Here is a 72,089-nt window from a genome sequence, read left to right on the forward strand (position 1 = left end):
TCTCACTTCTTACGAGAGTTCGGTGAATCATTTTTGTTAAGCTGGGATCATTATTTTGAGGCGGAGGTCTTTACAGGTTGGTGGGACTCCAATTGTGTTGGAACCGAGAGGTCAGTTGTTCAAGAAGATCGGATCTTCTCCATCTGTAGGATCTGTTGAGACCCATCAGTTTGGCAGGAAGAAGTCGCAGTGTGATAATTGTGGGAGAGATCATCCCAGTGAGAAGTGCATAACTGCTTCTGGCGCTTGTTTCATTTGTAGAAGTGTGGACCACTTCAAGAGGGATTGTCCCAAGCGGGGAGGAAAGAGTGACCAGTTCGATGATAGGATCTCAGAGTAGTAGACCATTTGAGGCATCACTCATCAGTGCAACAGAGGAACCAGGTTATACATCGCAGTCCGTGGAGGCGATCAGCAGTCTCAGTTGCAGGGTTATATGTATTCACTTCAGGGAGATCCGATCCAGGACATGATGGATGATGATACCCAGGATGATTTCGATGGTTAAGTCTGTTTGTATATCTAGTTGTATTTGATTTTTCTTTGGTTTTGTTATCCGGGATGTAATAAAGATCATACCAAATTTGTTTTCGTGTTATAATGAATTTAGTGTTAGAATTACCTTGGTTTAATTCCAGTGGTTGTTTCTAGTTGATTAGTGTTTAACTATTGTGACTCTTGACCTATTTGGTTGATATGGTTGATGATCTGTAAGTACTTTCCAAGAGATCAATTTCTAGGTGATTCTTTAGAATGGTGGGTAAGTAAGTATGTGATCTTGATGATTGATGTCAGAGATGATTAGTTGCATCAGGGGCACATTTGTGATTTTATACCAAGTACTGTTGGCTGTGATGGTTTATTACGAGACTTTTTAGGATGCGTGACCCTATGTCAATGTTGCTCTGGAAGCCTTTCGTGCTTCAAAGGGTTTTCAGATAATATTACCTCAGTATTGATGTTCTATGCAGTCACAGAAGGATATATTTGACCGGGAACAATTCAGTTTTAGATGAATTCTTTTGATAAGTTTCCGTTTGGTGTTGGGTTAGTGCCAAGAGAATCTAGTGTTTTTATCGTCTTCGTCAAAGATACATATTGAGGTTTTTATATCATGAGTTGTATTGAGAAGGGTATTTCTTGTCAATTGACAGTATAGAGATTTTGTTTAGATATGGTTTGTATTGAGATAAGATTAGAGTTGTATCCAAATTTTGATTTGATCTGGTATTATTTACGTTTTTGGGTAGTTGGAATATTTTGAAGGGATCATCAATACATGATCTTTGTAATTACAGAAATTGTTAGATCTGTAGTACTGTTTCAGATAAATATTTGAGGTTAGTAATAGTGTTATAGTAGATCGACCTATCAAGTCAGCACGGTTCCTTCAGTGTGATCACTATTCCTTGGTTGATTGAAAGTATGATATGTTTTCTGGGAATGGTACTCTTCTTTATGTCTGTCTGCCAATATCATGGTAGGAAATTTGTCTCTTAAGATATGTAGATGGTTTCTCCGTATGCTTTAAGTAAATATTTTGGGTTTAGTATCGTTATCATTCGAAGACTGGTTAGCAGTCATGTGACATCCGAAACCAAATGTCCTAAGGCGGTACATGGTCCGTCATATGGATAATTAATACCTGAAAGAAACATCACCAATGAATGGGCGACGGGTGGCATGAATGAACCGTTCTCATATCGGAATGAGATGTAAAAAATATTTTATATGTACTACTCATATGAAGAATGTGAATTTTTTTCGAGAGCTCATCACATAAGAACTCTAAATTTAAGCGTGTTTAACTTGAGGTAATTATATTATGGGTGAGTGCTGACCCATTGGAAGTTTTACAGGGCGTGTGAGTAAGGACATAAGCATGCTAAAAATACCCGTCTTGATACAGTGGGGACATTCGTCGAATCTGAGATGTTACAAATGGTATCAGAGCTTGGCCTCTTCTAGTACGGTGTGGTTTGGGGACGAACCAAGAGGAAGCGGTGGGCATGTGACATCTGAAGCCAAATGTCCTAGGGGCGGTACATGGTCCGTCATATGGGTGTTTAATATCTTAAAGATGGAAATCCCATCAATGAATGGATGACGAGTGACATGAATGGACATATCTCATATCAAAATGAGAGATACAAAAGATTTGATATGTACTACTCATATCATGAAGGTGCATCTTTTTTTCGGGAGCTCATCACATAAGAGATTCAAAGTTAAGTGTGCTTGAATTGTTGTAATTATAGGATGGGTGACCCCCTGAGAAATTTTTCAGGTTGCGTGTGAGTGAAGAAATAAGTATGTTGAAAAGACCCGTCTTCATATAGTGGGGACAATCGTTGAATCTAAGACGTTACAAGTTGGATAGCTCAGTAGTACTTTGAGAACCATGTTGATAACATGTGTGGTTGATTGTGGCTCAGCTTGACATAATTATGTACTGCTAGTTGAACTTATATTAAAGATAGTCATCACCATAATTTTGGAGGTGATCCTTTACAGAAACCTTGTCCAAATAGTGCTGATTAATTTTCCTTATCTCAAGGAAATAAAAAATTTAGCATTCAGTTTAGTGGTTGGACTGTTGAAGCGGATCATTGATAAGATGTCTTATGACAGAAAGTGTAAGACCCAAAAATATTAAGTTATGAATTATGGGATTTAAGATTTAAATTCCAAATATGAAAAAATATGAATTAGAGAATGTATGGAAACTATAGATTTCCATTTCGGGTAGAAAATATTTAATTTGAGGATTTTCGGATTTTAAGATTTTAATATCCGAAATTATTAAATTAAATGAATAGAATATTTGAATTAAGTATTTATGGGATTTAGGATTTAAATTATGAGTTTGATATTAAGAAGAATTTAATTGGAGGATGAAATCCGAGCACAGACCAATTTGCAAATAAGGAAAAGTTCAGGTACTAAAATGCGATAAGGTCCAAAATGATTTAATTTTAATTCGAGAATATTTAGTTTGAGAATATTTAGATTTTAAAATTAAATTCTAATATTCTAAAATTATTTAGGATTGAAATTGAATTAAATCTCTTGTCCGAGGACTAGTTTGCAAATAGGCCAAAGTTAAGGGGCCAAAGTGCAATTATCCTTGAAACTTGAAATTTATACGTGTCATGGATGAAATGAATCAGATTTTTGGCCCAAAACCCAGCAAGAAACCAAGAGCAAAGAAAAAAGAAGGGTTAAGCCATTTTTCAACCTTTCAAGCTCCGATAAAAATCGATCCGCCCGGTAGAATTTCCGATTGATCAAAGGTTTGCGATCACAGCTTCGAGTGCTTCATTTTGTCGTAAGTTATGAAGTTCTACCATGTTTTAATTTTAAGTTGTTGTTAGAATTAAGATTTAATTGTTTAAACATGTTCTAGTATATACGACGGTAGTATATCTAAGACAGATCGAGAAAATATCATCGTTTGGACATGTTTTCGAATTTTGAAAGAATTGTGAGAAATCTGAAAATTATAAGCTGCTATGTACGTGTATGTGTGGTGGAAATGGTGATGGTATAGTATTAAGATGATAGAAATATTGATGTTTAACCATTTGGAATTATCGATTTCGAACCGTTACGCCGCCGGTTTGCAATTTAATCCGATATCAGCTATAGATTGAACTTAGCACTAAATATCAGATTCGAGAATGATATTAAACATATTGTACACTTCATTTCAGTTTGACATTAAAGTTATCGCAGTCGAATCGACGAGTTCGAGTTGTTTGAACAAGCAAAGTTGAATCAAGAATTTGATCAACTTTCAAAGTCGAGGAGCAAGCGTGAAATGAATAGAAGTTAGATACGTCATCATATTTGATGCTAGCAAGTTTGAATATGTCAAAGCTATGATCGAAAGGTATGATTCGACATTATCCTCACCAAGTAGAACAAATCGAGAACGTGATGGTTTTCGAGTTTTCCTAAAATCACATACTTATCTGGTTAAGTGCTCTTATGTGATTTATTTGCTATTGTTGCTATGAATGATTATTGAATTGTATGTTCAAGATGTGTATCGGTATTTGTATGATTTAATGAATCAAGATTATGTTGCATTCATCTTGAACCCTACCTTGAAAAGCACAGAGGGCTGATTGGGCTAGAGTGCATATGACGTTTGGAGGACTGTAGTTGAGTGGCACGGAATGTAGATTTACTTCTAGAGCTAGAAGACTCACTATAGTTGCACCAATGTCAGGGGAATTGAGATATTTAACGCCACCTCGATTGGGTGAGTTGGTGGTTAGTTAAATGTTTTATTCCCGGGATCCCAAGAACCAAGATTTGATTGTTATCAGATTTGATAGCCTATTCCTTGAAACATGCATTGCATTTATGCATTAACCTAGAGATTTCTATGGTTTAAAATATGCGTTTATAAAGGCTAGCATGTTATTAGATACCATTCAAGATATGAATGTGTTTGTATGCTTGATGAACTGATATGTTATAAGAATTTAGGAATCGATTATGCTTCTATATTTTACATGTTCTGACATGTTTGAGATTTAAGATTATTATAGCATATAGAATTATTATGCTTAAATGATGTATATGCATATCGTTCATACTGAGATGTATTTCTCACCGGAGTTATCCGGTTGTTGCTTTGTTTGTATGTGTGCATTGCATCAAGTTTGGTGCATGAGCGAGTCAGGTGTGGTTTGGATAGCTCGAGATTGAGAAAGATTAGCATGTGGTGACTTCGGGCCAAGAATAGATTGCTGTCAAATGCATGTTAGAAGGTGTTGGTTTAGTTTGAGCTTTGAAAACTTAGAAGTGAGTTTATTGTATTGCACCTTAGAAATATGTATGCGATTATTGTTATGTCTAGATATGCATGTGTTTATGCTTGGGATATGTTGAGATTATGTATGCAATTTTTCAGATTTGAAATAGCCCTAGCAACTTTGATCTTTGTTGTAGCCTTTGGTAATATTTGTAAATTTCTGCACCGACCCTTCTTGGTAAAATGAGTATAACTTTTTACTGAAAATTCCGATTAGGGTGCGGTTGGTGGCATTGGAAATCTAAGACAAAGATATACAACTGTTATGTTTATCATTTTTCAGATTCTGTCCAAAACCCATGAGCAGGCGCGGGCGCGCCTGGGGTCCTGAAAAAAAAAATTTGTTTTTTTTTCTGCGACGTGATTTTGCGTCGCCAAATGTCTTGAATTATTTTTGTTAATTATGTTTATTAATTAATTGCTCCTTAAGATAAGATTAGCGCCCAAGGTCCCCTCAACAGGTGGTATCAGATCATAAAGTTTTGGACTAAGATAGAAGTTGGGCGGGGTAGATTTAGTCGCATGCATTTATAGTATTGCATGATTATGCTTTACTTGAATTGAGAAATTGTATGCGAACATTATATATTAATTGAACACTGCTTGCTTTATTGATATGAGAATTACATGCTTATATGCTGATATGTATGCATGATTTATTGAATTCATCAGAATAAGTGAATTCGTTGTAAGCATGTATTATTTGAAAAGCATGAGCATTTTTAAGTATGTGTTCTATTCAGAAGCATGAGATTATATGTATGTTATACTGAATTGTATTTTTTAATCTCTGCAATATATATTGCTTCTGTTATTGAATAAGACAGATTGTGCAGATAGCATGAGAACCTTAGACAGAACAGAACCTCAGACAGAACAAAACAGTGTTGAGGTCAGATTTTGAGCCGATCGATATGATGATTGCCCTGAGGAGTATGTTAGTTGAACAACTCCAGAGCTATTAATCACCAACTCAGAAAGATACAGAATATGCTATGTCGAGAAAAGGGTTGAGTTGAAAAGCTGGATCAGTTGTTCCAGTGAAGAATATTCAGATGAACATAGAACCAGCCTGGTTTTACATCAACTCCATGGCTTAGCAAGAAGTTGGTAAATTGTACAGAAGAGTTTATTGCAGAGCAGACATACTGAAATGGTTTGGCAGGTAAGTAAGCAGAATTGTTTCTTTCTGTATGTAATAGAGAAGATAGAAAAGCAAAATTTGCCAAATAGAATCATAGCCACTTGAATGAGTTGATTGAAGCCAGAGATAGAATAAAGAAACTACAAATCGGTTGTATAAAGCAGAGTAGAATTTTATTCATGCCTATGTAATTGCGAAAAACTATGATCATCACCTCCACTATAACTTCCATAGCAGTATAGCTATGAAGCAAGAGATAGTGATAATAGCAGCAAAGATTGATTCAGCCTAAACTCCAGTAGATGAAGAAATATAAGCATAGCTCCCCTAGCTGAAACAGATCAAGAGAAAATTTGAATGACAGATAATTTCATAAGCAATAAGAAAGTACAGAAAATGAGGCTCAAGTTTCACCAGATAATGAGATTGCAGGTAATTGAGTAATTGACTGCATCTGCTTATATCTTGATTGCATAGCATACATTCATAAATCAATGATTTTTTATGCTACAATCTGTATCTGTTGAGCCTTTATGAATTGTATGTGCTGAGTCTTTGCCTTTGAGTAGATGGAAAATATTTGGTAGATTCGACAGAACAGATAAAATACAGATTTAAGGAAATAAGATTGAATGTGATAATATACGACTTGGGTATTAAGCTAGCATGCATTATAGATTATAATGCAACAACTGAGTACCAGTTAACAGCTGATTGAATCCGTGCACTGATTAAGCAATAGTTAAGATATGAGTTTCAAAAATTAGATTTTTGTTATTTCGGTACTGGTTATATAAAGATTAAAGTGGAATAATGTCGAAAGAATTCTAGTCAATATACTGAACTAGTATAGAATTAACATAGAATTGACATATATGTCAGTGGTTAGAATGTACAGAAATAGTTCAATGACATATTCCGACCTTTCTACGATATGAATGCAGTTCTATATAGAGTGGTGTCTAGTACGAAAAGCTTATGACAACTCATATAGAAAAGCACTACTTGAACTGAAGAACTCCAAAAATAGCAGAATATTGATTAGCACAGAATTATTCTAGTACCGAAGTGAGTATTAATTCTATGACAACAAGTTAAGTTGAATAGATAATATTCGACTATTGTCAAAAGGGAATTAATAGCTAAACTCATGTCAATAGAGAATAAGAAAAATCAGTTACAGTCGAGCTTTCTCTTCACTTTTACTGAAGCTATTACATCATATAAATCATGATTCTTGAATTTCTTGATATCGATTATGAGGTTATGTTATTTGACCTCGATCAATTTTGATTGACTCTTATTCTTTTGCTAGAGTCTGTTTTGATTCATCGCTGTCATTCAGAATATTTGATTTTGATTGACATTTCCTTGAGCGAGTTCCTTTGATTTGAATTTGAGATTCATTGATTATTTGATGTATATATTCATTATATTTTGAAGTTTTTGGTTCGTAACTGATATATATTCAGATTCAAAGTATCCACAAGATTTATGGGTTGATTGCATGATTTACCATTGACTTAGGAAATAGAAAGAAGAAATTAAATGACTGTTTGATCGATTGAGTACAGATCTATAATTTTTGTAATTTTTGTACTTGAGTTTCTAGACAGATACTCAAACAATTAAAATTGTTGCAATCCAAGCTAAGCTATACTAGTTTGGAAAGATTAAAACAACATTGATATTAGATCAAGCATTGAAAATTCGATTGAGAATGCTAGATTCATAGATCAGATAAGACAACAGATCAGATCAGATCAGATCAGATGAATTTTGTGTTGAAGAATCGTTTGAGGATGCCAGATATTTTAGATATGGAATATCATATTCTGAAAGAGGCATATGACAACAGATTTAATATTCATTCAGTTCTCTACACATGTATGACTTACATGTAGTCATGACTTGGAAATTAGTATTGGTGAAAGAAATGAAAGCAGATACGACAGAATTAACATTACCAATAATAAAATTCCAGTAAAAGAAGCAGAAAAGAAGAACCCAAGTGGTTTCTGTAACAGATTAGTTACATAAGAGCTGAAAGAAGATCAACTTTGTGAAAAATTTTAGTTCGACTCTACTCAAATCGTCATGATTATGATATTTAGATTGTAGTAGATTTCGACAGATTCAAGAATATGTTGTATTAGACATGATACAAACATAAAGAGATACTTGTTACGAAGTTAGCAAGATGATCAGATTACAGGAATTATTGAAATCTATTGTCGAGATAGAAACTTTAGATTTGTTTTCTAGATTATGGCATTGATTGTCAGATGTTCTGAGTATTTGGTTGTATGAGATTTCATTATACCATCCTCCGATTATTGGACTATCAGATGTGATTATCCAGATTTCCGAGGATATGCTCAGAACTATAGTACTAGATTCGGTACTAGTTGATTGATTATTTGCCACTTGATTACTATATTTCCTATGACAGCTATCATATATATAGAGACAATATTTTGATTTTTTAGATGATAATAAAAGCAGAATTGTCTTTATTTGAAATGGTATTTCAAAAATATCAGCTATCAGACCAGATATGAGTCAAGAAAAGATAGAGAATGTGAAGAGTGATTGAACAGAATAAGAACAGAGCATCATAGACAGAGTTAGCAAATGAGCAACATATATATATTTTGAAGCCTGAACAGAATGATCAGCAAAGAAGTTCTTTCCCGAGCATCATTAGTGTAACACCCGAAAATTTTTATACGTAAATTCACATGCATAATTAGGGAAAATAATTATTAAAAAAAAATTTATTTGGGTTAAATGACTTATATGTGTTATTATGTGAATTATATGGATGATTTAAATCTATTTTATCATTTAACCCGCAGTTATTGTATTTTTATATTTTTAAAAATTTTATTGAGTTGATCGCGTAGACGGGACCGTGGACGGACGAGATACCAACTTTTGAGCCAAAAATATTTTATGAGTTTTATGAGCCTTAAAATATTATTTTAAGGTATTTTGTCAAGAAAATTTTAGTATTTATTTATATAATTATTTAAGGGTTGATTTTTAGCCAAAATAAGTCATTTTAATGAATTTTATTAATTTTTAAAACTCCCTTAAATTAATATTTCGGGATTTATGTTTTATATCAGATTAGTATGTATTTTTAAAAGTTTAAAATTTTATGTTTATGTTATATTATCTACCTAATTAATTTATATTATCTATTAATCTATTTTCTACCCAAAATTTTATCCCAAAAATCATTTCCTACATTACGTAAACCCTATCAATCGCCTCCACTCTCCTTTCCCCCTCCATTCCATCGACCAACAGCAGATTTCCAGAGCACCATAGCCGATCCTTGGAGTTTATCAAGTTGTTCATCGTTTCGTCGTCTTGGAGTTGTACACGCGGTTACCTTCGTTAATAAATCAAAAGGTGAGTACGATAATTCATTTGTAGCTCCTATCGGTAGCGAGGATGTATGAGCAAGCATGACAATGGCCCCGTGACCGTCGCATGGAAGAGTTATTATTATATTGAGATACTTTATTAGGGTTTTTAAAACATATTTCAAAGTTTTATTTATGTTTATTTTCGCAGCATGAGTTTGAATTTTTGGGTTACGAATTTTTATTAATATTGCGTGTTTCAAGATTTTTATTTATTTAAGTTATCAATAAAAGAATTTATTTGTTAGTATTATTTTTAATGTTTATACATATATGTATGGGCATATATGTATAGTATATATATATTTTTTAAAAAAAATAAAGTTTTTCCGCATTTATTAGTAGTAGATGTTTCATTTGGTATCAGAGCACGGTCCTTGGAGGGGTCTATTTGCCACGTGAAGCTCAGAAATCCTACTACCGATCTGTAAGTTTTAATTGTTTTCTTATGATCTATAAGGAGCATATGTAATGATTTAAGATTTCATGTTAGCAAAGTTTTAAAATACTTAGTTATGCATTGCGATTTACGTGAAGAATGTGTGGTGACGCAGTATGCCCCAAGACATGTTATACGACAGGTGGACCACAAGAAATTTCGAATTTGGGAATTCGGTTTTATGTTGTTAAAACTAAGTTTGATATTTTTGATATATGAGTTGTCACTTGAATTTTTGTAGTAACTTATTGATTTTAAGTTAGAATGATTTCATTGGTAAATTATTGGGTTTGTGATGGTAAGAGATAGCGGGCCTATCTAGGAAATTTTTATGAAGGTGTAGCGATAAATATAACAATAAAGGTAAATTCCGATAAGAGGTATTAAGTTTACGTGATAGCAATAGAATTATTGCTTGAGGCAAGAGTAGGATTCCTCGCAAGATTGATTAATCGAGGGTTGTATCATTTTTTTCTTTGGTGAATTTAAAATGTTACTTTATAGAGGCTAGTATATATTTTTGGTAATTAAGTCGGCATGAGTCAGATTATGCCAGTTGGGTTCACAGATATCATATTGTCACTCATTTAACTATTAAGGTTTTTCTTTGACGAAGAAGTCATGATTTTTTTTGGAGATAACACTTGTACCATAAGGTTATATTTTGATGGTTTGGGTTTTAAGTTTGTACTCTTAATTATATGAGGTATAAATTGATGATAAATATGTTTTGTATCAGGTTCTTGAATCTTTGAGAATAAGAATAATTGTGGAGTTAGTTTGATAAAGAATTGTATAATCTTTGATGAGACTTAAGGATTCGCATGGTTGGTGTTACTAAGTAAGTTGTATTGAGTTTGACGTTCAAGTCACTACGTTTAAATAAATAAATTTGGGAAGGATAAAATATTTTGTTTATCAGAGTGCGCAGCAGAAGCATGACTTTTGGGATACCGAAACTTGGGAACTAGATATGCAATAGTGGATTTAGTAAATTGGATTTTGAAGGACTCCGTTATTAGAGTTTGATCAGTCGAATTTCGAGGACGAAATTCAATTTAAGGGGGGGAGAATTGTAACACCCGAAAATTTTTATACGTAAATTCGCATGCATAATTAGGGAAAATAATTATTAAAAAAAAATTTATTTGTGTTAAATGACTTATATGTGTTATTATATGAATTATATGGATGATTTAAATTTATTTTATCATTTAACCCGCAGTTATTGTATTTTTATATTTTTGAAAATTTTATTGAGTTGATCGCGTAGACGGGACCGTGGACGGATGAGATACCAACTTTTGAGCTAAAAATATTTTATGAGTTTTATGAGCCTTAAAATATTATTTTAAGGTATTTTGTCAAGAAAATTTTAGTATTTATTTATATAATTATTTAAGGGTTGATTTTTAGCCAAAATAAGTCATTTTAATGAATTTTATTAATTTTTAAAACTCCCTTAAATTAATATTTCGGGATTTATGTTTTATATCAGATTAGTATGTATTTTTAAAAGTTTAAAATTTTATGTTTATGTTATATTATCTACCTAATTAATTTATATTATCTATTAATCTATTTTCTACCCAAAATTTTATCCCAAAAATCATTCCCTACATTACGTAAACCCTATCAGCCGCCTCCACTCTCCTTTCCCCCTCCATTCCATCGACCAACAACAGATTTCCAGAGCACCATAGCCGATCCTTGGAGTTTATCAAGTTGTTCGTCGTCTCGGAGTTGTACACGCGGTTACCTTCGTTAATAAATCAAAAGGTGAGTACGATAATTCATTTGTAGCTCCTACCGGTGGCGAGGATGTATGAGCAAGCATGGCAGTGGCCCCGTGACCGTCGCATGGAAGAGTTATTATTATATTAAGATACTCTATTAGGGTTTTTAAAACATATTTCAAAGTTTTATTTATGTTTATTTTCGCATGCATGAGTTTGAATTTTTGGGTTACGAATTTTTATTAATATTGCGTGTTTCAAGATTTTTATTTATTTAAGTTATCATTAAAAGAATTTATTTGTTAGTATTATTTTTAATGTTTATACATATATGTATGGGCATATATGTATAGTATATATATATTTTTTTTTAAAAATAAAGTTTTTCCGCATTTATTAGTAGTATATGTTTCAATTAGGTTCAGAAATAGATTTCAGAAGTGAATCAATAATTGATCCCTGTGAGTATTTGATCTAGCTTATTGATTAATACTCAATCTCAAAATGCCAGATAGATGAATTGTTATCCATATGCATTGACTGAAGAATATCAGCTAGAATATGTATGTGCATTCAATTCAGATAAAGCAGAAGCCGATAAGATTTTAAGAGAAGCCGACTAACCTATGCAGAGTTAGATCACGAGAAAGATCAACTTAGATATAAGTTGACTCAGTGATTATATGTTCATGAGAAAATATATGATTGCAGAAAGGATCAAAAAGAAGAATAAGATACTATAGAAGAGAATATATCAGAATAGATATCTAAAGCTCACAGAATTGAAGTAAGTATTACTTCAGTTAGCTATACAGCTTATGAGAATCAACAGTAAGATCGAATGCTATTTCGAGGACGAAATCATTTCTTAGAGGAGAGGAATTGTAAGGCCCAAAAATATTAAGTTATGAATTATGGGATTTAAGATTTAAATTCCAAATATGAGAAAATATGAATTAGAGAATGTATGGAAACTATAGATTTTCATTTCGGGTCGAAAATATTTAATTTGAGGATTTTCGGATTTTAAGATTTTAATATCCGGAATTCTTAAATTAAATGAAGAGAATATTTTAATTAAGTATTTATGGGATTTAGGATTTAAATTATGAGTTTGATATTAAGAATAATTTAATTGGAGGATGAAATCCGAGCACAGACCAATTGGCAAATAAGGAAAAGTTCAGGGACTAAAATGCGATAAGGTCCGAAATAATTTAATTTTAATTTGAGAATATTTAGTTTGAGAATATTTAGATTTTAGAATTAAATTTTAATAATCTTAAATTATTTAGGATTGAAATTGAATTAAATCGCTTGTCCGGGGACTAGTTTGCAAATAGGCCAAAGTTGAGGGGCCAAAGTGCAATTCTCCTTGCAACTTGAAATTTATACTTGTGTCATGGATGAAATGAATCATATTTTTGGCCCAAAACCCAGCAAGAAACCGAGAGCAAAGAAAAGAGAAGGGTTAAGCCATTTTTCAACCTTTCAAGCTCCGATAAAAATCGATCCGCCCGGTAGAATTTCCGATTGATCATAGATTTGCAATCACAGCTTCGAGTGCTTCGTTTTGACGTAAGTTTTATGAATTTATACCACGTTTTAATTTTAAGTTGTTGTTAGAATTAAGATTTAATTGTTTAAACATGTTCTAGTATATACGACGATAGTATATCTAAGACGGATCGAGAAAATATCATCGTTTGGACATGTTTTCGAATTTTGAAAGAATTGTGAGAAATCTGAAAATTATAAGCTGCTATGTACGTGTATGTGTGGTGGAAATGGTGATGATATAGTATTAAGAAGATAGAAGTATTGATGTTTAACCATTTGGAATTATCGATTTCGAACCGTTACGCCGTCGGTTTGTAATTTAATCCGATATCAGCTATAGATTGAACTTAGCACTAAATATCAGATTCGAGAATGATATTAAGCATATTTTACACTTCATTTCAGTTGGACATTGAAGTTATCGCAGTTGAATCGACGAGTTCGAGTTGTTTGAATAAGCAAAGTTGAATCAAGAATATGATCAACTATCAATGTCGAGGAGCAAGCGTGAAATGAATAAAAGTTAGATACGCCATCAGATTTGATGCTAGAAAGTTTGAATATGTCAAAGCTATGATCGAAAGGTATGATTCGACATTATCCTCGCCAGGTAGAACAACTCGAGAACGTGGTGGTTTTCGAGTTTTCCTAAAACCACATACTTATCTGGTTAAGTGCTCTTATGTGATTTATTTGCTATTGTTGCTATGAATGATTATTGAATTGTGTGTTCAAGATGTGTATAAGTATTTGTATGATTTAATGCATCAAGATTATGTTGCATTCATCTTGAACTCTACCTTGAAAAGCACAGAGGGCTGATTGGCCTAGAGTGCATATGACGTTTGGAGGACTGTAGTTGAGTGACACGGAATGTAGATTTACTTCCAGAGCTAGAAGACTCACTATAGTTGCACCAAATTCAGGGGAATTGAGATATTTAACGCCATCTCGATTGGGTGAGTTGGTGGTTAGTTAAAGGTTTTATTTCCCGGGATCCCAAGAACCAAGATTTGATTGTTATCAGACTTGATAGCCTATTCCTTGAAACATGCATTGCATTTATGCATTAACCTAGAGATTTCTATTGTTTAGAATATGAGTTTATAAAGGCTAGCATGTTATTAGATGTCATTCAAGATGTGAATGTGTTTGTATGCTTGATGAACTGATATGTTATAAGAATTTAGGAATCGATTATGCTTCTATATTTTACATGTTCTGATATGTTTGAGATTTAAGATTATTATAGCATATAGAATTATTATGCTTAAATGATGTATATGCATGTCGTTCATACTGAGATGTATTTCTCACCGGAGTTATCCGACTGTTGCTTTGTTTGTATGTGTGCATTGCATCAAGTTTGGAGCATGAGCGAGTCAGATGTGGCTTGGATAGCTCGAGATTGAGAAAGATTAGCATGTGGTGACTTCGGGCCAAGAATAGATTGCTGTCAAATGCATGTTAGAAGGTGTTGATTTAGTTTGATCTTTGAAAACTTAGAATTGAGTTTATTGTATTGCATCTTAGAAACATGTATGCGATTATTGTTATGTCTAGATATGCATGTGTTTATGCTTGGGACATGTTGAGATTATGTATGCAATTTTTCAGATTTGAAATAGCCCTAGCAACTTTGATCTTTGTTGTAGCCTTTGGTAATTTTTGTAAATTTCTGCACCGACCCTTCTTGATAAAATGAGTTTAACTTTTTATTGAAAAATCCGATTAGAGTGCGGTTGGTGGAATTGGAAAGCTAAGACAAAGATCTACAACTGTTATGTTTATCATTTTTCCAGATTCTGTCCGAAACCCATGGGCGGGCGCGCCTGGGGTCCTGAAAAAAAAATTTGTTTTTTTTTCTGCGACGTGATTTTGCGTCGCCAAATGTCTTAAATTATTTTTGTTAATGATTTTTATTCATTAATTTATCCTTAAGATGATATTAGCGCCCAAGGTCCCCACAACAGGTGGTATCAGAGCATAAAGTCTTGGACTAAGATAGAAGTTGAGCGGGATAGATTTAGTCGCATGCATTTATAGTATTACATGATTATGCTTTACTTGAATTGATAAATTGTATGCGAACATTATATATTAATTGAACACTGTTTGCTTTACTGATATGAGAATTACATGCTTATATGCTGATATGTATGCATGATTTATTGAATTAATCAGAATAAGTGAATTCGTTGTAAGCATGTATTATTTGAAAAGCATGAGCATTTTCAAGTATGTGTTCTATTCAGAAGCATGAAATTATATGTATGTTATACTGAATTGTATTTTATAATCTCTACAATATATATTGCTTCTGTTATTGAATAAGACAGATTGTGCAGATAGCATGAGAACCTCAGACAGAATAGAACCTCAGACAGAACAAAACAGTGTTGAGGTCAGGTTTTGAGCCGATCGATATGATGATTGCCCTGAGGAGTATGTTAGTTGAACAACTCTAGAGCTGTTAATCACCAACTCAGAAAGATACAAAATAAGCTATGTCGAGAAAAGTGTTGAGTTGAAAAGCTGGATCAGTTGTTCCAGTGAAGAATATTCAGATGAACATAGAACCAACCTGGTTTTACATCAACTTCATGGCTTAGAAAGAAGTTGGTAAATTGTACAGAAGAGTTTATTGCAGAGCAGATGTACTGAAATGGTTTGGCAGGTAAGTAAGCTGAATTGTTTCTTTCTGTATGTAATAGAGAAGATAGAAAAGCAAAATTTGCCAAACAGAATCATAGCCACTTGAATGAGTTGATTGAAGCCAGAGATAGAATAAAGAAACTGCAAACCGGTTGTATAAAGCAGAGTAGAATTTTATTCACGCCTCTGTAATTGCGAAAAACTATGATCATCACCTCCACTACAACTTCCATAGCAGTATAGCTATGAAGCAAGAGATAGTGATAATAGCAGCAAAGATTGATTCAGCCTAAACTCCAGCAGATGAAGAAATATAAGCATAGCTCTCCTAGCTGAAACAAATCAAGAGAAAATTTGAATGACAGATAATTTCATAGGCAATAAGAAAGTACAGAAAATGAGGCTCAAGTTGCACCAGATAATGAGATTGCAGGTAATTGAGTAATTGACTGCATCTGCTTATATCTTGATTGCATAGCATACATTCATAAATCAATGATTTGTTATGCTACAATCTGTATCTGTTGAGCCTTTATTAATTGTATGTGCTGAGTCTTTGCCTTTGAGTAGATGGAAAATATTTGGTAGATTCGACAGAACAGATAAAATACAGATTTGAGGAAATACGATTGAATGTTTAAGCTAGAATGCATTATAGATAGTAATGCAATAACTGAGTACCAGTTAACAGCTGATTGAATCCGTGCACTGATTAAGCAATAGTTAAGATATGAGTTTCAGAAATTAGATTTTTGTTATTTCGGTACTGGATATATAAAGATTAAAGTGGAAGAATGTCGGAAGAATTCTAGTCGATATACTGAACTAGTATAGAATTAACCTAGAATTGACAGATATGTCAATGGTTAGAATGTACAGAAATAGTTCAATGACATATTCCGACCTTTCTACGATATGAATGCAGTTCTATATAGAGTGGTGTATAGTACGAAAAGCTTATGACAACTCGTATAGAAAAGCACTACTTGAACTGAAGAACTCCAAAAACAGCAGAATATTGATTAGCACAGAATTATTCTAGTACCGAAGTGAGTATTAATTCTATGACAACAAGTTAAGTCGAATAGATAATATTCGACTATTGTCAAAAGGGAATTAATAGCTAAACTCATGTCAATATAAAATAAGAAAAATCATTTACAGTCGAGCTTTCTCTTCACTTTTACTGAAGTTATTACATCATATAAATCATGATTCTTGAATTTCTTGATATAGATTCTGAGGTTGTGTTATTTGACCTCGATCAATTTTGATTGACTCTTATTCTTTTGCTAGAGTCTGCTTTGATCCACTCGCTGTCATTCAGAATATTTGATTTTGACTGACATTTCCTTGAGCGAGTTTCTTTGATTCGAATTTGAGAGTCATTGATTATTTGATGTATATATTCATTTTATTTTGAAGTTTTTGGCTCGTAACTGATAGAAATTCAGATTCAAAGTATCCACAAGATTTATGGGTTGATTGCATGATTTACCATTGACATGGGAAATAGAAAGAAGAAATTAAATGACTGCTTGATCGATTGAGTACAGATCTATAATTTTTGTACTTTTTGTACTTGAGTTTCTAGACAGATACTCAAACAATCAAAATTGTTGCAATCCAAGCTAAGCTATACTAGTTTGGAAAGATTACAACAACATTGATATTAGATCAATCATTGAAAATTCGATTGAGAACGCTAGATTCATAGATCAAATAAGACAGCAGATCAGATCAGATCAGATGAATTTTGTGGTGAAGAATCGTTTGAGGATGCCAGATATTTTAGATATGGAATATCATATTCTAAAAGAGGCATATGACAACAGATTTAATATCCATTCAGTTGTCTACACATGTATGACTTACATGTAGTCATGACTTGGAAATTAGTATTGGTGAAAGAAATGAATGCAGATACGACAGAATTAACATTACCAATACTAAAATTCCAATAAAAGAAGCAGAAAAGAAGAACCCAAGTGGTTTATGTAACAGATTAGTTACATAATAGCTGAAAGAAGATCAACTTTGTGAAAAATTTTAGTTCGACTCTACTCAAATCGTCATGATTATGATATTTAGATTATAGTAGATTTCGACAGATTCAAGAATATGTTGTATTAGACATGATACAAACATAAAGAGATACTTGTTACGAAGTTAGCAAGATGATCAGATTACAGGAATTATTGAAATCTATTGTCGAGATAGAGACTTTAGATTTGTTTTCTAGATTATGGCATTGATTGTCAGATGTTCTGAGTATTTGGTTGTATGAGATTTCATTATACTATCCTCCGATTATTGGACTATCAGATGTAATTATCCAGATTTCCGAGGATATGCTCAGAACTATAGTACTAGATTCGGTACTAGTTGATTGATTATTTGCCACTTGATTACTATATTTCCTATGACAGCTATCTGATATATATAGAGACAATATTTTGATTTTTTTAGATGATAATAAAAGACAAATTATCTTTATATTGAAACGGTATTTCAGAAATATCAGCTATTAGACCAGATATGAGTCAAGAAAAGATAGAGAATATGAAGAGTGATTGAACAGAATAAGAACAGAGCAGCATAAACAGAGTTAGCAAATGAGCAACATATATATATTTTGAAGCCTGAACAGAATGATCAGCAAAGAAGTTCTTTCCCGAGCATCATTAGGTTCAGAAAGAGATTTCAGAAGTGAATCAATAATTTATCTATGTGAGTATTTGATCTAGCTTATTGATTAATACTCAATCTCGAATTGTCAGATAGATGAATTGTTATCCATATGCATTGACTGAAGAATATCAGCTAGAATATGTATGTGCATTCAATTCAGATAAAGCAGAAGCCGATAAGATTTTAAGAGAAGCCGAGTAACCTACGCAGAGTTAGATCACGAGAAAGAGCAACTTAGATATAAGTTGACTTAGTGATTATATGTTCATGAGAAAAGATATGATTGCAGAAGGGATCAGAAAGAAGAATAAGATACTATAGAAGAGAAGATATCAAAATAGATATCTAAAACTCACAGAATTGAATTAAGTATTACTTCAGTTAGCTATACAGCTTATGAGAATCAGCAGTAAGATCGAATGCTATTTCGAGGACGAAATCATTCCTTAAAGGGGAGGAATTGTAAGGTCCAAAAATATTAAGTTATGAATTATGGTATTTAAGATTTAAATTCCAAATATGAGAAAATATGAATTAGAGAATGTATGGAAACTATAGATTTTCATTTCGGGTCGAAAATATTTAATTTGAGGATTTTTGGATTTTAAGATTTTAATATCCGGAATTCTTAAATTAAATGAAGAGAATATTTGAATTAAGTATTTATGGGATTTAGGATTTAAATTATGAGTTTGATATTAAGAAGAATTTAATTGGAGGATGAAATCCGAGCACAGACCAATTTGCAAATAAAGAAAAGTTCAGGGACTAAAATGCGATAAGGTCCGAAATGATTTAATATTAATCCGAGAATATTTAGTTTCAGAATATTTAGATTTTAGAATTAAATTCTAATATTTTTAAATTATTTAGGATTTAAATTGAATTAAATCGCTTGTCCGAGGACTAGTTTGCAAATAAGCCAAAGTTGAGGGGCCAAAGTACAATTCTCCTTGCAACTTGAAATTTATACGTGTCATGGATGAAATGAATCAGATTTTTGGCCCAAAACCCAGCAAGAAACCGAGAGCAAAGAAAAAAGAAGGGTTAAGCCAATTTTCAACCTTTCAAGCTCCGATAAAAATCGATCCGCCCGGTAGAATTTCCGATTGATCATAGATTTGCGATCACAGCTCCGAGTGCTTCATTTTGACGTAAATTTTATGAAGTTCTACCATGTTTTAATTTTAAGTTGTTGTTAGAATTAAGATTTAATTGTTTAAACATGTTTTAGTATATATGACGATAGTATATCTAAGACGGATCGAGAAAATATCATCGTTTGGACATGTTTTCGAATTTTAAAAGAATTGTAAGAAATCTGAAAATTATAAGCTGATATGTACGTGTATGTGTGGTGGAAATGGTGATGGTATAGTATTAAGATGATAGAAATATTGATGTTTAACCATTTGGAATTATCGATTTCGAACCGTTACGCCGCCGATTTGCAATTTAATCCGATATCAGCTATAGATTGAACATAGCACTAAATATCAGATTCGAGAATGATATTAAGCATATTGTACACTTCATTTCAGTTGGACATTGAAGTTATCGCAGTCGAATCGACGAGTTCGAGTTGTTTAAACAAGCAAAGTTGAATCAAGAATTTGATCAACTATCAACGTCGAGGAGCAAGCGTGAAATGAATAGAAGTTAGATACGTCATCAGATTTGATGCTAGCAAGTTTGAATATGTCAAAGCTATGATCGAAAGGTATGATTCGACATTATCCTCGCCAGGTAGAACAACTCGAGAACGTGGTGGTTTTTGAGTTTTCCTAAAATCACATACTTATCTGGTTAAGTGTTCTTATGTGATTTATTTGCTATTGTTGCTATAAATAATTATTGAATTGTGTGTTCAAGATGTGTATAAGTATTTGTATGATTTAATGCATCAAGATTATGTTGCATTCATCTTGAACCCTACCTTGAAAAGCACAAAGGGCTGATTGGCCTAGAGTGCATATGACGTTTGGAGGACTTTAGTTGAGTGGCACGGAATGTAGATTTACTTCCAGAGCTAGAAGACTCACTATAGTTGCACCAAAATCATGGGAATTGAGATATTTAACGCCACCTCGATTGGGTGAGTTGGTGGTTAGTTAAAGGTTTTATTCCCCGGGATCCCAAGAACCAAGATTTGATTGTTATCAGACTTGATAGCCTATTCCTTAAAACATGCATTGCATTTATGCATTAACCTAGAGATTTTTATGGTTTAGAATATGCGTTTATAAAGGCTAGCATGTTATTAGATGTCATTCAAGATGTGAATGTGTTTGTATGCTTGATGAACTGATATGTTATAAGAATTTAGGAATCGATTATGCTTCTATATTTTACATGTTCTGACATGTTTGAGATTTAAGATTATTATAGCATATAGAATTATAATGCTTAAATGATGTATATGCATGTCGTTCATACTGAGATGTATTTCTCACCGGAGTTATCCGGGTGTTGTTTTGTTTGTATGTGTGCATTGCATCAAGTTTGGGGTATGGGCGAGTCAGATGTGGCTTGGATAGCTCGAGATTGAGAAAGATTAGCATGTGGTGACTTCGGGCCAAGAATAGATTGCTGTCAAATGCATGTTAGAAGGTGTTGGTTTAGTTTGAGCTTTGAAAACTTAGAATTGAGTTTATTGTATTGCACCTTAGAAACATGTATGCGATTATTGTTATGTCTAGATATGCATGTGTTTATGCTTGGGACATGTTGAGATTATGTATGCAATTTTTTCGATTTGAAATAGCCCTAGCAACTTTGATCTTTGTTGTAGCCTTTGGTAATTTTTGTAAATTTCTGCACCAACCCTTCTTGGTAAAATGAGTATAACTTTTTACTGAAAATTCTGATTAGGGTGCGGTCGGTGGAATTGGAAAGTTAAGACAAAGATCTACAATTGTTATGTTTATCATTTTTCCAGATTCTGTCCGAAACCCATGCACGGGCGCGCCTGGGTTCCTGAAAAAAAATATTTGTTATTTTTTCTGCGACGTGATTTTGCATCGCCAAATGTATGTTTTTGCATCGCCAAATGTCTTGTATTATTTTTGTTAATGATGTTTATTCATTAATTGCTTTTTAAAATGAGATTAGCGCCCAAGGTCCCCACAGAAAGTGTTGGACTTGTGCGAGCCACATCGTAATCTTGTTGGTAACTACGTAAAAGATTTGTTTCTCTCTTAGATCGAGATAAATTCAGGTAGTACGGAACCATATTTTTCTTTGATTTAATCCGGTGACAGAGTAAGAACACTGCAATAACCAACTGAAGACTTTAGATTGATGGTATTGAAGAAACAATTAAGTTGTGTTAAAACCAGAATTTTATAATTACATTCTCAGGTTGGCTCGGACATGATTTCAATGACGAAATCTCTTAAGGTGAGAAGAATGTAATAACCCGAATTTCATTTTAAGTAATTAAAATTTCTAAGCATGTTTAAAATTTTAAAACATGATTAAGAGGTCCTTATTTGGGAAAAATAAGTAGAAAATCAGCTTTAGGACGTCCGAAAATTGATCGGGAGGAAATTAGGGGTTCGAGTAGTTCGGAAGATCCAAACTACAAGCATGACAATTAGGAAGATCCAAACAGATCGAAAGTAGCATTTGAGTTCGGAAGCACTGGGTGTAGTTTGGAAGATCCGATTTGTAGATCAAAACGTACGGAGAGTTAGGCGGTTCGCACTATCGACGTGTCAAGAATATATTTAACACGTGGAAATCCATGCAGATCGGAACGTCCAAAGTATATAGGATTTTGGAGCATCCGAAGAGAATCGGAACTTCCGAAGTCAAGACCAGAGCTTCCGATCAGTACTTTTCCGAGACGTGGAATTCATGCAGGTTCGGTGCTTCCAAACTTAGGATCGGAGCTTCCGAACCCATGCCTATAAATAGGCTGAGAATTCTCAAAATTTAGTGTGTGTTTAACGTGTTGACCTGGTTCAATGTATAATTTTACGATTTCTAGTTTTTTCGGGGCTTGTAGCGGAGATGTGCTTGAGTCAGGGTATTCGACATCAGCGGATTGACGACGGATGCAAGTATAAGTCTAGATTCTTAGTAGCTATTGGTCGTAATTATTAGTCTAGTTAAGGTTTTTTAGATAAGTTATAGTTATATGACATTATCCTGACTTGTAGACTTGGACTGTAGACAGTGGTACAACTAAACCAAATGAGATGAGACCAATTTTATTGAAAAGTCAACTTATTGGGCTAAAAGATTTATGTTATGAGTTTTGTCCGAAAATCCTTTTAGAATGAGAGACAAAATCCCCAAATTATGTTATGCGTGCTGAAATTCCTACACACAGCTCGGTATAGACTGATACAAAACTCCACGTGATAGCTAAGGCATAGTTCAACAACTTTCATGTTGAAATCATATATTTGGACTGAGCGTGTAACATTTGAGTTAAAAAGACAAAGATGTGTTGCGAGTTACGCACAACATGCATAATTACTATTTGTTTTGATATTGGTATATTTACCATTTGATGGTTGAATTACGTGAGATTATATCCGTGTTTGGAAAACTTTTAAGAAGTATTTCTCAACTTTTTCTTAACAAATTTTTTGTTTGAAATAGATTTTATGAAGCACTTCGAAACTTTATCATAACAAAATTTTGAAACTTTTGTTAAGGAAAAGCTGAAAAGTGCTTCCTAAAGCTCTATCAAACACTAACTATATATGATATATAGTCAAATTTATTTATATAGCTAGATGTAATACCATGAAAAGAAAATCATTTCATCATAGAATTTTTTTGAGATAATTACGTTTACCTCCCCTAAAATTTATCAAAATTACAAATATCCCAAATAAATGTAAAAATAACAATTACTCCCTTGACATTTGTACATATCTAATTAACATATTACCTCCTTTATTAAAAAAATTTATAAAAAAATTTATAATTAAAAAATCTCTACATACAATTAAAGTTTGAAATGTATATATATTTATTATATAATTATATATATTAATAAAATATTAAAACTCGCGAACTATCGAACAAAATAATTTTGGCTTGAGCTCGACTCGAAAAAAAATTCGAACATGTTCGGGTTCGATTCGAGTTCGATAAGTTCGAATACGAATCAAATATTTATCGAACCGGATCGAAAAGCTCGCGAACCGACTCGATTCGTTTATACCTCTAGTCTCGCCTAAGTTACGAGTCTGCTTATTCGTAATCTATAAATTTTATCCCGTAACATTTGGTAAAAAAGGTTAGCACGTTTTTTAAACAAAAATCATATATTTTAATATTTTGTGTCCCTTGTTATTAAAAAAATGTACAATGGGTATTTAACATTAACTATAAATTGACAGGTTGCTTTTTCATATATGCGAACATTTTGATAATGATTCTCGTAATTGGAAAGAAAGCTAGTGCCAATTGTAAGTGAGGAGGGATCGCAATTGGCGACACCATTATTTCCTCGTAAACTAGGCAACATGCGGCAAAAAAATAAAAATAAAATCAAGAATAAAATATGTTTTGAAAACAAACTAATCGAATTTTAAATTGTGAAATTTGAAATCCTTTCCACGAAGAGAGTAAAGATGCAAATGAGTCGAGTCAAGATCGAATTGTATGCGTTCTTGCTTTATTTAAATTTTAATATTATCGATTAGTACTTGTCCGAATTACGCTTCAGGATTCCATTGCTTCTGAGCTTCGATAAAACTAAGGCTCAGCTGAGGTCCCATTGCTCCACGTTCATAATACTCATGATCTTTTCCTGAAGTACTCGCCCTGAAACATGAAAAAACAACATGATATTAGATATTATATATGCAGCATGTGTTATGATAATAATATTTGTATAAAAAATTATGTTACTTGCATCAGCATTCCAATATAAAAAAATTGATTATTACCCGTTTTGATTTATATCGTGACGAGTAACTGAAGCTGGTGTATCCTCCATCGGGACTGTGGCTGTCTGCAGCTGCAAAAGGTTAGCATCTTGCATTTATAAACCTATTTATTACATGTTGTATATATGTGCATGTGATCAAAACCTTAGATTATAATCACATATATAGCATCATATTTAAATTTTACCTCATTGTTTTCAGTTGCTTGAGACACAAGTTTGTTGCCAAGCAATTTGGCCTACCACATGAATATTATATATATATAAGCAAGCAGATTAAATTTTGAGAAATCATATTGTAACATATATTATGTAAAAAAATAAATAAAAATTACTACTTTGGAAAGTTGCACACGTTGGATGGCACTTGTAAGGAACTGCTGATACACTCCAGCTTCAAGTACTGTGTTTATCTTCTCCACAACTGGTTCATAGTACCTGTCCCAACAACAAATCAAAGGCAAACATCCCATTTATTATTAATTGACATTATTATCAATGGGGGCACCAAAAAATAAAGAACTAGGAAAAACAAATAACTAAAAAATATGTCGTTACCTCAATTTTTCATGGGCCTCCCTTTGTCGCCTGCAGAGTTTATCAAGATTTTCTTCTAAACCCTGAAGTTAATTATATCGATAGAGTTTGATTAAATGATATTTTGGAAATATGTTACGGCTGAAAACAATGTGAAAATTTTATTTCAAATTATCTTCAACAAACCCTAATGTCTCAAGTGCTAAGTAAGTACTTTTTTTTTTTTTTTTAGCATAGTGCTAAGTACTTACACGGTATATATGCCTGAAAATTGAACATACTGAAACCAAAATTTATTGATAAAGTTTTTTAAATTCAATTTTGTATTTAGTGTCGGATTTTAAGATAATATTTCTATCCGTTCCGAAAAATCCAAATGTAAATTAGCTCGACAAAAATGTTGTTAGATTATAAGATTCGAGTATGTCAAAAAGTGCAACACGCATGTTCGCTCATTTATTTCTTAACCGTTTAAATTTAAAACCGTACAACGTCTCAAGTATTCTTTTTATGTCGGATAATTAACGGTCTATAAGATGTGACGACAAAAAAAATTTATTTCAAAAAGTAGAGACTGAATCATACCTCTATACTGGGATTGTTGAAAGTTAATCGCGAAGTTGGATTGTTCATCATGTGAAACAAACAGATTAAAAAAGCAATGTTAGAAATGTACATATGTATATGCATGGTATCAATGATTGGATTATTTGAGCTCTTCAAACCTCAAATAACCGCATGCATGCATGCCTAGCTAGCTAGGTACACGCAGAAAACACAATTTTTTTTTTATAGAATTTTTTTTAAAAAAATTCTATTCGTATAAATCTAAGTGGGTTTTATTTATAAGGGAAAAGAGGTTACATTGCTATCTTTTCCAGCATTTGTCCTTCATACTTCAATTGCTTAAGCTTTTCAGACAAGAACTGAAAACGCAAGTTAAAACAAAATTATTAATCAAGTTCTTGAATTCATATAACCATACCTAACTGATAATTAAATGAGTGAATATATAGAGATATGGTATATATGTACCTCTTCATTAGTAATAGGCCTGCCAAAAAAATATAGATAATCGTAAGATGTATAAACAGAAAATTGAAACTATAAACACACACACACAAGCACACGAGGGTTGTTAATTCCGCATTTTTTTCGCGCTTAATCTAGGTTTCAGACCTACATAAATGGTCTACTGAAAATGCGAAAAAAGTTTCCTCCATCTATATGTTTAAAATAACACATATATAGAAATTTATCCTTTTTTTTAATAATGAATTTAACTTCAATTTCGACCTCAAAACATAGATAAACCCGAGTTATTATATTGGAGAAAAAAATGCGTACCCTCCTCTAAGTTCATCGGGCCTATCCACAAAACGAAGGAAGATATCCTCAACCCTACTCAAGAAAAATCATATTTCGTGCGTGGTTAGATCTTAGATTCGAGTCACACTATAATATATATATATATATTGTCCACTCACCGTGTCAATCTTTATGAGCCTAATTGATCAGGTGACACTCACATATTAGATGTGAGAATTTTACATCCAATAAATAAGTATCACCTCAATGGTGTTCACACAAATGGACACGATGAATGAACAATATATCAAAACTCATATATTATAGGTTTTTGCGGACCGACCTGCCATCGCTTGCAAAGGTGGTAAGTTTACCGGTTGGGGAGAACATAACAACGGCCACATCTGTATCACACAACACAGATAATTCACTCGCCTTCTTCACGATCCCATCTTTACGCTTGGTGTAAGTAAGTTGTCGAGTCGTCGCATTTTCGATCCGTCTCATTGCGAGTTTCTTGCGACCCATTAGGAATGAAAAGAAAGAAGAAGAAGAAGAAGAAGAAGAAGAGAGTAGAATTTAGAGAAAAGGAACGAGTGTTTTTTACTTTTTTCTTTAATTTGCCTTCACTAATTTTATGGGCGTTAAAAGGAGTCAACACACATTTAATGTTAGAGACGAGCTCTAACATTAAATGCTGTACGATGATTTGTCATATGTCGAGATTTTAGTTTCACAATGAATGGAGAATCGCCTTTGGTAGTTTGTCGTTAGATTTATTTTCATATTGAGCATTGATGAATTTGTAATTAAATGGTCATTGAATTCCAAATCTTGGAGGAAAAAGAGCAGATATTGCTGCTATTAGCTATTTCATCCCTCTCTCGATTATATAATCTTACTTTTTCTTTTTCACAAAGATTATATTTAAAAAAATCATTGGCAAAATAAATTTTGTACAAACTTTCAATTTTTTCCCTATTTAATATATTTAAAAATGATTGTACAATTTTCAAGGTGTAGTTAATAAGGATATATTAGTAAAAAAAATTGTAAAAAAAATTACTAAATATGGTATAGATTTATATAATTGAGACAAACACAAAAAAAATATGACCTATATAATTGGGACGGTGAGAGCATTATCTAAACAAAAATAAATATATACGATAGTATGAAGCCAAAATCTGGGTTTAAAAATACACACAAGTAATTTTTTGAAGCCAAAATCTAACAATCAATTTTTTTAATGATTACAAATAATATCTAAATCGAACATGCATGTTGTAAAATATTTGGGAAACCCAAAAATTCAAGTGAGACAATCTCATGTGTCAATGTCATGAGATTGATCTTTGACCCGTGAGACCGTCTCATAGGAATTTTTGCCCAAAACAATATTATTTTTCATTGAAAGTATAGATCGAGCTGACCAGTAGTGGCTAAGGGCAATCGAACTATACATTTCATTAATATTTTTTATTCTAGAAAATCTTTATTAGTCCATGATAAGCACAAATCTTATAGATTATTTGGCATTTTATTTTGTTGTATTCGTGCTTATTTGGCATTTTTATTTCGACTTTTACGCCTAAATCGTCATACTTTTATGTGTTTGTAGGTTTGAATAAAAGTTGAGAAGACTTAAATATTGAAGAAAAAGTCAAACAATGCGATGCCATGTCGGAACTTGGACGGAAAACACGAAAAAAATCCTAAGAAGCCAAGAGGAGTGATAGAATAATAATGCACGGACCCCGGGTAGGCTCTGGAAGGGGGTCCGTGTATATTGCTAAAAAGAAAATTCATCCACAGTTTAATGTCCAAACCCCATGCCATTTCTGGAACCACATCCGTGCAAATGATAATGAAGAAATTTGGGACAGAAGAAATTCGGGGGTGAGCACGGACCCGGTTCCGGGGTCCGTGTGGTTACTGTTCATGTTTAAGAAAAATACCCGGAGGTTGACACGGAGGGTATCAAGGGTCCATGTACTTCGCGGATTTGGAAAAAAAATATATTGCCAGAATTTGGAAATTTTGAAATTCTTTTTATTGGAGGCAATATTGGACATTATTTTGGACGAAAAATAGGGCTTTTTGGAGGAAAATATAAATAGAATCAAGCCCTATTTTGGGAAGGACTTTTGTCTGCTGAACTTTTGCCAAATTTGAGAACTGACGGCTAGAGCTTGAAGAGAAGAAGAAGCGCACAACACAAGCAAGATTCGGCATTATTGCTGAGAATTTTCTATTTTTCTTTCTCTGTTTTATTTTATCATGAATTCAAACATGAAACTTTTGTTTGATTTTATTATTATGGAGTAGTCGTCATTTGACCGGGCCACAATAGGGCCAAACTATTGATTTTTGTTTATGGAATGGATTGATTGATTTCTGATTTATGAAATATTTATTAATTGATATTTGTGCATAATTCTTGCTTTTAATCTGGCCAATTAATTGCATTTTTGTTGTTCGATCTGTACTTAAAAAAGAAAAGATTGAAATTAGCTTCAAAAATATTGATCAACACATGGTTAAACCGACTAGAAATAGTATTTGGTTTCAGTGTGCGATTTTAGGCGAAAGCTGAAATTTCATAACTCGTGAATGTGTTTTTGTTTAATTAAATTCAATTAAAAATAATTGAACTGTTAAATGAGAGTAGGATTATTAATTCTAGAAATAGATTAATGATTATTCTAGGGAATTTCGTCGTGAATATGAATGATTCTTGCTTGATTAAATCCAATACGTAGCAACTATCGATATCTGGTACCGTTGTGTGTTCCTTGTCATTTTTCTGAAATTTGAATCCGCCGTAAATTTATTCTGCTTTTTAAGTTAATTAAAATTTCTGCTTTAGAATAATTTATTTTATTTTAATTATTAGTTACTTTATAAAAATCTCTCATTTTAATTAGCCTTGATTGAATTGAATAATCTATACCTTAGTATTTAAACATTAGTCTCCGTGGGATCGACTTGGATTCTGTCCAACTATATTATAACTTAACCTAGTTCACTTGCTAGAATTTTCCCAACCAAAATCGTCGATCAAGTTTTTGGCACCGTTGCCGGGGGACTATTTTTTTACTATTAGGATTGATTATTTATTTGAGACTAGGTTTTTATTTTATTTTGGTTAATTTTTATTCAAGTGGTTGATTTGTGCGATTTATTTTTTATTTCAGGAGTATATCTCATGTTATATGAGCCGTGCTTGAGATATTGAAAATCTCATACCACTTGATTTGGAGATTGAAAGCACTCTTCGTCGCATACGTAGAGATCGAAGGCAGAATAACTTGGCTCTTGAGTTTGAATCTGAAGAGGAATTTGAAGATATGGCTGAAAAAGAGAATAACCGCACTCTGATGGATCTTCATAGACCATTGGTTGGAGGATATGGATCCAAAATTGTTCGCCCTGTAGTTCAGGCGAACACTTTTGAGCTCAAACCAACCATCATCCAGATGATACAGATGCAAGTCAGACTTGGAGGGGCGTCTTCTGAGAATCCGAATGCTCATCTGGAGCAATTCTTGTCAATATGTGACACCTTCAAATTCAACGGAGTGACTGCTGATGCTATTCGACTGAGGCTATTTCCGTTTTCTCTACAAGGAGAAGCAATTGAGTGGCTTCGAGATTTGCCAGAGGGATCGATTACTACCTGGGATGGTCTGGTTGAAGTGTTCATGCACAAGTATTTCCCACCAACCAAAGTTACACAGTTGCGGAATGAAATCATTTCTTTCAGGCAAAAGGATGGGAAATCTTTGAATGCCGCATGGACAAGATTTAAAAAGATGCTGAGAGTATGTACGGTACATGGGTTATCAGTGGTCCAACAAGTAGAGACTTTCTACTATGAGTTGATTCATCTGTTCGTTCTATGCTTGATGCAGCTGCCAATGGCAGCTTCTATAGAAAGACTCCTACAGCAGCACTTGAAATCATATCAAATATGGCTGAAAGCAATGTTGGTTGGCAAGACAGCAGGAGAGAAAGGAAAGTCGGATTCCTTGAAATGGATGCTCTAACAGCGATTACAGCAAAACTCGATGGACTGAACCATAAAGTGTCTCAACTGCAAGCTAATAAATCGACACCAGTAAAACAAGTGAATCAAGTCCAAGGAAGCACTGAGACAGTTGAAGGATCAGCGAGTAGCATTTTATTCATGCCAGATGCATTTTTTGATGGGATTCCAGTTTTTGAAGGAGATTCGATGAATTATGTGGGGAATCAAAGGCGACAACAATACAATCCATACAGTTTCTCATATAATTCGGGTTGGAGAAGTTACCCAAATTTTGGCTGGAAACAGGCTGAAAATTCTGTCGAGCCTCAATATTTTAATCCACCTCAGCAACTTGCACAACAAAGGCCCCCGCAGCAAACAGTTAGACCTCCACAAGGTGCTGGACAGTCTATGCCGCCGGGTTTCAACCCATCTGAGAACAAGTCAAATCTGGAATACATGCTTGCAAATTACATAGTTGGGAACGAGATAAGATGGAAGAATCATGATGCCATGATGCAAAGAGTGGAAACCCAACTGGGTCAGTTGGCAAACCAGTTATCTTCTCGGGCTCCAGGCTTACTACCTAGTGACACAGTGAAGAATCCTAAGGAAGTGAATGCCCTCTTTGTGCAACAAGCGATGACAGTCAAGACAGAGGAGCAAGAAGTCAAGGTAGAGCACACACCAGAACAAGTCATTCTCTCTCCACGCAAAGGTAAGAAAGATAAGGAAGATGACTTAAATTCTAATGTTGATATTTCTAGTCTTCCTTTTTCCCAAAGAGCTAGGTAATTAAATTTTGATCATCAATTTAAAAAATTTCTTGAAATTTTCAAGAAACTCCATGTTAACATCCCTTTTGCAGATTTCTTAGCTCAAATGTCGAGTTATGCTAAGTTTTTGAAAGACATTCTAGCAAATAAGAGGAAGCTAACCAATTTGGATATAGTGACTTTGAATAAGGAATGTTCGGCGGTACTTCTAAACAAGCTCCCACCAAAACTTCAAGATCCAGGGAGTTTTCCTATACCTTGTGTTATCAGTAGTATGTCATTTGATAAGGCTTTATGTTATCTAGGTGCTAGTATAAACTTAATGTCATATTCACTTGCAAAAATATTGGGTATAGGAGTGATAGAACCTACCACTATGTCCCTCAAGCTTGCTGATAGATCAATTAAACATCCTAAGGGAATAGTGGAGAATGTGTTGCTTAAAGTTAATGAATTTATCTTTCCTATGGACTTTGTGGTACTTGATATGGATGATGATTGTAAAACTCCTTTGATATTAGGACGTCCATTCTTAGCAACCAGTAGAGCATTAATTGAAGTTCAGAAGGGGAAATTAGCACTTAGGTTGAATGAGAAGAAAGTTGTGTTTAATATGTTTAAAAATGATTCATCTTATCCTAAAGTCAATGATTCTTGTCTGAATATTGATGCTCGTAGTACATGTGTAGGTGGAAATTTTGAGGTACGAAACGCAGTGAAATCGTCATCTTTAAAGACGAAAAAATTAACTGCAATCTCACAAAATCCAAAACTTTCTGTCGAAGAAATTCCTGGACTTGAATCTAAATCTTTACCCTTTTATTTGAAATATCTGACGTTGGAAGATTCAAGTATACCTGTAATTGTGTCATCTTCTTTGGCAGGTAGGGAAGAATCAAAGCTTGTTAGGCTCTTACGCGATTATATTCACACAATGGGGTGGAGCATCGATGATATAAAAGGACTTGGACCCATAGTGATGGTAGATGACAGTGTAGACAGAAATCGTGGTGTTGAAAGACATAGATCCACGACATCAAATGATCCACCTTGAAATTTAAAAGGAAAGCAAAGTCGGGCTATAGACTATAAATTTAACGCTTGCTGGGAGGCAACCCAGTTTCTTTTTCTTTTGTTCGTTTTTTTTCGTTTTGTTTTGTTTTTTTTTTTGTTTAATTTATTTTAGTTCTTCTTTAGTTAATCTCAGCGAATTTTTGTGGGTGCAGATATTTTACTTTAACTGATATATCATTGGTAGCGAAAGATAACACATGCGGTGTGGGAAATCGTATCATTCAGGCTGTCACTTGCCCCTTGTTTTGCATGGTTGTCGACATTTTTCAGGGAAGTGTTTCTACTATTACTCATTTTCTTATTCATTTTTCGAGTATTTAACACTGAGGACAGTGTCGTTTTAAAAGTGTGGGGGGTAGATTGTTCATTACACTCTGTTTCATATCACTTAGCAACACTTTTAAAAAGAGAGATGAACACTTGTGGTTTACATGACAGACCAATTAGTTTGCTAGATTTTTGATCGCCTAAGAAACTATTTCATGCCTAGAACTGAATGAGATTAACTGTAGTTGCAAGGAGAGACTTTGATATGAACTAGTTTTCCATTGACTTTATGAGACATCTTTCATGCACTTTTGTCAGACTTGTGCAAATTAATTGTGAATTGGGAAGGGGTGAACTCATGAAAAAAAAAAGAATAAAAGAGATAACAACTTTATTCGGGCCATGGATAAGGGATTGAAATCATAATCATCAAATTCAAGGCTAAGTATGCGGATGAAATGGGGTTGAAGCTTCATCCGGACTATAGACGAGGGGATTGAAATCCTAATCCTATCAAAGTTGTAGCTAAGTTTGCGGATAAAATATGGGGCGTTGAAAAAAAATGATGAATAAGCATGAGAGATCCTTAAACCGAAAAACTTTTGAGGAGTATAAGTTCTTACACTCACACTACACACGTCTCATTCTGTTGATCTTTTCTGGGTAGTGTTCAAGTTTTGAATTGTGACGAAAGCGAGGCTTGTGATTTTCGACGTATGAGCTTTTGGCTGGGTGTGACGAGATTTGGTAGATTGAAAGGTTTTGATTGTGTCATTCTGTGTTGTAAATCATTGATATTTCTCATCTCTAATTTCTTCTGATTTGTTCGAGGACGAACAAAAGCTAAGTATGGGGATTTGATAAGCACAAATCTTACAGATTATTTGGCATTTTATTTTATCGTATTCGTGCTTATCTGGCATTTTATTCCAACTTTTGCGCCTAAATCATCATACTTTTATGTGTTTGTAGGTTTGACTAAAAGTTGAGAAGACTTAAATATTGAAGAAAAAGTCAAACAATGCGATGCCACGTCGGAACTTGGACGGAAAACACGAAAAAAATCCTAAGAAGCCAAGAGGAGTGATAGAATAATAATGCACGGACCCCGGGTAGGCTCTGGAAGGGGGTCCGTGTATATTGCTAAAAAGGATATTCATCCACTGTTTAATATCCAGACCCCGTGCCATTTCTGGAACCACATCCGTGCAAATGATAATGAAGAAATTCGGGACAGAATACATCCGGGGGTGAGCACGGACCCGGTTCCGGGGTTCGTGTGGTTACTGTCACGTTTAAGAAAAATACCCGGAGGTTGACACAGAGGGTATCCAGGGTCCGTGTACTTCGCGGATTTGGAAAAAAAATATATTGCCAGAATTTGGAAATTTCGAGATTCTTTTTATTGGAGGCAATATTGGATATTATTTTGGATGAAAAATAGGGCTTTTTGGAGGAAAATATAAATAGAATCAAGCCCTATTTTGGGGAGGACTTTTGTCTGCTGAACTTTTGCCAAATTTGAGAAATGACGTTTAGAGCTTGAAGAGAAGAAGAAGCGCACAACGCAAGCAAGATTCGGCAATATTGCTGAGAATTTTCTATTCTTCTTTCTCTGTTTTATTTTATCATGAATTCAAACATGAAACTTTTGTTTGATTTTATTATTATGGAGTAGTCGTCCTTTGATCGGGGCCACAATAGTGCCAGACTATTGATTTTTGTTTATGGAATGGATTGATTGATTTCTGATTTATGAAATATTTATTGATTGATATTTGTGCATAATTCTTGCTTTTAATCTGGCCAATTAATTGCATGTTTGTTGTTCGATCTGGACTTGAAAAAGAAAATATTGAAATTAGCTTCAAAAATATTGATCAACACATGGTTAAACCTACTAGAAATAGTATTCGGTTTCAGTGTGCGATTTTAGGCGAAAGCTGAAATTCCATAACTCGTGAATCCGTTTTTTGTTTAATTAAATTCAATTAGAAATAATTGGACTGTTAAATGAGAATATGATTATTAATTCTAGAAATAGATTAATGATTATTCTAGGAAATTTCGTCGTGAATATGAATTATTTTTGCTTGATTAAATCCAATACCTGGCAACTATCGATGTCTGGTACCGTTGTGTGTTACTGGTCATTTTTCTGAAATTTGAATCCGTCGTAATTTTATTCTGTTCTTTTAAGTTAATTAAAATTTCTGCTTTAGAATAATTTATTTTATTTTAATTAGTAGTTACTTTATAAAAATCTCTCATTTTAATTATCCTAGATTAAATTGAATAATCTATATCTTAGTATTTAAACATTAGTCTCTGTGGGATCGACTTGAACTCTGTCCAACTATATTATAACTTGACCTAGTTCACTTGCTAGAATTTTTTCAACCGAAATCGTCGGTCAGTCCACATAAATCATAATAAAATAAATTATCGGATTTGGTGAAACATTGTATTATAAAATCTTATAAAATGTTTCACATATATTGTGGGGGCTCGGGTTGCTAATCAATTCTTAGGGCTAATAATAATAGTTGATCAAAATTAATCCAAGCTCAAATGAATTAAAGAACAACCAAATTTTTTTTAATTTTTTATTTTACTAGGTGGCTCGCTCGAGCGAGCACTAGGTGCGCTCGAGCGAGCAGGGCTCGGGTTCAGCTCCTACTAAGCGAGCCCAAGTGGCGCTCGAGCGAGCTGAGCTCTGTCCGAACTTCCGAAATTCTGCTTTTGCTGTCAAAGATGGCTGATTTCTGATACACTTCATCTATAACAACTTCAAAAGCAAATAAATGAAGTTAACACAAATAAATCTCATTCTAAACATGCAATTCAACATCTTTATTTAATCTAGTTCATCAAGAGTAGCTACAACAAGTTAACTACTCAAATTTACAACAACCACAAGTTGAACTCTTGAGTTTCAATCCTAAATAAGTTCATTACATAATTATGACAGCAAAATCTACATCTCAAACCCGAGTCACCACGTACTAAGTCTCGTGATCATATTCTCTCAAGGTTGTCTTTGACCCGTTCCAGCCCCTCCTATTGTCATGCACACATACAAAACAAGACAATAGCCGGAAGGACTCCGGTGAGAATATAATTCTTAGTATAAAAGACAAATACATGCAATATCAACATATATCAACTTCAAGATATAAAGACTACATTGCATAATTTGTAAACGGACTTCGTTCATTGAAATTTAAAGCCGCTCCAGGCCTCAAGACTCGAATAAAATCTTGGATTGAGGTTTAAAGCCGCTCAAGGCCTCAAGACTCATATCTGAACCTTGGATGTATCCATTTTCGATAGTTCTTATTGATACGACATCAATATAACTTCAGTTATAATTTAAAGATCCACTACCTGTGATGGATCAACAATTCAAATTCTAAATCTAGAACATAACATAGCCCGTATGTGATTTTATCGAAATAACTCAAAATCACCGTTCCCGAGTTTCATATCCCTTTTAATCGATGTCGTTTATACCTTCTTATAACTCGGTTCTTGCTTCTCGATTCTTTACGCTCCAAGCTGAACAATAACATAAAGAGAGTATATATAAAAATCTGCTCAAGTTCAATCAAACCTCAAGGTAGAAAACAACTTCAAACCTTAGCCAATTCAATCCCGGTTCGAATGCGAATTTCTCGAGTCGATCACTTCAATACAAGGCTGAAAATGAAGTGTTTATAAGCTACAAGATGGGAAAATTAGCATTTTAGTCCTGTATGTTGGCTTCATTTTGGTTTTGGTCCTGTATATTGGCTTGTTTTGGAAAAGATCCTGTAAATTTATTTTTATTTTGGATTTAGTCCTACATGTTGATTGTTTTGGTTTTGGTCCTATAAGTTGACTTAATTTTTTGATTTTGGTCCTATACAAAGTTATGTTTTGAAAAAAAGTACAGGAATCTGGATTTTATTTTGGATTTGGTCCTATTAGTTGACTTGTTTTTTTATTTTGGTCATGAAAAAGATACGGTTTTGACCAAATTAAGCTCGGTTAAGTTTGAATAAGCGCCTATGTTTTTTATTTTAAAATAATAAATTAAATTTAGAATTTAGAAGTTGACTTTCCAACTTCACCGCTTAAGCTTTTATAATAAATATTTTTTTATGATTTTATAATTAAATAAATTAGGTTTAAAATTTAGATGTTGACCTTTTAATTATTTTTTAAAATAATAATTATATTCTAAAAGGTACAATAACTTGATTTTTTTTTGTATTTTTCCTCCGTCGCCGAAACTGAAGGGAGCAGCAAAATTTTGCTTATTTGCAGTGTTCTAAAAAGCACGCTTAAGCGGCGATTAAGCGTGATAAAAGTGAAACATACTTAAAAAGCTCTGCTTTCGAGAAAAGCGGAACAAAAAAAGTCAACCATAGTTGAGAACGATAAAAAATATATTAGAGTGTTACTTTTTAAAAGAACGAAAGTATGTTTTAGATATATTTTTAGTTTTTTAGCTAATTTTGTTAATTTAGGTTGTAACTTATTTATATGATCATTAATAGGTGCTAAGTGGGCGAACACTTAGTGCCAAATAAATAAAAAAATCGAAATTACAGTTGAGAACGATATAAATGAATGTTTGTTTGTTACTTTTTAAAAGAACAAAAGTATGTTACATTTAATACATTAAATTAACATATTTTAGATTTTATTAAATTATTTAGATTAAAAAAAGTTTAAGCGTAAAAAAATATTTTTTTATTAGTTAGTTGTAATTATCTCAAACCAATAAGCATAAAACATGAAAGAATAAAAAATATTTATTACAAAAATAATTAGAGATCAACTTCTAAATTCTAAAACATGATAACATACATGACGAAAACCAAAAATCAAACCAACTTACAGGACCAAAACCAAAATAAGCCAACATATAGGACTAAATCCAAAAAAAAATCGAGTTACAGGATTTTTTCCAAAAAAAACCAACATACAGGATCAAAACAAAAAAGAAGCCAACATACAGGATCAAAATGCTAATTTTCCCGCTACAAGATCAACTAACAACTCAATCCAAACATAACTAACTCAATAAGTTCAAAAGTGTAGCAATTCCGAAACCGGCGACGTAACGATTGAAAATCGGTAACCGAAATGATATCTAAATCACCATATCAATCAAACCACACCATAATCTTCAACATATCAGCAACATACATACACGTTCAGCACAATTCAGAAACAAGAATTTCGACTATAAGCTGGAATTTCATAATAAATTCATACGTTGTTCGTTTTTCGATCCGGTTTCGATATGACAATACATATCAACTTAAGAACACATATCCATGCTCAAAATCTGATTCCTCCCAACATAAATTTTGAAAACAAGGGAATCATCAAGAAACTTACATTACTTCGAAGCGCTCGAAGAGAGGATCGCATAACTATGCTCGGAATAAAAATAGAATGACCGGATCAAAAGATACCAAAGTTTAGAAATGAAATCTCAAGGAAGAAAGCTGAAGTCTCGGTTCTTGGCTGCCACAAATCTGAAGAAGATGATATACACGTTGGTTTACATTTCAATGCCATGTGAAAATCAGTCAAAATTGCATAATTGCATTTTGGCCCCTTAACTCTTTATTATTTGCAATTCAGTTTTCAACCCTCTTTTAATTCAATTTCAATCCTAAATAATTTAAGAATATTAAAATTTAAATCTAAACTCTAAAAATTCTCAAATTAAATATTCTCGAATTAAAATTAAATAATATCGTGTCTTACACATATATACTAGCAATTGTTGCGCACATCGTGCGTGATCACAAAATATAAAAATAAATTCAATAGAATTTATAAAACTCCAAATCAATAAAATCTATTGTGATATTGGAATTTTTCTGTTTTGGATGATATCGTGGCAAGAAATAAGTTGAAACATGATTGCACAAAAATTTTTCTGTTTTGGATAATATCGGCAAGAAACAAATAGAAAAAATAATCGTACAAAAATGATAAGATTAAGTGAAAGACAAAACAAATTAAGAGCAATTTCGGAATACTGAAAATGACTTCATAAAAAAATTGTTATATATCTTATACTATATTTTATTATAGAGATCTCTAATTAACTAACTTTTAATTGATTGATGAAACTTGAGATGAAATTACGATTATATATATCTTAACTTAATTTCCAACAAAACCAAAATTATTAGACAAATTAGTCATTTTATATAATCTCCTCTCTTTTTAGCCACTAAAAATAATATTATTTACCAAAATGACACTCGCAATCTTTGTTTGTATTTTTGAATTTTAGATTAGATATATTTTTTTTTGAAAAATTTAGATAATTAGATAATTATCACTTTTAAAATTTTGAATATCTAATTCATCACGTTAGCTCTAAAATAATATGAAAATTAATTGACATAAAAAATTGTATATATACACGCATTGCGCGCAAAATATACATAACATGTCAAACAGTCTAATAATAGTTTTTGTATTATATATATAATAATAATAATTAAAAATAAAATAAAATAATTATTGGAGCCTCTATTTAATAAAATAAAATAAAATTCTGATAAGCAAATCAAGGAATCAAACTTAAATTCGAGTAAAAAAATTAATTCAATTGCATGTTACAAGTGAACTCCATATCACCCCGAGTTAAGTTCGAAATAAACTTCATCATCTTCCTTTATTGTGTTCAGTACTTCACCCGTAAGCACAAACACGCACGACTACCAGCCAACTTTTCTCCAAAAGAACCTTAATTTATTTGAAATTAAAGTCCTATCCAAAGTTTACAACTTAATCAAATCAACTGAATATTCAAAAGCAACGTATTCTCAATCTATCCGATGATTTTTGAAAATTGATCATCTTGTATAAACGTTATTGTAATTCCCAACAAATAACTTTGATTCACAAAATTATGTTGGTCATCTTTCTCACCTCTTTCTTGGCTCACAGCAGCCTGCTGAGGGACTTAATGAGCAACTTCAAGTTCCTACGCGTGGCTTCGTCCCCAGTGAATCCTAATATATCCGAGCTTATATTCTGCATATTGATTGATAATGAAGAGGATATGAATCCAGCAACATTAAGATATTGCCTGAGAGTAAGAGGATTGGCCAGCACTTACCTCAATGTTCTTTAGAGTGAAAATTAAGGTATAAATAGACTTCTGAATTAGTTCCTTGTTTTCCGGAGTCACAATCGATGAATGCACCATCCTGCAAAGTTCAAGGATAAAGCTCCATTGGTCCATTATCATACAACATTAATGGAAAACGTGATTCAAATCGAAATGCATCAAATGACAACATGCTATTTGGGCCGAAAAATTAGGTAACTTTGACACTCCAATTGTCAAATGGAACCTTGTACATCAATTAGTACGTTCCATCCATTGGCAGATAATACAATGTAAACATGTGGATTCATGGACATTGTTGATGAAGTTAAATTCAGGTTTATGTTGCATAACTAATCACAACATTATAGCTCACATGGAACAAGAAAAACAATGAGAAACAAAAACTTTGCCATGGATATATTTCTAATCTTGTTGATTCAATTTAATCCCACTGATTCATGCCAAAACCTGATTAACAGGAACTTCGTCATCATTATTAGCAAGACCGCCGGGGTAGGAGATGTCCAATTCTCACGTTTGTTTCTTAAAATTTGATGGGAGATCTAAAAATTGATTATATTCAATATTGATTGCTTTTGTCACAATTTCAAAACATGGAGGAAGTAAGACGAATTATTAAAATCATTGCATTCCTGCTCTTACGATTCGAGCACTTTTGTTTTTCATCACAAGTGTTTTGAAAGCAGAAAGATATCGATGCAAATGTTCCTTTCAAGGAAATTGAAAGAGGATAGGCAGTGATTGATGTTGACACTTAAAAAGGAGGTCAATCCTAAATAGCACAAATTGCAATAGTCACATGCTAAGTTCTAGTGGCCTACACGGCTACACCTACGAGCATATATTAAGGGAAAAAATTTACTGATAGCTCTCTTAATATAGAATAAAATATCATCTCTGCATTCAAGTAAGAAAAAATAATATGGAAAAAATAATTGGAATTTTCGCTCTTACTATAGAATACCAACAGTCTAACATCATCATCTCTACATATAAGAAAGAAAATGCATTAGGGAAACTCAGATTTTTCATTGAGTGAACTACAATAAAATTATATAAAAGATATATCCTAATTTTGTAAACATCAAATCCGATTTTTAAATATATTTTAATTTCTAACACTTCCCAATTTGAGCATGAAAAAATAAATTGTGTTGTTCAATTTCAGACAAAAAATGGTCTGAAAGTATCTTGCAACATTTCGTATCCAATATAAAAATCACCGTACATAGAAACACAGATGATCTGTTTTGTCTTCTGTTGAAAAGTAACAAACAATTTTCATAATTGTGCCCACAAATAAAATACATGAAAACTATGTAAAATGGGTCTCTGACCATGACAGATAGGAAAACAGTAGAGATTTAAAAGTGTGTTCACTAGGGTCTAGAGGTGCATACAAGGTATATATTAACAAAAATATCCCTTAAATTTTATTTCCTCTAAATAAAAAATGATATATACTTACTCGAGTAACTTGCGAGCTGAGTTAAAACAACTAAAGCTCGAACTCGACTAAAGTAAATACTCGAGTTGCTCGAACTCAACTTGATCTCGGTCAAATCAAGCTTGAGTCGAGTTTTGACCAAGCCACTCAAGAGTCACCACTGCAGCTAGTGTTAAAGAGAAAAATATCCAGGATAGCTTTTTTATTTTTGGCTTTTTTTTTTTTTTTTGCAATACTTAGGGTCCACTACCAAGTTCGACATAAAAGAGATGGTAACTACAGAAAGCAACTTTTGTTAATATATATTTCTAAAATATATTCATCAAAATTCTTACTAGTCAGAGTTTTATTTATCTTCTGTGGTTTTCTTCCCTTATTAGATGATGTGTATCATGTTGCCTATTAATTCAAGTCTGTGAGGCATAAGACAGAATCGTTTACACATGAATGAATATACCGGCATCAAGATTTGGTGTCTCATATATTGCTTTACCTCACATCCTCAGTCGCGCGTGCAAGGCTTTTAGTTAAATTCTCAACTTCCTTCAGCAAACCACTACTATTAACTTCAGCCAGTAAAGGTTCAATATCTTCAGCCATGGCTGTCATCTGAGAAGTCACTATATCAAAGATAGAATTTTGCATGAGAATATATTCAAACTATAATGCTGGGAAGTGCCTATAAAATTTATTTGCAAAAAATTATTCAACAGTTGCAAATTCATTTGGTTAAAAATTTACCACAAATAAAAAAGCAATCAATAGAGACTCATATAGTAATGAAAATGAAAGGCCACATCTGAATGTCTCTAATATAGCCTCAGCGAAACGCTGGGGGGGAAATAGATACACTTTCGTAATAAATGCATACATTTTCATTTATTATAGATGGAAATAACTGAAATAGTGAATTATGACTTAATTTGCGGGAATGTGATCACTAATACTGGGGAAAATTCAAGATAGTTCTGTAACTGATTATACAATTATACAATAAATATAACTAAAAACAGTCCATTCCAGATAAAAACAATTGCACTAAATAACATAAGATTGGGCAGACCAAACCTTTCTAAGAAGTGGACGGGCTTCTTCAATCACAGCAGAAACTCGCACAGCTAACTCATAGGCATTTGTTACGCCAATGTCTTCCATTTCACGTCCAATGCGAGTAAAGATTCCAACCAATGCGTCCAAACTCACCCCTTGCTGTCCCTTTACCTTTTGTCTATCACATACAATTAACCCCTCTTTAACACAACCCACATCTAGAGGCCCAGCAGAAGGTGTTGGAATGGGTTCTCGTGGGGTGATATCAATAATAGTTTCCATCAGCAGACCAGACTGATTGACTTCAATCAATGAATTCTGAGGTATTACAACTTTATCATCTTTAACCTGAAATTTTTTAAAAATAAAAAGTAAGAAAGGAAGATTATGACAAACACTCATTGAAGTCCCAGATGTAGAATAAGAAGAAAGTTTGCCTCACTTCAACCACTGCTTCAATACTCCGCAAGGATGGATTGACAGACACCACTGTGCCCACGTTTATCCCTCGAATCCTAACTGATGTTCCGGTGCAAATGCCACAAGCTTGATCAAACTCAAAAACAGCCAAATACTTCCTGAACTTATATCTCAATTGAAACCCCCTTAACCAAGCCAAGCTAAGCACCAATAGAACCGTCCCCGAAACAAGAAACAACCCGACACCACCCTCCCATATGCTTTTTCTACCGAAACCGAAATCACTCAAGGGTCTCAAAGTTTGCCTCCATATAGCCCGGGTGAAGTTGACGACCACTGAGAGAGGGCTCTTCGATTCAGAAGACGACACATTATGTTCGGCAGAACCTTTGATAACAAATGGTTTCTTCCTTCTGTGCCTCAGATTAGCTGTCGAACAAGGGAACAAATTCAACGAACCGTTCCCTGAAGCGTGGGTGATAGCACAGGTAGACAACACATGCGAGCTCGTTGAAACAAAAAGTGCTGAATTGCCAACCATCTCGTTTCAATCACAAAAATTCAGTGAAAAAATGTATGCACACGCGATTATTTAATAGTCCTCAGTAGGGAATGAATCCCCGCATCACTCCCCGTCAATTATTGATAGCATCAAATGGTAATCGATTCTAGAACGAAGAACCTACATATATATGAGAAACAAACAGTTCTTAGAAGATAAAAAATACGTGGTGAAATGAACGTCGAACGAAAATCGCCCAATGCATAATATTTACCTTTTTTCAATAATCTGTATCGCAGAATAGACTGAAACCCAAGCCCTAGCAATGGCAGAAGTGAACAACCGCAGAGTAGGGGGGAGAAAGCGATGACGTATAGGATGATAGTGATGGTCTGGGCTGTAACCCGAATAGATGGTCCGGGCCGAGATTGGACTTAAGTTGACTGGGTTAAATGACATGCTGATAATAAAAGTCCCAAAAGCCCAATAAGGATATTGTTCTAAAATAAAGTACCAGAAATTTATGCTTTTATTCATTCATTTATTTATATTTATTTATTATTATTCATTATTTATTTTTTTGAGTTTCAAATGTTTATGGAATCAAACAATGTGACCATCAACTACTACATATATGCAATAAAAGAGGAATTTTGAGAGAGATTTGAATTTATATATCTTAATAATTCTTACACACAATAGTTTCCTTCTTAAATAGTTATAATATATAATTATATTATATAATTTTAAGCCCCTTGCTTTAGAAATCGTAGGAATAAATAAGCACAGTACACATTTGAGTTGACTCAAACTAAAATGAGCTCTTTCGTTTCTTAGTAGGTTTCTTGCGAGATGGTTTCACATATCATTATTCGTGAGATAAGTCAATTCTTCTCATATTTACATTAAAAAGTAATACTTTAGGCGCAGGGGCGGAGCTTGAATTTCGGTTGAGTGTAGGCAACAATATATTATAATTATAACACAAAACAAAAACACATGTTAATCAAAAACCAGAAATAATGTGTCTTATGTTCGAACACAAACTACACACAGTTAGAAGCACATTTACTTGAAGAGAAAACGTCAAAAAAAAATGACGAAGAACGCGTACAAAATCTGTAATCAAAAGTAACTTTGGATGAAAACGTAAACTCTACGTTCGAAAAAATAAGCATGAATAATATATTCACTTCTGATTGGAAAAAGTGCACAAACTCTAATTTTTTTTTTAAATAATTGACGAACATTGAATGAAAAAACGTATACCTAAAATTTGGTGAAATTGTGGGATTTTTAAAGAATTTGAAATATGAAACAAGTAATATCAATTGTAATGGTTGTTAATCAAAATTCAAAACGTGTGACACTTGTGACTCGTAAGAAAAATACATTGTACAAACTGTGTAGATGAAATAAAAATTTGAATCTTAAAATTTGGGCCTAAAATTTATTAGAAAAATAATTATTTTTTTAGGTTTGGTGTGAACAACTAAACATATAAATAATAGCATTAAAAAATAAAAAAAAATTGAATATACAAATTATACATTATATAGACACACAAACACTATACATTAAGTAAAATCATGTTAGTGGAATACCAAAACATCAATAAATTTCACACAAAAATTTAATTTTTACACAAATGGCATTAAAATTTTCTAATATATATATATATATATATATATATATATATATATATATATAACTTTTTTTTGAGCCCAGTGTGGCCGTGTGGGCTCCTAAGCTGGCTCCGCTCATGTTTAAGCATAAAAAGTAATATTTTTTTATGAATAATTCAAATAAGAGTCGTTTTGTATAATTGATCCGTGAGACCGTTGCACATAAGTTTTTGTGTTTTTTTTTGTGGGCATGCATAATGCCTATTACTTTTTGAAAATATAATGCCTATTACTTTTTGCAAACAATAAAGGAGATAGAAAATATATCGTCTTCTTGGAATGATGCACACGATCATTCTTTCAAACAAGCAACGAGCACGTCAAATTGTTTAAAGTTACATTTAGATAATAGGATTTCAAATTCGTGGATTTTGATTGTATTTTATTGTTAATAATGAGACAACATATTAAATTCTAAATCCATACACTACTTATCTATGAAAATTTTCTTTAAATCTCAATATACAAACTTAACTTTATATTAAAACCTTGTTTCAAAAAAAAAATGTGATTGTACTCTCTGATTCACAAAAGAATCTTTCTGCACTCTCTAGACCCACGTTTTTTCACGGATGGAAAAATCCACACAAAATATTAAAAATATGATACTAATATATGATATTTGAGCACTGGTTTAGATCTTTTGCAAAAGATAAGATTTTGAGTATAATTTGAACAATTTTATTAATATCAATATTTGCAACACATGTTTGGGTACTCATGAGTCATATATTAGTACTAGATCTAATATATTAGTACCAGATCTAAAATGGTTGGTACTCAAATATCATATATTAGTATTATATTTTCAATATTTTGTATTGATTTTTATCGAGAAAAAAAAAAAGCAAATGTCTCATTAATACCGATACCTTTCATATATGTTTACGTACATAAAAATCATATATTAATACCAGATTTGAAGTAATTTGTGCTTAAATATCATGCATTAGTACCATATTTTTAGTGATTTGTACCGAATTTCATCCGAAAAAAACATGAGCCAAAAGATTACAGAAGTATTTTTAGTGGATCAAGAGGTGTAAACATAATTTTTTTTATAGAAACTGAATAAAATTATGTTTGAATTTGTTGATTTAAAGCAAATTCACCCTTAAGATATCATAGAATGAATACTATCGCAAGTTTCTGGATTTTAATAATTTTCATGACAAATGATGCAGTCAGCTGGTTCAAAACGGTAGTATAATCAGAGCATTCATTGTAGACAATTTCAGTTCTGGCGTGCCATATTTCTTTGTGTACCATTTTTTTTGGGTAGAGGTTTCATATGAAACAGTTTCACGGATATGTAAGACGAATCGACCTGAACCAAATATAAAATAAATAATGTTTTTTGTAAGTAATACTTTTTCATGAGTCGCACCTTATAGGAGATTTGTTCTCATGATATATTCTCATAAGAAATTTTGTGTATTTCTTAATAGTTAATGGCACATACTATTACAATCATCAAGTATGGAGGTTCGAGACAAACACGAAACACATGAATCATTCTCAGTAGTATTGTGTATGAGGCGAATTTAACTTTAAATAAAGAAATGCCCGTAATAACACAACCTGATTGTTCTATGATAAAGACACAAGTGCCCGTGAAACATTTTCCGATATTCGATCATGTATGGGTTCCTGCACAAACCCCAGCATTTCACGTTAAGAAGTGTATAATAAATAGGTGGCATTATACCTATACATTTCCACTTACCTTTGAGGTGGGAATCTCGAACTTTGATTTTGTTATAGTCTCGTACAAGAGGATATACCTGTAGTCATCAAACACACCATTTTCATATTGAATTATACAAAATAAATCTTCAAAAAAACATGGAAATCATCATACCGCCAAGCCAATTCAGAAACAAGCTCTTTGGGTGCTTCGGGCAAGACCTAAGAAAGTCCCTGGAGTTAGATTCAGGAGAAAAAAAAAAAGAAAAAGAAAGAAACAAGTGTATCTATATATCGAGTAGTTTACCTCATCTTCATAAGGGTTGCAGTGATCTCTGAACCATAGCCTCAAAAATTCCTATCAAAGATTTAGAAAATGAAATTACAACAGACACAAGCACGTAATGGCTCCAAATCAGGTCACCATCAAACCTTGTCAATGTTTTCAGGCTCAAGACCATTTCGAAAGCGCTCCTCATATGAATCAGTGATCCAATACCTACTTGAGTCAGGTGTATGAACCTAATGTTTAACAAATTAAAAATATATATATTCAGTGAATGCATGCCATTGGTTGAGCAAGCATTGGCGTGCATCTATTTCAGGTACACGCATAGAAAAATAACCTCATCGATCAAAACAACTGAGCCATCAGGTCCCTTTCCAAATTCATATTTGGTATCAACCAATATGAGGCCATGTTCCGAGGCAATGCGCTACATTACCAAAACATAAACTTTAGGGACGAATAAAATACTAGGAACAATAAAACAAGTGCATGAGTAAACAAAACCTGCTATACAAAGAAACTACTAAGTACCTGCCCATACTCGAATAGCTTTAATGCTGCTCCACTTGCTTCGTCATAATCAGCTTGAGTCATCAGTCCACGCTGAACTATCTGTCATGCAAGTCACGGACATGAGCAAATATATACTCTCAAACACACATAATTAGATGCTATAAGTTTGTACAACTAGCAGATTTAATAAATCGGCTTCTTTCATTTTGAAAAGAAAGGAGAGCACTTCTAACTAGATGTCCTTTACCACAACTTACAAGAATAATGGTTGAACCTTCACAATCCCTTCCTACAAGGCTCTTCTTTTGCTACGGACAACATTTAAGCACCTCTGTATGCCAATCTTTGGCACAGTTCAGTATTTATTTTTCTTGTTTTACAACAATTCAGTATTTTTTTGCCACATATTTATGGGAAAAAAGAAAGTGTGATAAGATCATACTTTTGTTAAAGCATACACAACTAAAAGGATTCCCTTGCCTTTCAGTTTCAATCAAATAATTATTTGTTTGTGATTTGCTTCCCAAACAAAACAAGCGGTTCAATTCCACAGGCAGGGACGAATCCATGAATTTTGTAGAGTGGGGCAAAGAGCCAAAGATAAAAAATAAGTCTCTTGGTCCCCCAATTATATAGGCTTGTTCTTGCAACATAGATTAAGAAAAAATTGAAAAAACAAATTTACATACAAACTTCTTAATTTATCTCCATTTAATTATTCAAAAAATAATTTGACGTTTTTCAAGACTTAGTTAATAGGTATATATTAGTAAAAGAGTATGAAAAAATATTGCTAAATATAATAAAATCTTATATATTTAATTTATCTCTATTTAATTAATTCAAAAATGGATTGACATTTTTCGAGACTTAGTTAACAGAGATATATTAATGAAATAGTAGAAACAATATTGCTAAATATGATATAATCTTATATATTTAAGACAAACGAAAAAAAGAAACATGACATATATAATCGACACAAGCACGCTAGAATATAAGTAATTGATTCATTCGGATATTCATCTCCCACTCGATTACCAAGACAATTCTTAATTGACACATCAAAGGCTAAATTTTGGCTTCTAAATCATTGGCTTCATTTATGTATATTATTTATTCTAAAAATCTGAGGATATATTAGTAACATCAAAATATAAGGGGGGCAGCTACCCCCTTGCCTCTTAATAGAGCCGTCCATGGTTAGAGGTGCTCTTATTTACCTAACATACCATTTTTTGAATGCCGCTCCCTAAAAATTGTCAATCCATTTGATGACAAATCATCTGCACGATACTTTTGTGGGGAAGGGGCATTGTCTCAGTGTTGCGCCAAAGCATCGATTATAGAATTGTCAGAAAAAAAAAGTACATTAAAAGGCATAAAGGTTCTCAAAAAGGCATAATTGGTGGATCTAGACATTCAAGAAATATAAAAATATATCGAGGGGGTACACAGTCATATTTCTTGAAAGTTAGGAACGATCAAACAAATTACTAAAGGAAGAATATAAACAGTTCAAGACATGCAAACCTCTTTGGGAGTTATTGGAACATCATGATCCACATCTTTAGTGGTTGGTGTGAGTATATTGGCTGGCAACTTTTGGTTTTTCACCAAATCTATGACAGATAAATGCAGAACTTTCAGTAAAAAAGAAAATAGCATAAATCATCTATTCAATCCCAAACCTTACCGTCAGAAAGAACATTTCCGCAGTAATTTCGTATTCCTTTCTGGTAGACAGTCCAAAGTGATGTATCAGTACTTCCAGTCACATAGCCTCTAACTACGAACAGGAAGCATTGTCAATTCAGCATTCTAAATAGACAATCCTTCGAAGATATAAAAAGGTATAATAACACCCTTTTCTTGCGAGGAATAGCACTCCGGCAAAGGGCTTATATAACTCACTCCAGAGCACTGGTTGATACAAGAAAAAGAACATTAGTTTAAATTACTCACCAACAAATTCAACAGGAAAAACAACACATTTCTTCGCAATAGTGACATTTCTATCTGGTGATGAAACAACTGCATTAGGAATTATGTGCTGAGTTTTACTAAACCACCACAAACTTGTTTCATTGAGCACCTGCGGATATCAATATGCAATTGAACACACAAATAATTTTGTCAACCGACTTAAATCTCAGGGTAGAGAAAGTTGGGGCATGGATTAGATCACACGGAGCGTTAAGGCAATACATGTACCTGACCCTTGAAAGGAATCGAAGCAAGAACTCTATCGAAAGCACTTTGTCTGTCGGTTGTGACAAGTACAAGATAGTCTCCACCATCATAGATATCTCTAACCTGCAAAGATTACATTTTTTTGGTCAGCATGAATAATTTCTCAATAGGTCTGCCCCATTGAGAATACGAAACAGTGGATTAACCTTGCCTCTAGTCTTGGATTGAAGACCAGGAACTGTTAAATGGAGATGAGTCTCAGAAAGACAGCTGGAAAGCGAAGCTTTGATCGTATTCATCAACTGATTCTTCCGGTCGATACTTGTCAAGGCTTCAAATGAGTGGCGGGACTGGGCTTCCATTGATGATGCAGATAACTTAAAACTTTTGGGCACAACTGTTCGATTTGCAGACGATAATGAAGATGAAGATAGGAATCTCGATGAATTGAAATCATTTTGGAGGAAGGATGTTTTTGCAGTAAGATTTATGCATCGACACTCAGCCATTCTTTTTGTGGTTGCTGCTCTTTCTTCTGGCCTAGAATAAATAAATAATGTTAAGCAACAAATTTTACATAGCAGAACTCACAAATGTAAAAAAAACTAGTTAAATATCTTGCAATAGTTCTCCCTCCATGCTAATTATATATGTTTTTTTTGTCCCGATGGTACGACTTCACATTTTGTAGCATTTTTTCTTGTTTTTTTCGCAATATACCTATAGTAACCGAGTCTTGAAAACGTATAACCATTTTTCAATAAATTAAATAATGATAGAATATGAAATTTGTTTGTAAATTTTGATTTTTTATTGATTTTTTTAATTTCTCTGATAAATTAATATATATAATCTTACGTTGCACAACTGAACCGATCGAATTAATTCTCATAATTGATCAAAACCGAACCGACCGAATTAGTTCCCATAACCGATCAAAACCAACCCAAATAAAAATCGGTCCAACCGAACCGACCGAATTAATTCCCATGTCCGATTTTTATTGAAAAAATTAAAAAGAGAGAAAATCATAAACTCAACGGATCATCAACAAAATCGTGAAATTGTTATCACAGATTAATTTTTAGCCTGGAAATCAGATATTGTTTACAAGCAAAAAAAAAAACAAGAGTTTAGTAATTTGACATTAACAGCATCGCAAAATTCTTACAAACAGGCGAAAATTTATGGAAGGGGTACAGGACTACTAAAGGAATGTTAATCGAACCTAGCGATAGAGAAATCGACTTTTTTGTAGAGAAGAACGATAAAGCAACGAACGAAGCGCGATGACCGACTGTGAGCACAGAGAGATGAATGAAAGGAGATGTAAACGTGAACTGTGCAATTTAGGGCTGGATCATGGATGGTTGTGGGCTGAAGGGCCGTGGGCTTTTTAGGTTTGAATTTTGTAAGCCCACAAGCCCACGAGTCAATCTTACTAAATCTATGTATTTTTTTTAATTTTACTGTAAATCGGTTAAATCGGTTAAACGAATTTTTAAAATAAAAAAAAAACGAAACCGAATCGAGTTAACTGATTTGACCAAAATTTTTAAAAATTAAGACCGAACTTTCGAATAAACCGATCCGAATTACCGAATTAGATCGGTTCGGTCGGTTAATTCGGTTTAACCGAATTAATGCTCACCCCTAATTACAATCCGGTTTTTAGGGCTACGCTTTTTTTTAAATGTCTAATTTGATAACTAAACCATTTAATTACGGTATGATTTGGTTTTATAGTACTAGGGTTTGGTTTTTACGGTCGGTTTTAGCAGTTTTAGAAACAAATTCAATCAATTAATTATATATCATTGTACGAGGTTTAAATTGATAATAAATTCAGTTTTATATACTTTTTCATTAGATTTTTTGAGTTTACAATTATAAACTTTAATAATTGAATTGTCTTAATTCAGATTAATTTTTTTGAGCAAAGTTAAGTTATATAAAATTTGTTTTATAGATTTTCTAATTATGCAAGTTATACATTAAATTATTTTAAAATGTAAACAAAGATTTTTTAATAAACTTTTTAGTAAATTTATAATTATTTATACTAATGTTTTTGAGTAAAGTTAAGTTATTTAAAATTTATGTCTATAGCTTTTCTTATTATGAGAGTTATATGTTAAATTATTTTAAAATGTATACAAATATTTTTTTTTAATAATTTTTTTTAGTAAATTTATAATTAGTTATACAAATTTAATAAATAAAAAATAAATATACAATAATTTATTTGAATTATTAAAATTATATTCTCTGACTAATAATCTAGATATAAATAAAACATTTATTTTATTAAAATACGGTTTAAAATGGTTGGTTTGTTTCTGAAGTACGTAAAATCATAACCAAATCATAAAAATTTCGGTTTTAAGTTATAAAACCAAAATAAGAAATTTGGATTATGGTTCGGTTTGAATTTTTGGTTTTTTCGGTTTAGACCATGTGATGCACACTCCTCACCAACCTAGTAAAAATTAGGTGAAATATTCAGTTTGGTATCGTAAGTTTTCATGTTTGTTTTTTTGGTCCAATAACTTGATAAAGTTGTATAATTTTATGTTCTGGTTGTTTTTAATCATATCTCACTATCCCTCGATATAATACCAGAAAATGCTATCGTGTTATTGGAAGGTTGTTGATGTTCTTGCGACTAAAAACAAAAACATACTTACAAGACTGAAATAGTGTTTGGGAAAGATTCGGTGGAAGCATTTCTCGGCTTTGTTAGAGCTCTCCCAAGTCCCAACACTACCTAAAACACAATGAGCATCTAAATTATCTTTGACGAAGAGCATTCTTGATAATCAAACGTGACCAAAGAACATCAAAATTCCGGAATCCAAATTTGCAAAGGAAATTAGTTTTGATTACAAAAGAATCACGAATCCTACAAATTTGTAAAGCTTTTTTATTCCAAAATCAAATAGCACCGAGCCACCAACTGGAGCAATGTGAAATTCCCCAACATTTTCGCAAATAAACAGGGAAAAAAGCGAATAAAAAGGAAATTGGATTTGCCTCTAACGGGTATCGTTTAAAAAATTCGGGTCATTTCGGGTTAATCCAAACCCAACCCGAACCCGATTAAATTTTTCGGGTTAGCTTTTGGGTCAACCTGATTCGATCCAAACCAAAAAATCTCCAACCCTAACCCGATATTTTTCGAGTCGACACGTGTCGGGTTGGGTTGATTTTTGATACCCCTAAACCCTATCCCGTAATTTTCTTACCGTTTTTAATATATATGAAAAAATCGATTTACTTGTGTTTGACAGAGCTTATAAGTTCTTGAAAACTGCTTGTAAGCTAGTTCAGAGCTTATTGTTTGTCAACTTTTTTTTTTCAAACAACTTATAAGCTATCAAAATAAGCTTTAGAAAATATCTTATTTTGATATTTTACTTCTATTATTTTTATTATTTTATTAAATTACTGCCCATTTTTTGTACATAATTTATCAAAATTTTTTCTGAATTAAGATTAAAAATAGTTTTATTTTTTAAATATATGTTTAATATTTATGATAAATTAAAAACTATTTTTGTATATATATTACTTTTTACATTAATTTCATAGTATTATACTATTTTTAGTAATTTTGATAATAAAAATATCTTAAAATACCTATCACATCAACATTTTTAAGTTGTTTAAAATAAGTTCATCCAATCATTATAACAGTTTATTTTTAAAATAAGACGTGACTGTTATAAGCTTCTAAAACATTTATAAGATCATAAAGCTTACCAATTTAACCGATTTTTTATACTCATAACCGAAATCAAATTGATTTAATCGAAATAACGAATATTTTGAAGAAAAGAAAATCAAAACACCGATTTAACCAAACCAAATATTTGATTTAATTTTATTTCGATCATTTTTTTTCGTTTGAGCTGATATTTTGGTCACCCTAGCCAACTACTAGTTGAATTGGATCCACCCAAAACCGAATCGATCCATGGTGAGTCGGTGGAATCTCGATTAGTCTATGTTAGAGTACGTTTGGTTAGACAAGTCAATTGAGAAAAATCATTTTTTTTTTGTAAAAAGATGCATTTCTTAAAAATATTTTGTTGTTGAGAAATGTTATGTGTGCACATTGAGTTACACACTACACATGAAATTACAAATTTATTTTTCCACTTGATTTGAAAAAAATCTTTCCAAATTACATTAAAGATATATATGTAATTTCAAGTGCAACGTATAACCCAATATGTAACCCTATGTGTACATATAGCATCATTGTTTTACGAAAACATTTTAAAAAAAATTATAGAGCCTGTCTGGTCGAAGAAGCTAGTAGGATGAAAACATTTTTTTTAAACAAAAATTTCTTAAAAAATTGTTTGGTTACAAAATCTATTTTTTTTAAAAAAAAAAAGCACTTAAAAAGTGATTTAAAATCTAGAATTTCTAGCTTTTTTGGTATTTCAAACGTCAAAATCGCTTCTGTTTTTTTAAATAAAAGAAATTAAAAAAATTGAACTTATTTAAGCATTTTTTAAGTTATAGTCTCTGTATCCAAACTAGCTCATAATTTCTGGTTTTTTGGCTTATACTTTTACTTAAAAAAACAAAAATATTTTCAACATGAGTCCATTTCGAATAAGAAGTGTTTTGGTGTTTTTTAAGTTGGACAAATACGAGCATTTTTTTAAGTAAAAGTTGTGCTAATTTTGTGTTTTGATAAACAAATAAAAGACACCTTCTTAACTTTATTTTTTGTGTTTTTAGGTTTTAAATAAATTAAAACTATTAATAAAGAAGCACTGGAAAAACTATAAATTTAGATTAAAAGACACTTATTTTAGATAAATTAAATATTTTTTAAAGCGCTAAAAACCCATCCAAACACATATTTGATTATATATAAAAACTCTTTAATTTTTTTTTTATCCTCCAACTTTTTAATCCAAAATTCCAAATGGCTATCTATCAAAACTACTTATGTTTTTTTTCCCTCCTTTTTTTCCTAAATAAAACCATTCTCTCGACCCTGATTAGCAGCTAACAATCCAAATGATCCTTCTTCCCAAAACCACTTGCATCAGCCGCAATTGTTGTCTCGAATTATCTTATGCAGGGTTTGCAAACTCTAAAATGTCACGTCCCAAACCCAAGACGATCGACACCGACATTGTTTCCAAACTATTCATTTGACGACAACAAGACTCGAAAATACAAATTTAGAAAATAAATCAGTCTATTTATTCATTACACTGAAATGCAATATTTGTCATTCATAAAGCTGGAATTACACTATCTTAAGAATGCCTAAAGTGATACAATTGTCTATGCAACAGATTAACATAATAAAAACTAAACAATATAGTCATGGTCTTTCTTCACCAGTCCCGTAACTGGTTTTCTTATAACTAGTTTTTCTCATCGTTGTCTATCTCTTCTTCGTTCTTATGTGATATGATGTTGGATGAGTGAGTGATATGATTTTACTCAGTAAATGAGAAAATCATCTCATCTTTTAAAATCATTTTATGACATAATTCTCATATATCTATATCATAACAAAAAACACATATTTATCAGAAATAAAAGGAAACATTTTATGCACTAAAGTGCTTAAGAATTTTATGGCTAACTGATATCAGTCATTTATATGATAATTCTCTAAAGAGTTTTAGAATATATATTTCTACCACTCGTTCACAAGTTTCAGTGCATCAGAAAATACAGATTTCGAATTCATACTTTGAATAGATAATACACATGCTGGAATTTTTTTTCAAAATTGTATTACAAGTTTTAAAGCGTAAAGATCACTTAACTAAAGTTGCTAAATTAGAAATTCGGTGGTCACTATTGGACTGCTTGGTCAACTGATCTTCTTTCTGCTCGGATCTTCTCTTCTTTGACTCAAAATTTGCTTCATTTTACTCGAATTTTTAGGTGTGTATGCTCAGAATTAATTTTGGGTAACTTTGTCTCAGAAATACGAGTGTTATTTATAGGGAGAAATATGACCGTCAGACTCTCATGTATTGCCACTAATTGCCATGGTTTTGAGTTTAATGCGTCAGTTAAAACTTTGAAGCAACAGCTGGTCTGTTGAAATTTCAGTGTAGCTGATCCAGTTTTCCTCAGTCCAACTGATCAGTAGCCTAACTGCTCCATTCGCCTAACCAGTTCTCTTCAGTCCAACTGATCAGTTCCCCCCGTTTAACATAGGTAATTTCAGGTTCTCACACTAAAAATAAGTTATTAATATAGATTTTTTCTTAATGAATTTGTTAAATAAATCATATTAACTTATTTTTAAAGTTTACAAACACTACCGTACCAAACTAGCTTGTACCTCCCATTCAGAACCCTGTGTCAAAGCCTGGAGAAATAAGCTTTACACCTCAGAGAAACAGTAATTCTGATAGGTATTGGTATACAAATAATTAAATTAGGGTATAAATTAGGTGTATTAAAATGGTATCAAGTTCATTAAGCCCATGTGCTTAGACCCAAGAAGATAGTCCATATATTTGGAGGGTCTATGACCCATTTACAAAAAAACTCTATAAATAGAAGACTCATTCCCATTTTTCAAGATACTCTCTTATTTTCTCAATTTATGGCTCTCTAGTTTTTAAGTACATATTTTATGTAGATCGCTGACTTGAGCGTCGGAGGGTTTTCGTCGAACATCTCCCGATGCCTCTAATTAACCTTATTTCGTGATGCAGGTGATGACCCTAATTTTGTTGGATTAGACACGCAAGGATCTAGCATTTGCTTTCCTAAAGTTGTTTATTCTAATTGACTGAGCAAACGGAAAACCTTCTTCAAGGTAACAAGATTTTGTGTAGCATCAAATTCTAATTCTAACTGATATATTTTACTCATCATTTGTTTGTTATAATTAAGGTCATCTTCCCCCGCTGAAGTAAAAAGAATAAAGAAAACGTACATTTACTATTATGCTCATTTTCGTTGGCTACATGCCATGTAATATATATGTTTTTGAAAGGAATTTTAATTCCTTAAAATTATCTACCTTGGACAAATTGAATAAAATCTGATTTTGCTTTCTAGACAAGTTATTAGATTTGGTAAATATTCCTTGAATAATTCGAAATCTATTTACCATGTTCAAAATATATCTTGATAAGGAAATTTATTGATATATGCATATGTGATATTATCAAGATATGATTTGATATGCTTAATAGAGTTTTATTCTTACCTACAATTATTTTCTTATGCTTGTAGGATTCTATTTATGGAAATCAATAAGCTTTGTATTCAAATCTATTTAAAGAGAATTTTCACGTACAAGTTGAGAGGACTTCAGACGACAACTCACAGGGCATTCTTTGAAGAATTCCGGTCGAAGAGTTAAAGGTTTCTGAAGCCAAGTTTTGTAGTCATCGTTACTATTGTCCCCGTGTTGCCGTTGGTGTTGAAAACATTGGAGACAACACTTAGTGCATAGTGTTGTTCGAAGATCTTTTATGTTTCTTTAATTTAGGCTTATAGGAGTTGCATCTATTTATTTTGTACTCTGATTTTTTAGGATACAAGTTTGATTTCTCAACTTGTTGAGAAATTTAAGATTTAATGATTTTTTTGTAAAATCAATAGTATTGTTTTGTAAGACTGATATTATCTTTTCTAATGATATTTATCCCTAAGGCACCCGCACGAGTATTCTTTACTCGTGCATAATTATTTGCTTGATTTAATTAGTTTACACTTTTATTTCAACTGCACTGTGTTATCTCTGGTGTTGTAACATCAAGTACAACATTGTCTGCTTTATTAACAAACTACATACAACATTTCTTTTAGTTTTGGAAACAAACTCAAAGAATTTTGAAAATTTGAGGTTTTTTTCTACAGAGAGATCAACGTCAATTTAATTAATTCCTCTACATATTAACATTCATTAACATATATAGTTAACTTACAAATTGCAAGCATTACTAAGAAGATAATTATCATAATCAATTTCTATATAAAGCAGAATCAAGTTTTATTTTTAATATTGCTAATATTGATTAGTAGTTACCCGATCATGATTCATGATATCTCCATTGCTGATTTCTTTCCATTTCTTCTAAGCTTCGATAAAACTCAGGCTCAGGTGAGGCATCATTGCTCCACTTCATCGTCATCCTTTCTTGACGTACTCGTCCTGAAAACATGCATGACAACGACAACATGATATTCGCTAATTCGATATTATGTAGCATGTGTTATATGATATTGTTTGTATTAGAAAATTACAAAGTCATGTCAATATTCCCATAAAAAAATTGATAATTACCCGCTTTGGTTTATATTCTGATCAGTTATCGAATCTGGTGCATCTTCCATGGGGGTTGTGGTCGTCTGCAGCTTCAAAAAGATTAGAAGCTTGAATTTATAAATTTATTTATTACATGTAGTACGTACGTGTATGTTAGAACATAGATTATAATCACATAGTAACAGAGACGAATATGTAGAGATTGAGAGAATGATAATATTATTGATCGCATAGAAGCATATATATACAAAAGTGAAACTATCAATCTAGATGGATGGATACAAACCACATCTGAATATAAACTCCTATATACAAGGTAAAAATATAAACAAGAATATAAGATACAATAAAATCCTAACAACTTATATCTTAACATGCCCCCTTAAGATAGAGATTCCTAGGAAACACCAATCTTGAATAATAAGTGCCAAAGACGTTGACTAGACAGCGGTTTGGTGAGAGCATCGGCAAGCTGATCAGTAGACGAGACATGGGAGACACGCAATTTGCCGGATTGAACAAGCTCACGAACAAAATGATAATATAAGGCGATATATTTCATACGAGAGTGAAACACTGGATTAACACACAAATATGTAGCACCAATATTGTCACTGTAGAGCACAGGCACTGAAGGTAAAGAGACACCAAGTTTATCAAGTAAAGAACAAACCCAAGAGAGTTCAGCAGCACCTGAAGCTAACGCCCGATATTCGGCCTCAGTAGAAGACCTAGCGACAGTTTTCTGTTTCTTGGAGCTCCAAGAGATAGGATTGGCTCCAAGAAATATGACATATGCCTCTGTGGAGCATCGATCATCGGGATTGCCACCCCAATCCGCATCAGTAAAGCCATGAAGTGATACAACAGAATCCGAGCGAATGTGAAGACCCATATTAATAGTTCCATGCAGATAGCGAAGAAGACACTTGAGAGCACTCCAATGGTTTTCAGAAGGAGAGTGCATAAACTGAGACAGACGATTGATAGTAAATGCAATGTCAGGACGAGTCATGAGAAGATATTGAAGACTACCAACGGCTTGACGATAACGTGTAGTATCAGTAGGTGAGGCACCATCATGAAGTTGCAAACAACTACCAACAACAAGAGGAGTGCTGACGGGTTTGGAGTGCTGCATGTTAAATCGTTCAAGAATATCAAGCATATAATTTTTTTGAGATAAAACGAGGCCACCAGAATGAGAGCCAACTTCAACCCCCAGAAAATAAGACAGAGGGCCTAAATCTTTCAGCGAGAAGCGAGAGACCAGGCGGTGAACAATAGAATCAACCAGAGGGGCATGACTGCCTGTCAGTATCAGATCATCAACATAGACTAGAAGATATAATAAGTGACCTGAACTCCGCAAAATAAACAACGAGCTATCAGAACACGAATTCAGAAACCCAAGATGAAGAAGAAAGTTTCGGAGCTCATGAAACCAGGCACGGGGAGCTTGCTTGAGGCCATGGATAGCCTTGTTGAGTTTGCAAATATAAGAGGGAAAATTACTATCAGTGAACCCTGGAGGCTGAGCCATATACACTTCTTCAGTAAGAGAACCATTTAGAAATGCATTGTTGACATTGAGCTGGCGAAGAGACCAGCCACGGTGTACAACCAAACTGAGAACAACGCGAACAATAACTGGTTTAACCACAGGACTAAATGTGTCATGAAAATCAATACCGGGACGTTGATGAAATCCTTTGGCAACAAGCCGAGCCTTATATCGTGCAACAGACCCGTCAGCGTGACGTTTTGTGCGGAAAAACCATTTGCAACCAACCAGGTTGTAATAAGGATGAGGTGGAACAAGATCCCAAGTACCATTACGAAGGGGGCATCAAATTTTGAAGACATGGCAGATCGCCATCTGGGATCACGAAGAGCTGTAGTTACACAGGTGGGGTCACTGTCATCGGCACCAGAGGTGGCAATAAGGGAGTACTTTTTATTGGGTTTGGTGATTTGATTTTTAGCCCGGGTTACCATGTGGTGTCGGTTTTGCAAACATGAGGGAGGTGTAGGTGAAGGTAGAGGCAGTGGAGTGAGTGGAGGGAAAGCAGATGACGAATCCGAACGTGAGTGCTGCTGTGGTTCCATGCAAGGTGGTGCAGGTGATGGACGAACTGGGCTGGGGACGGGAATGGCCGAAAGGTCAGGGGAAGGAGATGGTGCGGGTGAGGCGGTGTTGAAGTGCATGACATAGGGAAAGATTGACTCAATGAAGCGGACATGACGAGAGACAAACATTTTTGAGGAAGTGAGATCAAGGCATAGATAGGCACTTTGAGTGAGCAAGTAGCCAAGAAATACGCACAGAGAGGAGCGAGGATCTAACTTGTGTTTGGTATACGGACGCAACCAAGGATAGCATAGACAGCCAAAAACTCGAAGCTTGTCGAGATTTGGGCGACGAAGTAACAACTTTTCATAGGAAGAGACCATGGACAGATTAGACTTGGGCATGCGATTGATGAGATAGATGGCAGTGGCGAAGGAAAAGGGCTAGAGTGTAGGGGGTAAAGAAGCTTGATGAAGAAGGGTGAGACCCGTTTCAACAATATGTCGATGACGTCGTTCAGCAAAGCCATTGTGTTCAGGTGTATGGGGTGGAGTGGTGAGATGAGTGATGCCAGACTAAGTTAGTAGGGGTTTGAGAGCAAGAAACTCACCACCATTATCAGAGTAAAGGCATATGATTTTCCGGGTAAAATATGTTTCAACCAGAGATTTAAAAGCGGATAAGACAGGGAGAACATCAGATTTACGACGCAGGGGATACAGCCAAATATATTTAGAGTAGTGATCGACAATTATTAAGTAATACTTGTAGCCATCGAAAGATAGGACCGGAGAGGTACATACATCCGAAAAAAGTAATTCGAGAGGGTCCGAGGAAGTAAGAGTCTTATCAGAAAAATGAAGTTTATGACTTTTATTAATATTGCATGAGTTACAATGAAAATTTGAAAAAAGCTAGACATGATCGGAATGGCCTTATTAAAAACTAAATGACTGACAACAGCCGAGGTGGGATGACCCAAACGGGAGTTCCAGAGAGACAGAGACTCAACAATAGTGGTGAGGGCGACAGGGACAGTATAGATAGTGGTAGGAGATGGCCAGACATAAACACCATTCTTAAATGGACCCATTTGCAGCAGAGCTCCCGTGTGAAGATCCGTCACCTGAAACGACGAGGGAAGGAAGGTAACAAACACATTATTAGTATGACAGAGCTGGGAAATAGAAATAAGATTCTTTTGCATTGAAGGAACACATAAGGTATCAGACAATGATAAGAACGACAAAAATATAGGTAAATTAAGAGTTCCAGTATGTGAGATGGACAAACCAAGCCCATTTCCCACAACCATGTTGTCAGGGCCATGGTAGGGTGAGTGCAAAGAGAGATTTGCTAAGTCTGTGGTGACATGATGAGAGGCCCCAGAGTCTAGAATCCATTCGAAAGGAGTTGAATGAGGATAGGGGTGGGATGCAGTATGGGCTTGGGGTGGAGCATAGGCAGGACGTGGTTGAGGAGGTGAAGGCTGGTTTGGCTGGGTCCATGGAAGATGTTGATATGTGGTACATCGCCGGACAGAGTTTCCTGGGGTGCCACAGAGTTGGCAGCGGCCGAGGTAAGGACGTGGGGTGTGGCTGGAGTTGAAGGGCATGGCTGCCAAGTGTTTGAGGGACGAGAATCACGACCCCGTGGACCACCCGGGGAACGAGTCTGACCAAGGGAGGAGTTGTAGGGCTGCTGGTGTCCGGATTGAGAAGCAGCGAAGGCTGTAGTAGGATGGCCAGAAGGTGGTGCTTTGGCAGAAATTTGGGCCTCGAAGTGGAGGAGCTTTTCGTGCAATTCATCAAATGAAACAGGAACATCACGAGCTTGGAGAGCATGAGAGAGCTCTCTGTAATTGTCATCAAGACCATGGAGCACTTTCAGGGTGAGGTCTTCAATGTCGATGGGGACATTCATAAGAGCAAGGGCATCAACAATGGCCTTGATGTCGTGCATGTAATCTGTGATAGACTTGGAGCCTTTGACCAGATTAAAAATTTGAGTTTTGAGTTGTAGAATACGACCACGACTAGGGGCCGCATAGGTTTTGGCCAAGGTTTGCCATGCATCATGAGATGTGAGAGAGGTGGCAATAAACGGAATTAAGGTGGGAGTGAGTGCACCAATAATACCGTTGAGCAACAATTGATCCTGGCAAATCCAGAAGGCATGAGCAGGATTGGAGACCGTAACATCGGCACTGGTGATGGTCGGCGAAGGGCAAGGTGTGGAGCCGTCTACATGAGATCATAACCAATGAGCAAAGATTGAAATTGAAGACGCCATGCCGGGTAGTTTGTAGAGGTGAGTTTCAAAGGAGCTTGAGTCGCCACATTGATGGCAATAAGCGAGGCGGACGGTGGAGGGGAGGTGGTGGTTGTCACGGTGGTGGCGGAGGGCGAACCATCGGCCATGGAAAAAAAAATTTGGTTTAGTGGCGTTGGCCTAAGGGCTTTGATACCATGTAGAGATTGAGATAATGATAATATTATTGATCGCATAGAAGCATATTTATACAAAAGTGAAACTATCAATCTAGATAGATGGATACAAATCACATCCCAATATAAACTCCTATATATAAGGTAAAAATATAAACAAGAATATAAGATACAATAAAATCTTAACAACTTATATCTTTAACAGAATATATGTATGACCCATACTGGGCCGAAGCCCAGCCCATTTTTCTTGTTTGTAAGGGTACAATAAGATTTAATCCCAGTTAGATTTATTTTTGGTAAAGATAGCACAAGCTTTAAGATCAACATATTATTGGGTCCGCAATCCGCACTGTGCAGGTTAGAATTTATTTGACTTTTTAAATCTAATGATTTATAATTAATTTTTACTTTTTACCATGCTTAAATTTTCCCCCACCTATAACTTATCCTTGAATTATGTGCCAAATTTGTTCAAACTTCAAAGCACGTGACCCTCATGTCTTCCTAACTTATATTACCAAAATAAATAAATTATTAAGTTTTTTGCTAATGTGAAGTTTTTTGGACATATTAATTAGTATGTCTTTCATAAATAGAATATAAACTTCTCGTAAATTAATAGAAAAACGACAAAATTACTATCGATCTATTTATCAAATTTTTTATTTAATAAAAGTTAATTTTGAAAATATATTTAAAATATACTAAAAAATAGTTTTAAAAATGTAAATAATAAATCTAAATAAAACTTGTTTTTAGATTACGAAATTTGCATGTTAATTTAATTAACATGAACATTTTGAAAATTGATCTTGGTGAAACTTATTTTTTTAAAAAAAATTTGTACATGTGGGAGGTTAGGTTTCTTTTTTAAAAAAAATTACAAATATTATTTTGCTAACGATATTCATACTAATATCTTAGATTCGATTTATTACATTAAGTTCAAGCTCACCCAAATTGTAATTTCTGGATTCATCCCAATAATATTTTTAAATTTTACCTGCTTATTTTCAGTTGCTTGATACACAATTTTGTTGCCAAGCAATTTGGCCTACCACATGAAAACACACATAAATATAAATTTACATTTGCAATATATAAGCCAGTAGATAAAATTTTGAGAAATCATATTGTGATATTACTGATATATATAATATATTATAATATATATATATATGTTGGGTTGTGGAATACAAACAATCTTGATTTTAATGATGACAAAACTTGTTATTGTGTTTATAACATATTTACTCTAGTGTGAAGTTGTTAAACTCAAGATGGAAGTCAAAACTCAAAATTAGCCAAACTGAATTTCTCGCAAGCTCCAATTTTTCAATGATATCTCGCATCTCATTGATGCAAATGATTAGCCGAGTGCATAGAGAACTCAATTTGGAACATATCGTATTTCACTTCAGTTGATAAAAAACGGATGTTATTGTTGTGAAAATTACTCGCAAGCGTACGAGTGTCAAGTTTTAATATAGTGATAAATCAAGTATCTTTCCCACAGAGAGTAAAATGAAAATATTCAGTGTTTGTAATTAAAATAGTCTAAACTTTATCTAGAAAATCAATATTTGAGAATTTTGCAGAAAATAAAATAATCAATGAGTTTGTTTTAATAGCACACACACAACTTTCAAATAAAAATCAATCAGAGGAAAAATGGTCTAGAGGTTTAGATTTCACCTGGTTTCAACAACAATCAATCTTAATTAATTAATCTTCATGAATTCCAGTCAATTAATAGCCAAGAACACTTAAGTTTATTATTTCCCTCTCCCGAGCAACAAATAATGTTTATCAACTACAATTAAATTTCAATATTCCTATTAAGAATCTACTTGCAGTGATCTATCACAAAACAATGTTCTTTTTAAAAGCTCTGTTAAATTTATACACTCTCCCGAGCTATATAAATAATTAACAGTGTATTTTATAATGATCCTATTCAAAATCACCTCTCCCAAGTTCCAGATTTTAAATAAATATAACAAATCAATTAGTGATCAGATAATTGAAAAGACAATCAATTCTAGAAAAAAACAATTAATCTAGAAGAAACTCAATTCAATAAAAATAAAAATTCATGAAAGCGTCTACACCAGGTTCCATCCGACCTCTAGAATCTAAAAAATTAGTTCATAACTGAATTCAAATAACACAAAATATTCATAAATCTAGACATCAATTTTACAATTAAGAAACATAAAAAATAGAAGAACAAATCCGTAGTGGCTCTTCTGTGTCCGGTTGATCGATCTCCGTGTTCTTCCTTTGATGTAGTGCAGATTTCTCCTCCAATATTTTCTCTCAAATCTCAAGTTTAAACTCTCGGAATTCTTTGATGTATTGTGGCGGCTCTCCCCTTTTTATTGTGTCCTTGAAGTCCCTTTTATATGTCCTCGAAGCCCGCCGAATAAAGCCCGAAAAAGTCTCAAAATTTCCTTCCCGAAAAATTACAAAATCTGACTTTCGAATGGCGCGGGCGCGCAGTAGAGTGGCGAGGGCGCGCTTGAGCCTCGTCTTTGGCTTCCATTTTTCACATCCAGGAGGCGCGGGCGCGCCTAAAAGCGGCGAGGGCGCGCCCTCCTCTCACATGTCCAATTCTGCAACGCGCGATAATTTTCAAAAAATCATATCTCCCAAACTAACCGTCGGATTGAGCTGAAATTTTGACAGCAACTTCAAAACATCCTAAACTTTAATATGAACAGTGGATATTGGATTTTGATGCTTCAATAATTCCCAGTAATTTTCTGAAGTTGATACTCCATAATGCATCCTTCCGCTTCTTCTTGCTACTTTCGCGTCAATTCTTGCAACTCACAAAAACAACAACAAATATTCATAATACCCACTCGATACATCACAAAAGTCAATTCAAATCATATATAAATTAAGTGCATAAATTGCACTTATCAGTTATCTTGATCAAACTGACGTCACAACACCAAACTGAATTGCATCAGTCGAGCAAGAACACATCATCAGTTGATCTCAAGCAATTCTGGTATTTTGACCATATCTTGCAGCTCGATTATCCAAATTGAATGACTCAGCATGCGTTGGAAATATAATACAATGATCTACAAATCATATTCACAAGTCAAAGTCTGAATCGAAGTATAAGGTGCTGCTAATATGCATTAAAGTTACTAGTTCGGAACTGAAATTCTGCAGAGCAGAATTTCTGGCACAGTCTGGTATTTCGAGCATATTCCCTCATATAAACTTGAAACAGAGTGATTCTTGATTCTATGGAAATCTAAAAGAAAGAGCTACAACTTTTGTATTTATCACTTTGCCCAAAAATCAATGAATCAAGAGATACAATACTCAACTGACCATATGCACTCAGCTGATTTTGTGTTCAACTGAATTTTGAGCAGCCATGGTATGTCGAGCATAACTTTTGCATATGAACTCCAAATTGATTGATTCAGGTGGAGTTGGAAAGATAAGATCAAGGGCTACAAATTTTGTATTCATTACGTTGTCCAGATATCAACGGATCATGCCATCAATCTACCTAAAATACTAAGTATGCTCGAAGTACTTTGGTTGAGCTCCATGTTAAGTTGCGATCAGTTGAGCTCGAAGATTATTTGAGCTCCAAAAACAGTACAAAAACATTTCAACGACTCTATTTCTGTGTCTAACGGCTATATCATTCTTGAAGCCTATAAATACAATATCTTGAAGATCAAATACAAGTTTTTAGAAGAGAGATTGAAGGAAGAGGGCAGATAAACAGATTATCAGCTAGATTGAGAGCAAAACCCAATGTGTGAAGAACAAGAAGAAATATGAGCATTCACTGCCAACTTCTTTACACCAAACTAAGTTTATAGAACACTCTTTCTTGTCCAAAATCTGTATATATTAGTTGAAGAGAGATCACTCACACACATACGAGAGATGTACTTTGAAAGCTTAGTTGAGTGAGAGTCTTAAAACAAAGATGTTAAAGATTGTGTTTGTAGTCTTGACATAAGAGACGTTAAACATTATGCTGATTATGAGGTTGCGGCCTACAATCGAATGTTCTAGGAGTTCTAAGATAGAAAATGGGTAAGTCCTAGTCTTGGAGTGAGTTTGTACAAATGAGTTGTATAAATCAAAGTCTTCTAGTGAATCCTTCCGAGGAGGAAGAAGGGGTGACACATGAGTTTTTAAATCTCCGAACATCCATAAACAAATCTGGGTCTATTTATCGAATTTACTTTACTTTTGCTACTGATTTTTAAGATGCATTGTTGAAGAATATTATGTGTTCTTCATAGCATTAAATGTTTGATAAAATGTTTAAACCAAAATATTTTCATTATTTCAACTTGAATTATTTTCAAATGACTTACAAAATATTTAATCGGTTTCTACGAAGGATTATTTCAAGTATCTTCCGCTTGGTTTGAAAACCAAACTCGATTTAATTCATCGGCGCTCAATATTTCAAGAACAGAGCTAGTGTAGCTCAAAATATTTTTAAGTGTGTGTTCACCCCCCTCTACACACCATTTTTGATCTTATCAATATATATAAATATATAATAAGATGTAAAAATTAAAAAAAATGACTACTTTGGAGAGTTGCACACGTTGGATGGCACTTGTAAGGAACTGCTGATACACTCTTCAAGTACTGTTGTTGGGTATTCAATCAAAATCCCACATTTAAAAATCAAAGGAAAGATCATGAGTTAATATATAGAATGATATCTCCATTGGTAAGAGGTTTTTTGGGTGGTTCCAAAAACAAAACCATGAGAGCTTGTGCTCAAAGTGGACAAAATCGTACCAATGAGAGATATCAGATTCCATTGCTTAACAAATGGCACCGTCTGTGGGAACGAGTCATGGTCTGATCGAGCCAATGTGGGTGGAATCCTCGAAGACTTGAACGAAGAAGGTGAGGGCTTCCAGTAAGATCCGTGATAAGCTCTCGAGGGGTGATGCTCTCGGTAATTTATGTAAGGTGTGTGCTTCAACGCATTGAAGTGAAGTGGCCTCGATTGGAGGACGGCTTGAGGGGAGGCTCGGACGACGTGAAACAATGGTGAGACTTCATTTGGGAGGAGGATTGTTGGGTACTCAACCAAAATCTCACATTGAAAGATCAAGAAAAAGACCATGTGTTAATAATAAATGAGACCTTGTGTTAATAAATGAAATGAAATCTCCATTAACTTTTTGAGTGGTTCCAAAAGTAAAACCATGAGGTTTATCTTTTCCACAACTGGTTCATAGCAATGTTATTAAAATCGGACCGGACCGGCCGGTTCGATCGGTTCGACCGGGAACCGGTCGTCGGTCCGGTCCGAAACTTCACGGGGAATCGGAAAACCGGTTCAACCGATCAGAACCGGTCAAAACCGGTCAAGAACCGGTTGGACCGGTCAATAACCGGAAAACCGGTTCAACCGGTTGAATCGGTTTTTCAATTGTTTTTATTTTTTTTTGAAAATTTGAATTTTTTATTTTAAAAACTTTAAATTTAATATATTTTTATATATATACATGATTATTTGGAATTTGTACTTCATTAAAAAATTATTTTAATAATTATCGATTTTTTAAAAATTAAATAATTAATTATTTAAATAATTTAGAAGTATAATTGACATTTTGAATATATTTACATATTTATTTAGCTTTCAAACTATGACAAATATATATATTTTTTGTCTATTTATATATATTTTTGAGTTTTTAAAATTCAAAATATATTATTTATTAGATTATATTATATAAACGATTTTTCGGTTCGATCGTCCGGTTAAAACGATCCGACCGGTTGGACCATTTTTTTTAGATAGACCGGTTCGATCACCGGTCCGATTATGAAAACACTGGTTCATAGTACCTGTCCCAAGAACAAATCAAAGGCAAAAATCCCATTTATTAATTGATATAATTATTAATGGGGGCACCAAAAAAAAACTAGGAAAAACAGATAACTAATATATACGTGACCTCAATTTTTCATGGGCCTCCCTTTGTCTCCTGTAGAGTTTATCAAGATTTTTTTTCTAAACCCTGAAGTTAATTATATCGATAGAGTTTGATTAGATGATATTTTGGAAATATATTAAGGCTGAAAACAATGTGAAAATTGTATTTCAAATTATCTTTAACAAACCCTAATATCTAGTGCTAAGTAAGTACGTACTACCACGGATATGTGCCTGAAAATTGAACACACTAAAAACAAAATTTAGTGATAAAGTTTTTTTTTGAAAGAAAAGTGATAAAGTTTTTTGAATTCGATTTTGTATTTAGTATCGGATTCTAAGATAGTGTTTGCAACCTCTAAAAATAAGTGATTATGGAGATTTTCTTAATAAATTTGTTAAGAGAATCTACATAATCACTTATTTTTAGAGGTTGCAAACACTACCTAAGACATTTTTCTTCTCTCATCCGAAAAAAATCCAAACGTAAATATCGACAAAAAGTTGTTAGATAAGTTCGGGGAAAATTGAAAATTTAGTCATGTATGTTTGTCACTTTGCGATTTTGGTCCTCTATAATTTCACGTTTCAGTTTTAGTCCTGCATGTTCTGATTTTTGACAATTTCGATCTTTTTTATTCGAAAATGCTTATGTGGCACTGTACACGTCAGCTCCACATCAGTAGTGAATTGGTGCCACGTTAGCGCCACATCGAAAAAAGGACTAAAATTACCAAAAAAATAAAGACAGCGGACTAAAACTGAAATCTGAAAATATAAATGACTGAAATCGCAAAGTGACAAACATACATGACCAAAAAATTAATTTTCCGATAAGTTCGAGTTTGTCAAAAAGTGCAACGTGGTCGCTCACTTATTTCTGACCCGTTTAAGTTTAAAACCGTATAATATCTCAAGTATTCTTTTTATGCAAGATAATTAACGGTCTAATATAAGATGTGACTACAAAAAAAAAGTAATTCAAAGAGTAAACACTAAATCATACCTCTATACTGTGCTTGTTGAAAGTTAATTGCGAATTCGGATTGTTCATCATGTGAAACAAACAAATTAAAAAGCAATGTTAGAGAAGTACAATGTATATGATATCAATCCTTATATTTGAGCTCTTCAAACCTCAAATATCATATACATGCATGTCTGGTTACACCGCAAAAACAAATACACAGTTATCCTCGTAAATAGAAATCTTTAAGGTAGTGCTTGAGATTATTTTTTGAGTTTTTCTCACAAAATTTGAAAATTTTGATGAGATTTTTCTAGAAACAATCCTAAATACTACCTATAAATTTGGCTTCATGGACGATGATGATGCATTTTCTTTATCTGAGAGCGAAAAACACGAATTATATATATATTTTTAGAAAAAAGTTTATGAAAGAGGTTACATTGCTCTCTTTTCCAGCATTTCTCCTTCATACTTCAGTTGCTTGAGCTTTTCGGAGAAGAACTCATGAAATCCCAAGTTAAAGCAAAAATCCAGTTCTTGATTTCATATAAACATAACCGACTTATAATTAAATGAGTGAATAGAGATATATATGGTCTACTTCTTCATTAGTAATAGGCCTGCATGCCAAAAATATATATACATTGTTAACCTTCCGCATTTTTTTGGCTCTTAATTTCGGTTTAATAAAATAAAATTATGGAAGTGATCGTCGTCTACATCCTCGTTAATTTGTAAACTCTAAACAGAATTGTGTCTTTGTCAATTCAGACCTACATACATTAATTATATTGTCTAGTGAAAATGCAAAAAAAAAAAAAAGGTTTCCACCATCTATGTTTAAAATAACACACATATATAGGCCATATATAGCCTCAAGGGGGTGTCCAAGTTGGTGGAGTAGGTGAACTATTGGTCATAGGTCAGGAGTTCGATTCCCCTTACCAACACCTTCTTGGGCTAGCCTGTCACACAGAGCTTGCCTAGTGTGGTTTACCTGACTAGCCTAATTACCCAGAGCGCACCACAAAGTAACGGCTGTGGGTTTCTACGTTAAAAAAAAAATAATAATAACACACATATATAGAAATTTATACTCTTTTTTTAAAAAATAAAAATGAATATTAACTTCAATTTCAACCTAAAAAAACGTAGATAGACCCGAGAGTTCTTGGGAAAAAAGAATGCGTACCCTCCTCTAAGTTCATCTTGCATGCCTATGAGCCTATCCACAAAACGAAGGAAGATATATATCCTCAACCCTACTCAAGAAAAATCATATTTGTGGTTAGATCTTAGATTAGAGTCACAACATGACATACGTATATATGTACGTATGTATATAGCAGGTTTTTCGCAAACCGACCTTCCAGTAGTGCTCGCAAATTAAGGCAGTAAGTTTACCGGTCGGGGAGAACATAACAACGGCCACATCTGTATCACACATACAACACAGACAATTCACTCGCCTTCTTCACAATCCCATCTTTAGGTACGCTTTGCGTACGTAAGTTGTCGAGTAGTCGTGTTTTCGATCCGCCTCATTGCGAAGTTTCTTGCGACCCATCAGGAATGAAAAAATGAGTAGAGAATTTAGAGATAAGGGAACGAGTGTTTTTTTTCTTTACTTCGTCTTGACGGCGCACATTTAACATTAAATGATGTACGATGATTTATCGTGTGCCCATATTTTATTTTTATTTTTTGAAGAAGTGTGTCGATATTTTAGTTTCACAATCAATGGAGAATCGCCTTTGGTAGTTTGTCGTTAGATTTTATTTTCATACTGAATATTTGCTTAATTCGTAATTAAATGGTCATCGAATTCGAAATCTTGAAGGAAAAAGAGCAGATTAATTTGCTGCAATTATCTATTATCTAAAACCAAATAACATATATCACCACCTGACCATTATATATTAAAAACAAAATAAAGGTGTTCAAGTTGATGGAACATGTGAGCATTTGACAAGTAGTCATAACCTTTCTCGGGTGATCAAGTTGTGTGTCTGGTTTCTCATGGCTTCGGATCTTCTACTCCACTCTATGCACCACAATATGCTACACACCTTATTTATCTTGACAAAATCTTCCATAATTAAATTATTTCCTAATTATATTATGAACAATATAAGGAATTAGTTTTTCTAATTAATTTATAGTACACGGAAATAAGATTTTTTGTTTCATGTATTTTTATCCATTAAATTACAAATAAAAAACTTAAAAATAAAGTTCCATGTACCGATTAACTCAAATTAAAAAATATATTTAAATAAATTATTATTATTTTAACTTAAGAGAGCATTTATATTTATAGAATTAAAATTTATCAAATATATTTTTACTAAATATCTAACTAGTAAAAACAAAAGAAATCATATTAAATTCTCACTGAAAAATTTCTTCTTTCAAAAGTAAAAAATTGCTACTATTGTTTGTTGGTGACTATTAGATTTTTTGTAAGAAATTTTCTTCGTACTCTCCTCAAAGAAATCAACAACGTTGCTCCTATTATTTTTTTGTGATTGAGGTATGTAATTAATTGTATTCTTATTTTGTTATGAAATCCAGATCAATTACTTGTGTATATAAAAAAACATTTTATTCTTTTAGTTCCACGTATCACAATATTTTTTCTCCAATACTTGATACAAAAAAAATTTAAATTCATTAGTTCATATGACATCGAATATGCATAGATATGGTTTTTCAAATTTTTATTTGTCATTAATTTTCGTTGTTGAATATTGTTTTGTGTAATATAGAAATTAGTTCAACGTATATTATTTTTATTAGAGATTGAACTTTGCAGGCAATGGAAAAAAATATTATCTTGAACGAGAATCTTACATTTCGTAGGTTGGATTTCGAGCAAGAAAATATTATGTCAGAAAAAGTTTGTGAAAATTTAAATAATGATTATCATACTAATATTTTGAATACAATAATTCCACAAGTTGGTATGAAATTTGAGAGTGAAGAAGAAGCATATAACTTATATAACAATTATGCGAAGGCGGTTGGTTTTAGTAT

General features: G+C 33.2%; 4 protein-coding genes across 10 annotated transcripts; 1 reads left to right on the top strand and 3 right to left on the bottom strand.

Moving 5' to 3' along the window:
• Positions 1–24,065: 24,065 nt before the first annotated feature.
• LOC140890035 (agamous-like MADS-box protein AGL104) lies at positions 24,066–26,838 on the bottom strand. Its single transcript, XM_073297784.1, has 10 exons — positions 26,584–26,838; positions 26,280–26,333; positions 25,968–25,986; positions 25,797–25,858; positions 25,184–25,196; positions 24,954–25,015; positions 24,734–24,833; positions 24,584–24,634; positions 24,397–24,467; positions 24,066–24,271 (listed from the first exon to the last, which is right to left on the bottom strand). The coding sequence occupies exons 1-10, from the start codon at positions 26,766–26,768 to the stop codon at positions 24,163–24,165; spliced, it is 726 nt and encodes a 241-aa protein (XP_073153885.1). The 5' UTR covers positions 26,769–26,838; the 3' UTR covers positions 24,066–24,162.
• Positions 26,839–29,590: 2,752 nt separating this feature from the next.
• Positions 29,591–32,100, top strand: LOC140890036 (uncharacterized). Its single transcript, XM_073297785.1, has 3 exons — positions 29,591–30,068; positions 30,155–30,988; positions 31,139–32,100. The coding sequence occupies exons 1-3, from the start codon at positions 29,591–29,593 to the stop codon at positions 32,098–32,100; spliced, it is 2,274 nt and encodes a 757-aa protein (XP_073153886.1).
• Positions 32,101–35,248: 3,148 nt separating this feature from the next.
• On the bottom strand, positions 35,249–43,356 carry LOC140887550 (protein TRIGALACTOSYLDIACYLGLYCEROL 2, chloroplastic). Of its 6 annotated transcripts, none has more exons than XR_012151941.1 (10): positions 43,234–43,356; positions 42,480–43,139; positions 42,056–42,385; positions 41,481–41,596; positions 39,526–39,616; positions 39,336–39,440; positions 37,779–37,918; positions 36,026–36,086; positions 35,901–35,945; positions 35,249–35,447 (listed from the first exon to the last, which is right to left on the bottom strand). XR_012151941.1 is itself a non-coding variant. In XM_073294859.1 (7 exons), the coding sequence occupies exons 2-6, from the start codon at positions 42,996–42,998 to the stop codon at positions 39,348–39,350; spliced, it is 1,149 nt and encodes a 382-aa protein (XP_073150960.1). In that variant the 5' UTR covers positions 42,999–43,139; positions 43,234–43,356; the 3' UTR covers positions 37,431–37,918; positions 39,336–39,347. The 6 variants fall into 6 exon arrangements, 3 of the variants coding, with proteins under 3 accessions (XP_073150960.1, XP_073150959.1, XP_073150961.1); XR_012151942.1 differs by having other exon boundaries at positions 37,653–37,918; XR_012151940.1 differs by having other exon boundaries at positions 35,249–35,945.
• A 2,678-nt stretch (positions 43,357–46,034) lies between these two features.
• LOC140887766 (phosphoribosylaminoimidazole-succinocarboxamide synthase, chloroplastic) lies at positions 46,035–50,677 on the bottom strand. 2 transcript variants are annotated; one of them, XM_073295225.1, is made up of 13 exons: positions 50,554–50,677; positions 49,532–49,865; positions 49,347–49,448; positions 49,098–49,227; positions 48,829–48,921; positions 48,666–48,754; positions 47,151–47,231; positions 46,957–47,046; positions 46,763–46,852; positions 46,638–46,688; positions 46,506–46,552; positions 46,371–46,428; positions 46,035–46,294 (listed from the first exon to the last, which is right to left on the bottom strand). In XM_073295225.1, the coding sequence occupies exons 2-13, from the start codon at positions 49,832–49,834 to the stop codon at positions 46,235–46,237; spliced, it is 1,194 nt and encodes a 397-aa protein (XP_073151326.1). In that variant the 5' UTR covers positions 49,835–49,865; positions 50,554–50,677; the 3' UTR covers positions 46,035–46,234. The 2 variants fall into 2 exon arrangements, with proteins under 2 accessions (XP_073151326.1, XP_073151327.1); XM_073295226.1 differs by having other exon boundaries at positions 49,532–49,860; positions 50,554–50,617.
• Between the last annotated feature and the right edge of the window lie 21,412 nt (positions 50,678–72,089).

This window comes from Henckelia pumila, chromosome 3, assembly GCF_033568475.1.
Source record: "Henckelia pumila isolate YLH828 chromosome 3, ASM3356847v2, whole genome shotgun sequence".
NCBI lineage: Eukaryota > Viridiplantae > Streptophyta > Magnoliopsida > Lamiales > Gesneriaceae > Henckelia > Henckelia pumila.

Coding starts and splice junctions, on each gene's coding strand:
- LOC140890035 (XM_073297784.1), bottom strand. CDS start 26,768: ATGGGTCGCAAGAAACTCGCAATGAGACGGATCGAAAATGCGACGACT. Junction 24,834..24,953: donor GAGGCCCATGAAAAATTGAG/GTAACGACATAT, acceptor TTGTTGGGACAG/GTACTATGAACCAGTTGTGG. Junction 24,468..24,583: donor AAGCAACTGAAAACAATGAG/GTAAAATTTAAA, acceptor AACCTTTTGCAG/CTGCAGACAGCCACAGTCCC.
- LOC140890036 (XM_073297785.1), top strand. CDS start 29,591: ATGGCTGAAAAAGAGAATAACCGCACTCTGATGGATCTTCATAGACCA. Junction 30,069..30,154: donor TAAAAAGATGCTGAGAGTAT/GTACGGTACATG, acceptor TGCTTGATGCAG/CTGCCAATGGCAGCTTCTAT. Junction 30,989..31,138: donor CATTCTCTCTCCACGCAAAG/GTAAGAAAGATA, acceptor TCCCTTTTGCAG/ATTTCTTAGCTCAAATGTCG.
- LOC140887550 (XM_073294859.1), bottom strand. CDS start 42,998: ATGGTTGGCAATTCAGCACTTTTTGTTTCAACGAGCTCGCATGTGTTG. Junction 41,597..42,055: donor CCCGTCCACTTCTTAGAAAG/GTTTGGTCTGCC, acceptor GTGACTTCTCAG/ATGACAGCCATGGCTGAAGA. Junction 39,441..39,525: donor TCACTCTAAAGAACATTGAG/GTAAGTGCTGGC, acceptor ATCAATATGCAG/AATATAAGCTCGGATATATT.
- LOC140887766 (XM_073295225.1), bottom strand. CDS start 49,834: ATGGCTGAGTGTCGATGCATAAATCTTACTGCAAAAACATCCTTCCTC. Junction 49,228..49,346: donor CGATTCCTTTCAAGGGTCAG/GTACATGTATTG, acceptor TGATATCCGCAG/GTGCTCAATGAAACAAGTTT. Junction 47,232..48,665: donor TTCCAATAACTCCCAAAGAG/GTTTGCATGTCT, acceptor CTTGCATGACAG/ATAGTTCAGCGTGGACTGAT.